Genomic DNA, 72,089 nt, shown 5'->3' with positions numbered 1-72,089 from the left:
CTACCCGATTCTTCCCGATTCCCCTGGTGCGGTGGCAATCAGGCTAATAAGGGGTTAATAACAGCTCACATCTGCCACTAAGCCCTAGATTAGCAATGGCAGGGTCTATGAAAACCCTACCCCCATTACTAATCTGTAAGTGAAAATAAATAAACACAAACACAAAATAAGATAAAAGAAGGGAATTTTGTTACTTACCGTAAATTCCTTTTCTTCTAGCTCTTATTGGGAGACCCAGACGATTGGGGTATAGCTACTGCCTCCGGAGGCCACACAAAGCACTACACTAAAAAGTGCAAGGCCCCTCCCCTTCTGGCTATACCCCCCCGTGGTATCACGGGTTCTCCAGTTTTAGTGCCAAAGCAAGAAGGAGGAAAGCCAATAACTGGTTTAAACAAATTAACTCCGAGTAACATCGGAGAACTGAAAAACCGTTCAACATGAACAACATGTGTACCCGCAAACAACAAAAACATCCCAAAGGACAACAGGGCGGGTGCTGGGTCTCCCAATAAGAGCTAGAAGAAAAGGAATTTACGGTAAGTAACAAAATTCCCTTCTTCTTCAGCGCTCTATTGGGAGACCCAGACGATTGGGACGTCCAAAAGCTGTCCCTGGGTGGGTAAAGAAATACCTCATGTTAGGGCTGCAAAACAGCCCTCCCCTACGGGGGTGTCACTGCCGCCTGCAGGACTCTTCTACCTAAGCTGGCATCCGCCGAAGCATAGGTATGCACCTGATAATGCTTGGTGAAAGTGTGCAGACTGGACCAGGTAGCTGCCTGGTACACTTGTTGAGCCGAAGCCTGGTGTCGTAATGCCCAGGACGCACCCACGGCTCTGGTTGAGTGGGCTTTTAGCCCTGAAGGAACCGGAAGCCCCGCAGAACGGTAGGCCTCTAGAATTGGTTCTTTGATCCATTGAGCCAGGGTGGCTTTAGAAGCCTGCAACCCCTTGCGCGGACCAGCGACAAGGACAAAAAATGCATCGGAACGGCGCATGGGCGCCGTGCGGGAAATGTAGAGTCTGAGTGCTCTCACCAGATCTAACAAACGTAAGTCCTTTTCATACCGGTGAACCGGATGAGGACAAAAGGAAGGCAAGGATATATCCTGATTAAGATGAAATGAGGATACGACCTTAGGGAGAAACTCCGGAATGGGGCGCAGCACTACCTTGTCCTGGTGGAACACCAGGAAGGGAGCCTTGGATGACAGAGCTGCCAGCTCAGACACTCGCCGAAGCGATGTGATCGCAACGAGAAACGCCACCTTCTGTGACAGGCGAGAAAGGAAACTTCCTTCAGAGGCTCGAAAGGCGGCTTCTGGAGAGCAACTAATACCCTGTTGAGATCCCATGGATCTAACGGCCGCTTGTACGGGGGTACGATATGACAGACCCCCTGTAGGAACGTGCGCACCTTAGAAAGACGTGCTAGACGCTTCTGAAAAAACACGGATAGTGCCGAGACTTCCCCCTCAAGGAAGCCGAGCGACAAGCCCTTTTCTAACCCCGATTGCAGGAAGGAAAGAAAAGTGGGCAATGCAAATGGCCAGGGAGACACTCCCTGAGCCGAGCACCAGGTTAAGAAAATCTTCCACGTTCTGTGGTAGATCTTAGCAGAGGTGGACTTCCTAGCCTGTTTCATGGTGGCAACGACCCCTTGGGATAATCCTGAAGACGCTAGGATCCAGGACTCAATGGCCACACAGTCAGGTTCAGGGCCGCAGAATTCCGATGGAAAAACGGCCCTTGGGACAGTAAGTCTGGCCAGCCTGGTAGTGACCACGGTCGGCCGACCGTGAGATGCCACAGATCCGGGTACCACGATCTCCTCGGCCAGTCTGGGGCGACGAGTATGACGCGGCTGCAATCGGATCTGATTTTTTGCGCAGTACTCTGGGCAAGAGTGCCAGAGGTGGAAACACATATGTGAGCTGGAACTGCGACCAATCTTGCACTAAGGCGTCTGCCGCCAGAGCTCTGTGATCGCGCGATCGTGCCATAAATGCCGGGACCTTGTTGTTGTGCCGAGACGCCATTAGGTCGACGTCCGGCACCCCCCAGCGGCGACAGATTTCCTGAAACACGTCCGGGTGAAGGGACCATTCCCCTGCGTCCATACCCTGGCGACTGGGGAAGTCTGCTTCCCAGTTTTCTACGCCCGGGATGTGAACTGCGGATATGGTGGATGCTGTGTCCTCCACCCACATGAGGATTCGCCGGACTTCCTGGAAGGCTTGCCGACTGCGCGTCCCTCCTTGGTGGTTGATGTATGCCACCGCTGTGGAGTTGTCCGACTGGATTCGGATCTGCTCTCTTTCTAGCCACTGCTGGAAAGCTAGTAGGGTAAGATACCCTGCCCCGATTTCCAGAACATTGATCTGAAGGGTGGACTCCTGCTGAGTCCACGTCCCCTGAGCCCTGTGGCGGAGACAAACTGCTCCCCACCCTGACAGACTCGTATCTGTCGTGACCACTGCCCAGGATGGGGGTAGGAAGGATCTTCACTGTGACAATGAGGTGGGAATAAGCCACCATTGCAGAGAGTCCTTGGCCGTCTGGGAAAGGGAGACTTTCCTGTCCAGGGAGGTTGACTGCCCGTCCCATTGGCGGAGAATGTCCCCTTGCAGTTGGCGCAGATGAAACTGCGCAAAGGGAACTGCCTCCATGGCTGCCACCATCTTCCCTAGGAAGTGCATGAGGCGCCTTAAGGGGTGCGACTGGCCTTGAAGGAGAGACTGCACCTCTGTTTGCAGTGAACGCTGCTTGTTCAGCGGAAGCTTCACTATCGCTGATAGAGTGTGAACTCAATGCCGAGATACGTTAGTGATTGAGTCGGTGACCGATTTGACCTTGCCAAATTGATGATCCACCCGAAAGTCTGGAGAGTCTCCAGCGTAACATTCAGGCTGCGTTGTCATGCCTCGAGGGAGGGTGCTTTGACGAGTAGATCGTCCAAGTAAGGGATCACCGGGTGTCCCTGAGAGTGCAAGACTGCTACCACTGCTGCCATGACCTTGGTGAACACCCGTGGGGCTGTCGCCAGACCGAATGGCAGAGCTACGAACTGAAGATGGTCGTCTCCTATCACAAAACGTAGAAAACGTTGGTGCTCCGTAGCAATTGGCACGTGGAGATAGGCATCTTTGATGTCTGTTGAGGCAAGGAAGTCTCCTCGAGACATTGAGGTAATGACGGATCGGAGGGATTCCATCCGGAACCGCCTGGCGTTCGCATGCTTATTGAGCAGTTTTAGGTCCAGAACAGGACGGAAGGAGCCGTCCTTTTTTGGAGCCACAAAGAGATTGGAGTACAAACCCTCGCCCTCGTTCCTGAGGGGGGACAGAGATCACCACTCCTTCTGCTCTTAGAGCGTCCACCGCCTGCAGCAGGGCATCTGCTCGGTGGGGAGGTGGGGCCGTTCTGAAGAATGGAGTCAGAGGACGAGAACAGAACACTGTCCTGTGCACGTGAGCACAATGTCCGTCACCCACCGGTCTGTGACCTGTGGCAGCTAAATGTCGCCAAAGGCGGGGAAGTCTGCCATCAACCGCGGATGCGGAGAGAGAGAGAGAGCTGAGAGTCATGAGGAGACCGCCTTGGTAGCGGTTCCTCCGGCTGCCTTCCTTGGGCGTGATTGAGCCCGGCCGGAATCTGCGCCCGTCTGAGGTTTTGTAGCCCTTTTGCACGAGGACAATTGGGACCTGCCCGAGCTTGGGAAGGACCGAAACCTCGACTGTACTTTTAGGACAGCATTAATAGGGTAAGTCGCAGTGCAGACATTGCGGAGTTACGGACGCCTCTGCGGTACAGATGTACATGTGCTCAAGGCCAGCTGCGCAAGAACAGCTGAAAAGGTTAGGTTGCCTATACGGCTGTGAATGCCGGAGCAACCGACACGCCGATAGCCTCCTAGACAGATTTCAACCAGAGTCCATCTGTCTGTGAATGGCATCTTTAAGTGAAGCCCCATCTCCAGTGCAACTATGGCTCTAGACGCAAGCCTGGAGATTGGAGAATCCACCTTTGGACCCTGGGTCCAGCGCTTGACCACGTCAGGGGAAAAGGGATAACGTGTATCTTAAAAACGTTTGGAGAAGACGCTTATCTGGTAAGCGTGGTGTTTCTGGACTGCTTCTCTGAAGTCAGCGTGGCCAGAAAAATACTCAATATCCGTTTGAGATACTGAAAAGGGACTTCTCCTGCTGTGAAGCTGACTCCTCCACTGGGGGAGCTGAGGGAGAAAGATCCAACCTTCCATTGATGGACGCTATAGGATCATTCCGTATGGCGTTACCATCCGGTGTATCCGGATTGATAGCGATGTCAGGATCAAAGTCCTGGAGAGCTGCCTTATCATACAGAGAGTCCTCCTGGGACCCCCCCGTTCCAAATGAGGTTGGTCAGGAAGATTGCCCATGGCCTGTCTGGACTGCAAGTCTCTATCTTATGACAATATATCTGTCGAAACTGCAACTCCGTCCCTGTCCTTGGACAGGGATGACAGGTGGTTTCTTTGGCCACGACTAGTAGAGACCCCGGCAGACGAAGTGCTAGAGACCCCGGCAGACGAAGTGCTACAGGGGAGCATGCACACAATGGGACGGTGTCATGAACAGCATCCCATGTAGTAAAAACAGCACTGAAAATCTGTGTTGCTTTTTTGCCGCTGCCGACTAGCCATCTAGAAGTATATAGCCAAGATTGGTGACCGTACAGTGCAATGTATAGCATACAAGCATAAAGTACAAATGAACACTGCAGCACAAGCAATACAAGCAGCATAGAAGCCTGTGCCCTGGCACCTCTGCTCTTCTGCTGCTGTAGACTAGTCATCTAGGGGAATATAGCCCAGAAGAGTGACCATACAGTGCAATGTATAGCATACAAGCACAAGTACAAATGCACACTGCAGCCCATGCAATACAAGCAGCATAGAAAAAAACCTGTGCCCCAGCACCCTTGGTTTTCTGCTGCTGTAGTCTAGCCATTCCAGGAGAATATAGCTAAGACTAGCGACTGTACAGTGCAGTGTATAGCATACAAGCATAAACACAAATGAACACTTCAGTACGTGCAATACAAGCAGCCTAGAAAGCCTGTGCCTTAGCACACCTGCTTTCCTGCTGCTGATGTGTCGCTCTCCAAGCGGGCATATAGCGACCTATGCAGTTAAAATACACATGTACACACTGCAGTATATATTGGGGTCAGCACTATGCGTGCCGCTTACCGCCCGCCTATAAGCGGGTGTATGGTCGCCACCGTCCTGCCTGGTTGCCGAAAGTCCGAGCTCGGACTGCAGTAATGGCTGCCGGCGTCTTCCCCAGCTCGTGTGAGGAGGGGCGGGCCGTGGGCGTGCCCCAAGTCAGAGCGGGAATCCGGCGTCCGACAGTGTGCAGTGAGAGGGCTGGAGCATGTAAATAAGGCTCCAGCCCTCGGCGCTGCTGATTGCTCAGCGTCTGTCCCCTTCCCTGAGTGACAGGGAGGGGGCGGGAACGAAGCGGCACTAGGCCGCAGAAGCCGGGGACTGGATTTATAAGCGCCGCCGCCGTAAAAGCGCGGTCGGCGCCCAGTCCCCGGCGAACTACAAGTCCCAGCCGCGCCGCCGCTCCCGGAGCGTCCGGCGCGGTAGTTCCCAATACACAAAGTCACTCAGCAAAGCTGCAGTGACTGTAACCCTTTACTGTCCCCGGCGCACTAGCACACCCAGCAAGTCTGGAGTGTGCTGTGCCTGTGTGTACGGGGACACAGAGTACCTGTAATGGTGCAGGGCCATGTCCCTGAACGGTACTCCAGCTCCGTATCCAGCAGGTTCAAATGGGTCTGTGGATGGAGCCCGGCGTCAGAGCTTTGAGGCCGGCAGGATCCCACTTCCTCAGAGCCCCCCAGGGGGATGTGGAAGGAAAGCAGCATGTGGGCTCCAGCCTCCGTACCAGCAATAGGTACCTCAACCTTACAACACCATCAACGGGTGAGAAGGGAGCATGCTGGGGGCCCTATATGGGCCCTCTTTTCTTCCATCCGAAATGGTCAGCAGCTACTGCTGACTAAAATCTGTGGAGCTATGCATGGATGTCTGACCTCCTTCGCACAAAGCTTGAAAACTGGAGAACCCGTGATACCACGGGGGGGTATAGCCAGAAGGGGAGGGGCCTTGCACTTTTTAGTGTAGTGCTTTGTGTGGCCTCCGGAGGCAGTAGCTATACCCCAATCGTCTGGGTCTCCCAATAGAGCGCTGAAGAAACAACACCCTCTTTCACTCCTTTATTAACCCCAAAAACACCCAGGTCTGATGTCATCCACACGAGGTCCCATAACGATTCCAGATCTGCTACATCTGAAGTGACAGTGCGTGGGCATAGAATATGACCACCCGCTATGATCTTAAGGCAGAGAATGAGTCGCAGCGATGTGTGGTGACGTAACTTAGGTTATTTGCGGTCACAGCTGGAGCTGCCCATTGTCATCCACCTATGATCGCAGGTAACCTGACCTCAGGTGACCTCATTGAACTGAGTGACCACTACTATCCATAAAAGTGGCGTAATACTTTGGCAAAATTACTCCCAGAAATAAAATGTGAGTCAGAAATACATTCAGGCATCTTCCGCATGCTGTTGCCATTCAGTTTCAACAATTTTCCATCCATTGCAATATTTTTACAGCCCTCGCAGGCCTATTTCCAACGTCCTCTGGAAAATTATTCGAGTTTCCCATTGACTTGGATTGGGTTCGTTATTCGGTATGAATACACAAATGTAGAAATTATTGGATTTGAACAATCCGAACCCGAATATTTTAGCATTCGCCCATATCTAGTCATCACTAATGATAATTTTAAGGATGTCTAAAACTGATCAACTGGGAAAAGGTTGTTGCATTACTCGTAAATCAAATGCCATGTCCTTCTTCAATTTGTCCAATTATTAATACCAGGTTTTGGTTAAAATGAGGCTACCATTTCAAGGTTAATTTTTCATCAAGGAGAAACTACGCTGAAAATCTATCTTTTGAATCATGTGCATTGAATATTTTTTTGGTATGGTATCAGAGGACTCAGAAGGAAAAATGTATGTAACAAAATTAAAACATTGTCGTCCATTTGGCTTACCCCTAATCTATTAATTTTACACTAGGTGGTAAGATAGATGACATCTTTATTATCTGGAGGGGTACCGGTCCTGAACTGCAGAGCTTCATGACTTGGTTGAACAATAACCCATATAACATCAAACTAACCTATAAGGCAGATCGGGAGGCAATTGTTTTTCTGGACTATAATATAAAAATGGGGTACCAGACAGAAAAGGGTTCTCCACGGGTACAATTATTATCAACAAGCAAGAGGGAAGAATCTTTTGCCTCACAGATACATTTCATCTCCAAGTTAACAGTCAGAGGGGGGCGATCAGGCAGATCTTGAACAAACACTGGTCGTTACTGAAGACCGACTAGAGTTTGAACGACGTTTTACTCATCGCCCACTCTTACCTGTTAGAAGGGGGAAAAGCCTAAAGGATATGCTGGTGAAGAACCATTACGTACCTAGGGTGGTATCTCGCATTGAGAAAGGGAGTCCCAAATTTGGTTGTTTTCCTTTTGTCTGCCCAGAGATGTTGTCAGCTTGGGATGGACCTAAAGAGTATAAAATAAAAAGTTACAAATCATGCAGTAAAAGTCACGTTATCTATTATGCAGTATGTGGCTGTAGCCTAATTTATATTGGGTTAACATCAAGGGAACAACGCGTCCGCACGAGGGAACATGTTAGGGACATAATTGCGGTGTGTGATGTTGTGGATCTTGATTCCCTGAGGATGATCCAGAGACATTTCAAGCTGCGCCATGACTGTGGTCCCACAGGATTGAAAATTTGTGGTATCGCAAGGTCCATTTAGAATCTAGGGGTATATATATATACACATATTACTATATGAATTTTGTCTCTGCATGATATAGGGACATTAGAAAATCTTTTAAGGACTATACATGGTCATATTCTTTAGGCTAAGGCTGATTCTCCTTATGTTTGGATGATTTTCTTACCACCCTGGTCGTGCCCTTTCACTTGCCAGTAGTAGATATGGTCTCGTTGGGTGCGCATGTGCGGGGCTGCCTCAGCATGAGTCCCCACCAAGGGAGCTTCCTTAGAAGGATGCATGGGTTAACTGACGTTAGTGGAAGTATTCTTCCGATCCACGCTTCCCCTGGAATGACTGGATGAGGCGGACTCTATGTGCGGCGTCCCACCCCCTGCACGCGCCCAAACAGCGACGATCTCGCCCAAGACACCACATAATAAAACATGCACATTACACTTTCCTCAAGCGAGGAAGCCAGGTGAGAAACGCGTGTCAGGGCTACTCAAAACATCCAGTTATAAGTGCACTTTATAGGTGAGTCCGGATCACGATGATTCATGGCTGTTAGCTCTATCGGTAATAGTAATGGTAGCCTTTGAGGCTTAGGCTGCGTTACATGGGTGATATTAGATTTTTGTGTTGTTATAGCGCCACCAGGTGGCCATCTGTATTAGTACATGCAGTGGTACCTGCAATGTATTTCAATGACCCCGATCCTGCTGTACCGGAAGTCGCCGGATCCTGATAGACAGAATCCTGTTTTTTGTACTGAGCATGCCCAGAAAGCAGCTTGGCATGGTCAATACAGAAATCTCCCTCTCTCTCAGACAGAAGACCAGGATCGTGAAGGGGTGAGAGGGAGTAATAAAGATGGAGTCCCTAAGTGTGTCTGTGTATTTATTTCGCCCCATTCGCCCCACTAAAAATCAAAGGGTTAAAAAAATATACACTCATTTGGTATCGCAGAGTTCAGAAATGCCCAGTCTATCAAAATATAAAATTAATCAATTAGATCGGTAGATGGCGTAGCCGTAAAAAAAAATCCAACTGGCAAAGTTACGTTTTTTGGTCTTCGCAAATTTTCAGCAAAATGCAATACCAGGGAGTCAAAACGTAGCATCTGCGCAAAAATGGTACAGCTAAAAATGCAAACAAAAAAGCCATCAGTGAGCCCCATATCCCGAAAAATGAGAACACTACAAGTTGCAGAAAATGCCGCAGAAAGTGCTCCAATTTTTTGGACAAACCTTTTTTTAACCCCTTATATAAAAGTAAACCTAGCTTCCGGTTCCGGCGCTGTGATGTGAGGACGCGGGAGACAGAGCTCCGCACATTCCTCAGCCCCACACACCGACTACAGGAGCCCCACGGCCGGGGGAGGAGGCGGAGAAGGCGAGGCGAGGAGCGGGAGGTGACCGTGCATGGAGCGTTACCTCCTCCGGAGCGGTGGCAGACAGCTGGAGCAGGGTGCTGCAGAGAAAGCAGTGCACATGGAGTGCAAAATGGCGGCCGCGGGCCGCGGCGGTGTGCAGGGAGGTGAGCGGGGACGGATGGAGGAGGAGGAGGGGGAGCAGCTGAGAGAGCAGCAAAAAGCTCGGCAACACGTGTAACAGGCAGCCGAGCAGCACGAACAGCAGACAGCCCAGCAACTCCAACAGCAGACAGCCCAGCAACTCCAGCAGCAGACAGCCCAGCAACTCCAGCAGCAGACAGCCCAGCAGCACCAGCAGCAGACAGCCCAGCAGCACCAGCAGCAGACAGCCCAGCAGCACCAGCAGCAGACAGCCCAGCAGCACCAGCAGCAGACAGCCCAGCAGCACCAGCAGCAGACACCCCAGCAGCAGATAGCCCAGCAGCACCAGCAGCAGACAGCCCAGCAGCAGACAGCCCAGCAGCAGACAGCCCAGCAGCACGAGCAGTTCCCAGGCCTGCAAATTGATTATGACCGTCTGGCTGGAGCAGTGGCAGTGCACCTGGCAGACAAGATCAAAGACTCTCTAGAGGCTATGGTGGGGGCAGTGCTAGCACCCTTAAAGGAACAGATCGCACAGCAGGGAGCCAGGATGTCAGAGATGGAGCAAAGAATCTCTGACACAGAGGACGAGGTGGCAGCATTAAAGGGGCAGCTGCAGGAGATGGTGGAGGGATCCCAGGCCATGAGAGACAAACTAGAGGATCTGGAAAACCGCTCCAGAAGAAGCAATTTAAGGCTGGTGGGCTTGCCGGAATCTATAAGTATGCGGCAATTGGACAACATATGTGAAGCAGAGCTCCCCAAGGCGCTAGGTTTAACGCACAAATGCAGGGTGGAAAGAGCGCACAGAGTGGGCCCTGTAAGAGAGCGTCCAGGCACAGGAGGAACAAATGGGAAGGAAGACAGCACGGGAGTGACAAGACCGCGCCAAGTGATAATAAAATACTTGGAATACAAAGACAAAGAAGAGATACTGCGAGCGTTTAGAGGAAGGAGGACCCCACTGTCTCTACAAGGGCATAAGGTGCTGATCTTCGGTGACTACTCGGCGGAGGTTACACGCAAAAGGAAAGCCTTTAGTAAGATTTGTACCGCGCTGTATCGTAAAGGCATAAAATTCCAACTGCTGTATCCTGCAATACTGAGAGTAACAAGACGTGATGGATCCCTTTTTGCGACGAAAGACTTGGGTGAGGCGGAGAGATGGATGGAGAAGATGGAGAATAGAAACCAGACGGAGGACTTCCTGGAGAGGCAACATACTCGGCAAGGAAAAGAGGAGGAGAGCCGGGCATTGGGCCGGAACGACTGGATGGAGGGGAAGGAGATACATGCAGGAAGTCCAAAAGCAAGGAGGTCGCCGTCACGTTGGCCTGGAGGCCAGAAGAGGGGAGCGCCATGAGAGAGGCTGCAGGGAGAAGAATCGATATTTTTGAACTGAACTGAGGGGCCCAAGAGAGAGGGGACTGACGGAATGCAGGGGATGAGAAACATCTACTGTCTATTATTGCATCTTTACTTTCTGCTTCCGCTTCCTACTTCCTCTTCTGCCTCCCCTTCCGCTTCCTGCTTCCCCTTTCACTACCTCTTTCGCTTCCTACTTCCACCTCATACTGCCTCTTCCACTTCTCTTGCACTTCCTTTACCATCCCATCTACCTCTTCCTACTTCTTTTTCCACTTCCTCTTCTAATTCCTACTTCCTCTTCCACTTCCTACTTCCTCTTCCACCTCCTACTTCCACTTCCTCTTCCACTTCCAACTTACTTCCACTTCCTCTTCCACTTCCTACTTTCACCTCCTGTCCCACTTCCTCTTTCACTTCTTACTTCCTTTTCCACTTCTACTACCTCTTTTACTTCCTTTTCCACTTCCTACTTCCTCTTTCATTTCCTCTTCCACTTCCTATTTCCTCTTCCACTTCCTTTTCCACATCCTACTTCCACTTCCTCTTCCACTTCCTACATACTCTTCCACTTCCTTTTCCACTTCCTACTTCCTCTTCCACTTCCTATTTCCTTTTCCACTTCCTCTTCCACTTCCTACTTCCTCTTCCACTTCCTTTTCAACTTCATACTTCCTCTTCCACTTCCTTTTCCACTTCCTACCTCCTCTTCCACTTCCTTTTCCACTTCCTACTTCCTCTTCCACTTCCTACTTCCTTTTCCACTTCCTACTTCTTTTTCCACTAACTTTTCCACTTCCTACTTCCTCTTCCACTTCCTTTTCCACTTCTTACTTCCTCTTCCTTTTTTTCCCCCCTCTTGTAGGCTTTTCCTTTCTTTTCTCTTCAGTTCCCCTCGCCTTTTCAATCTATATGGACCAAGGTGCCCTGCCCCATGGGGGGTGTAGGGGGAGCCTAACATCTATGGGGGACCGGGTTTCTCTCTTTTTAGTATCTACTGATAAATCGCTCTTCTGGTAGCCAGGTTACTTATGCTGATGGGAGGTGAAGTGAAATTGAGACCAGAGGCAACAAATAATAGGTATGGGCAATGAGGGAGGGGTCATTGTATGCTGGCACGGTTATTGACCAGGAAGGCCTTGCTCTGGTGTGTTAGATAACAGAACAATGGGGGACAGGCCATATGTAAATGTTAATTAGGGGGCTGAGAGGGGATTGCGGAGCCAGGAGCATCACAGAAAAAATGGAAGTGACGAGACGATTGATTGTAAAGGGGGGGACAGTTGAGGGGTTGTTAGTTGACCATAGATTTAGGTTGAATACTTGGGTTCATGTAAAGCAACGCTATAAGAACACCGAAAGAAAACTGAGGGCAGTTGGGGGGTAGCCAACAGGTTTATAGTTAATGCCAAGAAGAGGACACAAGGTTGCGCCCAGGCAATACATAGTTGTCAGTACGCAGCGGAGTTAAGGCAGGGAAAAGACCAGGGAAAGACGCCAAGACACACACAAGTGAGAACATATAGCGACACAAATGTCCCGAGATGTTGGGATAATGGTTAAATTAGTCACTTGGAACGTAAAAGGTTTGAAGTCTCCACATAAGCGCATGATGATATTACGACACCTTAAAAGACTGAAGGTAGATATCGCACTACTGCAGGAGACCCACCTGCAAAAAGGGGATTTTTTTCGTATGCAAAAATTATGGGTGGGGGCGGTAGTCGGGTCAGGATCCCAGGGAAGGAAGGCAGGGGTAATGATCTTAATAAACAAACACTTTACTCACGAAATAGTGTCCCAAGACAGTGATGATGGTGGGAGGTACATACATATCAAATTAACTAGCCCGCAGGGAGAGTTTAGTATACACAATATATACGCCCCTAATACCGAACAAAAAGCCTTCTTTGACTTTATCACCAACAAATTGGGAGTGGATGTAGACCCAAATAAGATAGTGGGGGGAGATTTTAATGCAGTAGCTTCGATAAAAGGAGGATAGGAGGTGTGGAGACACGGGGCTCAGTGGGTGCTCTCGTCCACTAAAACCCGCCGCCTTTAGAAAGACAGCGTGGCTCAGGGCTCATCCCAACTGAACGCCGGCCTCCTTAACCGTGGGCGTAACACTACTCAGACAACACAGGGTGAGGGAACCACAATAATTAGACTTTATTGGATCCCCAAACAATTAACGGCACATATCACATAACCAGCAAAACACACAAATGTAACAGACAACAGAGTCTCACCCTTCCGCTGGCTCACCAGGGATTTAGAATGTCCATGCCTCACAGGTTCCAAGCTGTCTGAGGTCTGCAAAGTCTGTAACAGGTGACTGAACTGTCCCAACCTGAGTGTCCTCCTTAGGTAGTCCTGGTTTGATGTTAAAATCCTGGCAGCCGGAGTCGAAATCCCTAGGCTGTGGATATGGTCTCCAACCGGGTCCGGAGTCCCTAGATTGAAGCCATAAGATATCCTGATCCTCTAGTCAGCTCCAAAGAGCTTAGACTGGATCCATCAGCATCCATCAACAACCCCTGGTGGCTTAAAGAAGTCCTTTTTATAGCCACAACCTTCCACTTGGATACACTGCGTCCTCATCGATTGGTTGGACAAGATTGCTTCTCCCATTGGAGGAATTTCAAGCTGCATGGACAATGTTCATTTAAATGATGTTCATAGAAAGACTGAGGGTGTACATGTAAACTGGGAGTCACCGACTAGACAATGGCTACTAAGATAATTACATTATCAATACACAACTACAATACAATGGTTACTGGAAATGTCTGGAGAACAATACGTCTAGCTTTCAGTGGCCAACACAATTACATTGAGTCAACAAGAGTCTTGTAAAAACAATGAGGGACTTCTCCCCCATCTATAGACAATCTATCATGCTGTCTGGCTGGATTTTAAGAAACTTTAACCCATGAGAGTCCATGTCGTCACATTCCTCCCCCTTCTTAATATTAGCCAGACATGATAGGCTTCCGATCATCCTTCTCCTCTTGACGGCATTGTCCTTTTTAATGGTGAGGTCAGCAACAGAGGCTTGCATCTATACACCTCCCCCTGATTACCTCCCCCAAGTTGAGCAGCCATATTGTGGGGTCCATGAGTTGGGCCTGCACAAATCTCCCACTATCAATCCTCCCCCAGTCAAAAGCCACAGTGTGGTTAGGCTTACTCACGGTTCTTGGCTCAGAAGTCGATGATGGAGACCGGGAATGCAAACCATCCCTGGAAAAGATGTTAGAAAGATCCACATCAGGGTCCTGCTTGGCTTGGAGGTGGGTGATGGCTTCTTCAAACTGACTGGATAGTCCTTGTACTAGGTCATTCTCCAAAATGACTGGTGTGAGGAGGTAATTCACAAGCCCCACTTTCACTTCCCTTTGAGTGGTATCCGAAACAGGCTTGGTGGGGCCATCTATGAACCCCACTTCAACTTCTTCCTGGCTAGTCCCCGAAACAAAAGTGTGTGGACGGTGTCCATAAGCTCCACATCAGCCTTGCTCTGGTCAGTCTCCACAATGTCAGGAATGGGGAGGCTGTTCACAATCCCCACATCGATCACTTCCTGGATGGTCCCCAAAATACCAGGTGTGGGGAGGCTATCCACAAGCTCCACCTTGACCTCTCCCTGGTCGGTTTTTAGGTCCAACTGCACACATGCCAGAGGGACGTCTGAGCGCTGGCCCTCAGCCAGGGAGATGGGTAATTGGGAATCTGGTACAGGGTCTTCTGGAGAAACAATAACTGGGCTTACCAGAGTGATGGAAGATCCAATGTCTCGAAGTCCCTGAGCCTGTATATCACCGACCTTGACCGTCTGGATGTGGGGATGGAGGTTGGCTGGTGTACGGTGTCCGGCCTGCCGTAGGGTGTGGACTGGATAAACCACTTCCTCAACTATTGGTGTTTCTTGGGAGTAGCATTACTCAGGTCTCGTTAGTTCATCTCGGCATATGTTGACTGGTTGGAGTGGCAGACGGGCTCCAAGCATGCGGCCTTGGTTTTGGAGACAATCTTTATCTAGATGTCCATTGCGCCCACATGTATAACAGCGCCATAGATTGGGCGAGTCACAGGCCCTGTTTGTAGTCCTTTGTTTTGGCGCAGCTTCTGCTGGGTAGCGGGACCATCCTTCTCGACCGGCTGGTGTTAGCAGTACTGCAGCTGGAATCCCATAAACATATTCCAGAACATAAGCCCTCTCTTCTCTTGAGGATCTAGGCCCCAATGCATCCAACAATGCTGTGGCTTGGGCCATTTTGGACAAAGTTGATTCCCAATTGTCACTAGATCCATGATGTGGCACATAGTCTACATCCTCTGGGTCAATATCGGCGGGATCCTCATCGTCCTCTGAATCATTCTGGGCATCCCAACGCTCCAGCAGACAATCTCTCGCCTCCGGCACAGATCCTGCAACATCCATTTACTGCAGCGGTCGTAACTCCTCTCTTGTCCTTGTCCCATGGCTGAGCTGGTGGGGTTGGACATGGCAGCGTCCGAAACCTGAATGCCTCCCCTATGGCCTGCTGGGTATGCTTATGTGCCTCCCTGGTTGTTGAGCCCTGGACGGTGTCCGAAAACACCAGTCCACTGCAGCTCCCCTGGGTAAACCAGGCTGAGTAGTATCCCACCGCTGCCACCAATTGTGGAGACACGGGGCTCAGTGGGTGCTCTCGTCCACTAAAACCCGCCGCCTTTAGAAAGACAGCGTGGCTCAGGGCTCATCCCAACTGAACGCCGGCCTCCTTAACCGTGCGCGTAACACTACTCAGACAACACAGGGTGAGGGAACCACAATAATTAGACTTTATTGGATCCCCAAACAATTAACGGCACATATCACATAACCAGCAAAACACACAAATGTAACAGGCAACAGAGTCTCACCCTTCCGCTGGCTCACCAGGGATTTAGAATGTCCATGCCTCACAGGTTCCAAGCTGTCTGAGGTCTGCAAAGTCTGTAACAGGTGACTGAACTGTCCCAACCTGAGTGTCCTCCTTAGGTAGTCCTGGTTTGATGTTAAAATCCTGGCAGCCGGAGTCGAAATCCCTAGGCTGTGGATATGGTCTCCAACCGGGTCCGGAGTCCCTAGATTGAAGCCATAAGATATCCTGATCCTCTAGTCAGCTCCAAAGAGCTTAGACTGGATCCATCAGCATCCATCAACAACCCCTGGTGGCTTAAAGAAGTCCTTTTTATAGCCACAACCTTCCACTTGGATACACTGCGTCCTCATCGATTGGTTGGACAAGATTGCTTCTCCCATTGGAGGAATATCAAGCTGCATGGACAATGTTCATTTAAATGATGTGCATAGAAAGACTGAGGGTGTACATGTAAACTGGGAGTCACCGACTAGACAATGGCTACTAAGATAATTACATTATCAATACACAACTACAATACAATGGTTACTGGAAATGTCTGGAGAACAATACGTCTAGCTTTCAGTGGCCAACACAATTACATTGAGTCAACAAGAGTCTTGTAAAAACAATGAGGGACTTCTCCCCCATCTATAGACAATCTATCATGCTGTCTGGCTGGATTTTAAGAAACTTTAACCCATGAGAGTCCATGTCGTCACATTCCTCCCCCTTCTTAATATTAGCCAGACATGATAGGCTTCCGATCATCCTTCTCCTCTTGACGGCATTGTCCTTTTTAATGGTGAGGTCAGCAACAGAGGCTTGCATCTATACACCTCCCCCTGATTACCTCCCCCAAGTTGAGCAGCCATATTGTGGGGTCCATGAGTTGGGCCTGCACAAATCTCCCACTATCAATCCTCCCCCAGTCAAAAGCCACAGTGTGGTTAGGCTTACTCACGGTTCTTGGCTCAGAAGTCGATGATGGAGACCGGGAATGCAAACCATCCCTGGAAAAGATGTTAGAAAGATCCACATCAGGGTCCTGCTTGGCTTGGAGGTGGGTGATGGCTTCTTCAAACTGACTGGATAGTCCTTGTACTAGGTCATTCTCCAAAATGACTGGTGTGAGGAGGTAATTCACAAGCCCCACTTTCACTTCCCTTTGAGTGGTATCCGAAACAGGCTTGGTGGGGCCATCTATGAACCCCACTTCAACTTCCTCCTGGCTAGTCCCCGAAACAACAGGTGTGTGGACGGTGTCCATAAGCTCCACATCAGCCTTGCTCTGGTCAGTCTCCACAATGTCAGGAATGGGGAGGCTGTTCACAATCCCCACATCGATCACTTCCTGGATGGTCCCCAAAATACCAGGTGTGGGGAGGCTATCCACAAGCTCCACCTCGACCTCTCCCTGGTCGGTTTTTAGGTCCAACTGCACACATGCCAGAGGGACGTCTGAGCGCTGGCCCTCAGCCAGGGAGATGGGTAATTGGGAATCTGGTACAGGGTCTTCTGGAGAAACAATAACTGGGCTTACCAGAGTGATGGAAGATCCAATGTCTCGAAGTCCCTGAGCCTGTATATCACCGACCTTGACCGTCTGGATGTGGGGATGGAGGTTGGCTGGTGTACGGTGTCCGGCCTGCCGTAGGGTGTGGACTGGATAAACCACTTCCTCAACTATTGGTGTTTCTTGGGAGTAGCATTCCTCAGGTCTCGTTAGTTCATCTCGGCATATGTTGACTGGTTGGAGTGGCAGACGGGCTCCAAGCATGCGGCCTTGGTTTTGGAGACAATCTTTATCTAGATGTCCATTGCGCCCACATGTATAACAGCGCCATAGATTGGGCGAGTCACAGGCCCTGTTTGTAGTCCTTTGTTTTGGCGCAGCTTCTGCTGGGTAGCGGGACCATCCTTCTCGACCGGCTGGTGTTAGCAGTACTGCAGCTGGAATCCCATAAACATATTCCAGAACATAAGCCCTCTCTTCTCTTGAGGATCTAGGCCCCAATGCATCCAACAACGCTGTGGCTTGGGCCATTTTGGACAAAGTTGATTCCCAATTGTCACTAGATCCATGATGTGGCACATAGTCTACATCCTCTGGGTCAATATCGGCGGGATCCTCATCGTCCTCTGAATCATTCTGGGCATCCCAACGCTCCAGCAGACAATCTCTCGCCTCCGGCACAGATCCTGCAACATCCATTTACTGCAGCGGTCGTAACTCCTCTCTTGTCCTTGTCCCATGGCTGAGCTGGTGGGGTTGGACATGGCAGCGTCCGAAACCTGAATGCCTCCCCTATGGCCTGCTGGGTATGCTTATGTGCCTCCCTGGTTGTTGAGCCCTGGACGGTGTCCGAAAACACCAGTCCACTGCAGCTCCCCTGGGTAAACCAGGCTGAGTAGTATCCCACCGCTGCCACCAATTGTGGAGACACGGGGCTCAGTGGGTGCTCTCGTCCACTAAAACCCGCCGCCTTTAGAAAGACAGCGTGGCTCAGGGCTCATCCCAACTGAACGCCGGCCTCCTTAACCGTGCGCGTAACACTACTCAGACAACACAGGGTGAGGGAACCACAATAATTAGACTTTATTGGATCCCCAAACAATTAACGGCACATATCACATAACCAGCAAAACACACAAATGTAACAGGCAACAGAGTCTCACCCTTCCGCTGGCTCACCAGGGATTTAGAATGTCCATGCCTCACAGGTTCCAAGCTGTCTGAGGTCTGCAAAGTCTGTAACAGGTGACTGAACTGTCCCAACCTGAGTGTCCTCCTTAGGTAGTCCTGGTTTGATGTTAAAATCCTGGCAGCCGGAGTCGAAATCCCTAGGCTGTGGATATGGTCTCCAACCGGGTCCGGAGTCCCTAGATTGAAGCCATAAGATATCCTGATCCTCTAGTCAGCTCCAAAGAGCTTAGACTGGATCCATCAGCATCCATCAACAACCCCTGGTGGCTTAAAGAAGTCCTTTTTATAGCCACAACCTTCCACTTGGATACACTGCGTCCTCATCGATTGGTTGGACAAGATTGCTTCTCCCATTGGAGGAATTTCAAGCTGCATGGACAATGTTCATTTAAATGATGTGCATAGAAAGACTGAGGGTGTACATGTAAACTGGGAGTCACCGACTAGACAATGGCTACTAAGATAATTACATTATCAATACACAACTACAATACAATGGTTACTGGAAATGTCTGGAGAACAATACGTCTAGCTTTCAGTGGCCAACACAATTACATTGAGTCAACAAGAGTCTTGTAAAAACAACGAGGGACTTCTCCCCCATCTATAGACAATCTATCATGCTGTCTGGCTGGATTTTAAGAAACTTTAACCCATGAGAGTCCATGTCGTCACATTCCTCCCCCTTCTTAATATTAGCCAGACATGATAGGCTTCCGATCATCCTTCTCCTCTTGACGGCATTGTCCTTTTTAATGGTGAGGTCAGCAACAGAGGCTTGCATCTATACACCTCCCCCTGATTACCTCCCCCAAGTTGAGCAGCCATATTGTGGGGTCCATGAGTTGGGCCTGCACAAATCTCCCACTATCAATCCTCCCCCAGTCAAAAGCCACAGTGTGGTTAGGCTTACTCACGGTTCTTGGCTCAGAAGTCGATGATGGAGACCGGGAATGCAAACCATCCCTGGAAAAGATGTTAGAAAGATCCACATCAGGGTCCTGCTTGGCTTGGAGGTGGGTGATGGCTTCTTCAAACTGACTGGATAGTCCTTGTACTAGGTCATTCTCCAAAATGACTGGTGTGAGGAGGTAATTCACAAGCCCCACTTTCACTTCCCTTTGAGTGGTATCCGAAACAGGCTTGGTGGGGCCATCTATGAACCCCACTTCAACTTCCTCCTGGCTAGTCCCCGAAACAACAGGTGTGTGGACGGTGTCCATAAGCTCCACATCAGCCTTGCTCTGGTCAGTCTCCACAATGTCAGGAATGGGGAGGCTGTTCACAATCCCCACATCGATCACTTCCTGGATGGTCCCCAAAATACCAGGTGTGGGGAGGCTATCCACAAGCTCCACCTCGACCTCTCCCTGGTCGGTTTTTAGGTCCAACTGCACACATGCCAGAGGGACGTCTGAGCGCTGGCCCTCAGCCAGGGAGATGGGTAATTGGGAATCTGGTACAGGGTCTTCTGGAGAAACAATAACTGGGCTTACCAGAGTGATGGAAGATCCAATGTCTCGAAGTCCCTGAGCCTGTATATCACCGACCTTGACCGTCTGGATGTGGGGATGGAGGTTGGCTGGTGTACGGTGTCCGGCCTGCCGTAGGGTGTGGACTGGATAAACCACTTCCTCAACTATTGGTGTTTCTTGGGAGTAGCATTCCTCAGGTCTCGTTAGTTCATCTCGGCATATGTTGACTGGTTGGAGTGGCAGACGGGCTCCAAGCATGCGGCCTTGGTTTTGGAGACAATCTTTATCTAGATGTCCATTGCGCCCACATGTATAACAGCGCCATAGATTGGGCGAGTCACAGGCCCTGTTTGTAGTCCTTTGTTTTGGCGCAGCTTCTGCTGGGTAGCGGGACCATCCTTCTCGACCGGCTGGTGTTAGCAGTACTGCAGCTGGAATCCCATAAACATATTCCAGAACATAAGCCCTCTCTTCTCTTGAGGATCTAGGCCCCAATGCATCCAACAACGCTGTGGCTTGGGCCATTTTGGACAAAGTTGATTCCCAATTGTCACTAGATCCATGATGTGGCACATAGTCTACATCCTCTGGGTCAATATCGGCGGGATCCTCATCGTCCTCTGAATCATTCTGGGCATCCCAACGCTCCAGCAGACAATCTCTCGCCTCCGGCACAGATCCTGCAACATCCATTTACTGCAGCGGTCGTAACTCCTCTCTTGTCCTTGTCCCATGGCTGAGCTGGTGGGGTTGGACATGGCAGCGTCCGAAACCTGAATGCCTCCCCTATGGCCTGCTGGGTATGCTTATGTGCCTCCCTGGTTGTTGAGCCCTGGACGGTGTCCGAAAACACCAGTCCACTGCAGCTCCCCTGGGTAAACCAGGCTGAGTAGTATCCCACCGCTGCCACCAATTGTGGAGACACGGGGCTCAGTGGGTGCTCTCGTCCACTAAAACCCGCCGCCTTTAGAAAGACAGCGTGGCTCAGGGCTCATCCCAACTGAACGCCGGCCTCCTTAACCGTGCGCGTAACACTACTCAGACAACACAGGGTGAGGGAACCACAATAATTAGACTTTATTGGATCCCCAAACAATTAACGGCACATATCACATAACCAGCAAAACACACAAATGTAACAGGCAACAGAGTCTCACCCTTCCGCTGGCTCACCAGGGATTTAGAATGTCCATGCCTCACAGGTTCCAAGCTGTCTGAGGTCTGCAAAGTCTGTAACAGGTGACTGAACTGTCCCAACCTGAGTGTCCTCCTTAGGTAGTCCTGGTTTGATGTTAAAATCCTGGCAGCCGGAGTCGAAATCCCTAGGCTGTGGATATGGTCTCCAACCGGGTCCGGAGTCCCTAGATTGAAGCCATAAGATATCCTGATCCTCTAGTCAGCTCCAAAGAGCTTAGACTGGATCCATCAGCATCCATCAACAACCCCTGGTGGCTTAAAGAAGTCCTTTTTATAGCCACAACCTTCCACTTGGATACACTGCGTCCTCATCGATTGGTTGGACAAGATTGCTTCTCCCATTGGAGGAATTTCAAGCTGCATGGACAATGTTCATTTAAATGATGTGCATAGAAAGACTGAGGGTGTACATGTAAACTGGGAGTCACCGACTAGACAATGGCTACTAAGATAATTACATTATCAATACACAACTACAATACAATGGTTACTGGAAATGTCTGGAGAACAATACGTCTAGCTTTCAGTGGCCAACACAATTACATTGAGTCAACAAGAGTCTTGTAAAAACAACGAGGGACTTCTCCCCCATCTATAGACAATCTATCATGCTGTCTGGCTGGATTTTAAGAAACTTTAACCCATGAGAGTCCATGTCGTCACATTCCTCCCCCTTCTTAATATTAGCCAGACATGATAGGCTTCCGATCATCCTTCTCCTCTTGACGGCATTGTCCTTTTTAATGGTGAGGTCAGCAACAGAGGCTTGCATCTATACACCTCCCCCTGATTACCTCCCCCAAGTTGAGCAGCCATATTGTGGGGTCCATGAGTTGGGCCTGCACAAATCTCCCACTATCAATCCTCCCCCAGTCAAAAGCCACAGTGTGGTTAGGCTTACTCACGGTTCTTGGCTCAGAAGTCGATGATGGAGACCGGGAATGCAAACCATCCCTGGAAAAGATGTTAGAAAGATCCACATCAGGGTCCTGCTTGGCTTGGAGGTGGGTGATGGCTTCTTCAAACTGACTGGATAGTCCTTGTACTAGGTCATTCTCCAAAATGACTGGTGTGAGGAGGTAATTCACAAGCCCCACTTTCACTTCCCTTTGAGTGGTATCCGAAACAGGCTTGGTGGGGCCATCTATGAACCCCACTTCAACTTCCTCCTGGCTAGTCCCCGAAACAACAGGTGTGTGGACGGTGTCCATAAGCTCCACATCAGCCTTGCTCTGGTCAGTCTCCACAATGTCAGGAATGGGGAGGCTGTTCACAATCCCCACATCGATCACTTCCTGGATGGTCCCCAAAATACCAGGTGTGGGGAGGCTATCCACAAGCTCCACCTCGACCTCTCCCTGGTCGGTTTTTAGGTCCAACTGCACACATGCCAGAGGGACGTCTGAGCGCTGGCCCTCAGCCAGGGAGATGGGTAATTGGGAATCTGGTACAGGGTCTTCTGGAGAAACAATAACTGGGCTTACCAGAGTGATGGAAGATCCAATGTCTCGAAGTCCCTGAGCCTGTATATCACCGACCTTGACCGTCTGGATGTGGGGATGGAGGTTGGCTGGTGTACGGTGTCCGGCCTGCCGTAGGGTGTGGACTGGATAAACCACTTCCTCAACTATTGGTGTTTCTTGGGAGTAGCATTCCTCAGGTCTCGTTAGTTCATCTCGGCATATGTTGACTGGTTGGAGTGGCAGACGGGCTCCAAGCATGCGGCCTTGGTTTTGGAGACAATCTTTATCTAGATGTCCATTGCGCCCACATGTATAACAGCGCCATAGATTGGGCGAGTCACAGGCCCTGTTTGTAGTCCTTTGTTTTGGCGCAGCTTCTGCTGGGTAGCGGGACCATCCTTCTCGACCGGCTGGTGTTAGCAGTACTGCAGCTGGAATCCCATAAACATATTCCAGAACATAAGCCCTCTCTTCTCTTGAGGATCTAGGCCCCAATGCATCCAACAACGCTGTGGCTTGGGCCATTTTGGACAAAGTTGATTCCCAATTGTCACTAGATCCATGATGTGGCACATAGTCTACATCCTCTGGGTCAATATCGGCGGGATCCTCATCGTCCTCTGAATCATTCTGGGCATCCCAACGCTCCAGCAGACAATCTCTCGCCTCCGGCACAGATCCTGCAACATCCATTTACTGCAGCGGTCGTAACTCCTCTCTTGTCCTTGTCCCATGGCTGAGCTGGTGGGGTTGGACATGGCAGCGTCCGAAACCTGAATGCCTCCCCTATGGCCTGCTGGGTATGCTTATGTGCCTCCCTGGTTGTTGAGCCCTGGACGGTGTCCGAAAACACCAGTCCACTGCAGCTCCCCTGGGTAAACCAGGCTGAGTAGTATCCCACCGCTGCCACCAATTGTGGAGACACGGGGCTCAGTGGGTGCTCTCGTCCACTAAAACCCGCCGCCTTTAGAAAGACAGCGTGGCTCAGGGCTCATCCCAACTGAACGCCGGCCTCCTTAACCGTGCGCGTAACACTACTCAGACAACACAGGGTGAGGGAACCACAATAATTAGACTTTATTGGATCCCCAAACAATTAACGGCACATATCACATAACCAGCAAAACACACAAATGTAACAGGCAACAGAGTCTCACCCTTCCGCTGGCTCACCAGGGATTTAGAATGTCCATGCCTCACAGGTTCCAAGCTGTCTGAGGTCTGCAAAGTCTGTAACAGGTGACTGAACTGTCCCAACCTGAGTGTCCTCCTTAGGTAGTCCTGGTTTGATGTTAAAATCCTGGCAGCCGGAGTCGAAATCCCTAGGCTGTGGATATGGTCTCCAACCGGGTTCGGAGTCCCTAGATTGAAGCCATAAGATATCCTGATCCTCTAGTCAGCTCCAAAGAGCTTAGACTGGATCCATCAGCATCCATCAACAACCCCTGGTGGCTTAAAGAAGTCCTTTTTATAGCCACAACCTTCCACTTGGATACACTGCGTCCTCATCGATTGGTTGGACAAGATTGCTTCTCCCATTGGAGGAATATCAAGCTGCATGGACAATGTTCATTTAAATGATGTGCATAGAAAGACTGAGGGTGTACATGTAAACTGGGAGTCACCGACTAGACAATGGCTACTAAGATAATTACATTATCAATACACAACTACAATACAATGGTTACTGGAAATGTCTGGAGAACAATACGTCTAGCTTTCAGTGGCCAACACAATTACATTGAGTCAACAAGAGTCTTGTAAAAACAATGAGGGACTTCTCCCCCATCTATAGACAATCTATCATGCTGTCTGGCTGGATTTTAAGAAACTTTAACCCATGAGAGTCCATGTCGTCACATTCCTCCCCCTTCTTAATATTAGCCAGACATGATAGGCTTCCGATCATCCTTCTCCTCTTGACGGCATTGTCCTTTTTAATGGTGAGGTCAGCAACAGAGGCTTGCATCTATACACCTCCCCCTGATTACCTCCCCCAAGTTGAGCAGCCATATTGTGGGGTCCATGAGTTGGGCCTGCACAAATCTCCCACTATCAATCCTCCCCCAGTCAAAAGCCACAGTGTGGTTAGGCTTACTCACGGTTCTTGGCTCAGAAGTCGATGGTGGAGACCGGGAATGCAAACCATCCCTGGAAAAGATGTTAGAAAGATCCACATCAGGGTCCTGCTTGGCTTGGAGGTGGGTGATGGCTTCTTCAAACTGACTGGATAGTCCTTGTACTAGGTCATTCTCCAAAATGACTGGTGTGAGGAGGTAATTCACAAGCCCCACTTTCACTTCCCTTTGAGTGGTATCCGAAACTAAGATAATTACATTATCAATACACAACTACAATACAATGGTTACTGGAAATGTCTGGAGAACAATACGTCTAGCTTTCAGTGGCCAACACAATCACATTGAGTCAACAAGAGTCTTGTAAAAACAATGAGGGACTTCTCCCCCATCTATAGACAATCTATCATGCTGTCTGGCTGGATTTTAAGAAACTTTAACCCATGAGAGTCCATGTCGTCACAGGAGGTATGGCAAGGAACAAGGTAGGCAGAGTAGGAATACAAAGGGTTTGATGGCCAAATTACTGGAAGACACAAATCTGCAGGACAGTTGGAGAACGCAACACCCATATGAACGTGAATTTACACACTACTCACACCCACACGAAGCATGGTCAAGGATTGACTTTATGTTAGTAGACCACAGACTCTGGCACAGGGTCAAAGATGTAGACATAGAGAACATGGTTATATCCGACCACAGCCCGGTGACCTTAGACTTAAATGACAGAATACAGAGGGGCTCGGATTATATATGGAGATTTCCATCATTCTTACTCAAAGATAAAGATTTTATTAAAACATTAATTGAGTGGTGGGAGGAATATTGCGGCACTAACAGCGGGTACGAGGAAGAGGCAATGCTATTCTGGGAAACAGTGAAAGTAGTATTAAGGGGGAGACTGATGGGGCATGTAGCCAAAATCAGGAAACAGACGCAAAAACATTACCAGGAGGCAAGCACTAGTTTGAGAGAGAAATACACAAGGTACCTAGAAAACAAATCCCAAAAAGCAAAAGAAGAGTGGAAGGAAGCAAAATAAGAGTTTGACATGTGGGTAGGAAAACGAGAAGAACTAGTAAGGTCTCAGCAGGAGGTTGACTTGCACCGATTTGGCAATAAGGCAGGTAAACTGCTGGCTAACCTGGCAAAGGGAAGACGACCGTTGACGTTAATAGCTAATATGACAAGACAGGATGGGACCAAATCGACGAATCCACAGGAGATCAACCAGATCTTGGGGGAATACTATGCCAAACTATATAGTAAAGGGGATGAAAATGGAGAAGGAGGGAGGGAGTGGCTAAAGACATTAGGACTTACACAAATAACCGAGGACGAACTGACTAGACTGAACGCGGACATCACAATAGAGGAAGTGCAAACAATAATAGGAGAACTGAGTATACATAAAGCACCGGGGCCTGACGGGTTCAATGGGGAATTCTATAAAGTACTAAAGGAGGAAATATCACCAACGCTGACACGTATGTTTAATAAAATGTTAGGGGGTACGGGAATGTCTAGCCACCTTAACACTGCATATATAAAACTTTTACCCAAAGGAGACAAAAATTTGGACAATCCAACGAATTATAGACCAATCTCACTAATCAACCAAGACCTTAAACTAGTGGCCAAATTGATGGCCAATCGATTAGCAGAGGTATTACCAAGGCTAATTTCTCCCACCCAATCGGGGTTTGTAAAGGGGAGAGCAGCCGTGACAAACGTAAGAAAGGCCATGATAGTAATGGACGCCATCAGACACAGAGATCTACAAGGAGGGGAATTTCCAGCCATGATCACGTTGGATGCTGAAAAAGCGTTTCATAATGTGCAGTGGCCATAGCTGGAAACAGTCCTAGATAATATGGGCTTCAGGGGAGCATTCAGAACATTTATAGGTATACTATATGCAAACCCTCAGGCAAGAGTGGCGCCACCCGGATTTTTGTCACGACCCTTCTCTTTGACCAAAGGGACGAGACAGGGGTGCCCGCTGTCTCCTCTCTTGTTCAATCTAGCCATTGAGCCATTATCAAAACTGATCAATGGAGGAGACTGCTTTAAGGGCATTAACATTGGAACGGAAAAAGTACATTCAGCTCTATTCGCGGACGATATCATATTATTCATGAATAGACCACAGAATGACCTTTTAAAAACAATACAACAGATAGAGAGATTTGGGTCTATGGCAGGTTTTAAATTGAACAAGACAAAATGTGAAATACTGTTTCTGAATGAGCGAACCATGTCATCCCTGAAAACCTATGGAATAGGGGATAACATATGTGGGATACCGATAGCAAAAACCCACCTTAAATACCTGGGGATCCAGATGGGACGCCAGCCTGCCTCCATTTATGAAATAAACTTCAAACCGTTGATACAGAAAATAGAACGAGAGCTAAAGATGTGGGAGGGGCTGCCGCTATCCCTGCTAGGTAGAAACCACCTCATAAAAATGATGAGTTTCTCGAAGCTGCTATACCCAATGCAGACTATCCCTATATTATTAAAGCATGCGGATGTAAATAGACTGAATAAAGCATTTACAAGCTTCCTATGGAAGAGAAAAAGACCAAGAATTAGGGTGAAAAAACTAATGCTACCACTGGAAAAGGGAGGAATCAAGATGCCAAATGTGAGAGGCTACAACCTTGCATGCTTGATGAGGCACGTAATAGACTGGCTGAGGAAGACAAATAGCTATTCTAACATAAAATTGGAAAGTGAGTACTGTAGACCATGGGACTTGGGGGCAATATTACACACGTCATTGGCCAATATTCCGAGGAAAATTAAGCACTCCCTGGTATGTAGGAATACGATAATGGCGTGGAAAGCAGTGAGGAAAAAGTTTAACCTGTCCTGGCGAATCTCCAAATACCTAAATATCTGGAATTTTCCGGAATTCCCAGCAGGGAGGGAAAACAAACTATTTCTAGAATGGAGAAATAAGGGGATCAGTGGGGTGAAGGATATGCTCCATGAAACGGAACATAGGTGGTTGACTCTTGAGGAGATGGTGAACAGGTACGGGCTTTCCCCATTCCAAATCATACAATACAAACAGGTGGAAAAGGGAATAATGGGACTATTGAGGGATGTTAGAAAAGAACAGGTATTGAATGAAATGGATCAATTTATAATGAAGGATAAACAGGAGATTACTATCTCCTCCCTGTACAAAGATCTGAGAACAGCACTGGTACCACTGCACTCGGACCAGGTCTGGGGAGCATGGGCACGACAACTAAAAGATACAGAGGCAGGGGGAAAAGATACAGCAGGGATGGATGAGGATGAGGAAGGAGGTGATTAATGAGGGCTGGAGGGACACACAGTTTAGATTAATGCACAGAGCAATTTATGGTTTTAACATCCCCACCAAGCAGACTATGAATAAAATAGAACATTGCCCCAAATGTAAACAGCCGAAAACGGACTTATACCACGGGATTTGGCAGTGCCCACAAAGTCAGAAATTTTGGGGAAAAATGAAGACACTTATAGAAAAAGTATGGGAAGTGGAAATGGAACTAGACCCATTGTTATGGATTTTCCACCACAGGACTAAAGAAAAGGAAGGAGGAGGAGATACACGGGGGACCACGATTCCAAGACTCTTTCATAATATTGCTATGATAGGGAAAAAGGCCCTACTACGCAGATGGCTCGAGGAATCTGTTCCATCAGAGGAGGAGGTGGTCAATCAGATTAAAAAGCTGCTCAATATTGAACAGTTGGAAGCCGAAATAAATAAGGACGAACTAACGGGAAACTTTTTTAAAAAATGGAAGAGATTTATAGTACAACAGTATGGAGTTGCAGAAATACGGAAAGTGGTATCTCCTTTCACTAATACGGAATGGTATCTACTGGGAGACTTGCAAGGCACATTGGGAAAGCTGAAAATACACACGCAGTAGAGACACAACAGTAGGGCGAGACGAGGGTTTCAGAGAAATAGGGCTTCAAACGGGAATCAGAATATGGAGGAGCTGTGTGTTCTTTTGCGACTTATACCTGGTGTTCAGCGTATTAAAAATGTTGGGGGGGGATAAAGTGGGAATAAAAGAGGGTGGGGTAAGACAAGGGTGGGTAAATTGGTAAGGTGAATTTATTCTTGTTCAAATGTTAGACATATTGTAATAATTCTGAAAAATGCAATAAAAATTTATGTTTAAAAAAAAAAGTAAACCTAAACATGTTTGGTATCAACGAACTCATACCAACCTGAAGTATCACACCCACCCATCAGTTTTACCATACAGTGAACACGGTGAATAAAGTACCCCATAAACCATTGTCCAATCACACTTTTTTGTAATTTTTCCGCACGTGGAAATTTTGTGCTGTTTTCCAGTACCACATATGGTAAAACTCATGGTTTCACTTTAAAGACCAATACGTCCCGCAAAAAACGAGCCCTCTTATGGCAAGATTGACGGGAAAAATAAAAAAGATACGACTCTCGGAAAAAGGGGAGCAAAAAACAAAAACGGAAAAATCGTCCAGTGGTTAGGGGGTTAAAGGTGGGAGCCCGTGAGCACATCAGGGACAGTGAGAAAACAAAGACTCTGCAAGAGACGGAACACCTAAAAACCCTACCAAAACATTTCCAATTGTACCATGAATCTGACTCAAGCAAATTAAAGGAGTTGTCCGACATTAGCTTACCAAAAAATATTGAGTTTATCTGTGCTGTATTGTCATATAAAACACCCCTATATTGTTATTTTTTGTTTTCTAACTTTTGTTCCACTTGAATTATCCCTTTATTCTCTGCAGTTCTTTGTTTACATTTTGCTCTAGCAAACTGACCACTTCCTGTGCAAAACCTCAGTTAGAGCTGGCACTGCCCGGCCTCAGTGTCCAGCCCCGTCCCCTGCCCGCCCCCTGCACACTCATTCCCTGTCAGTATTCTACCCCAGCACTAAAAAATGGCCAATTTTTTCACGGATACATCCGTGTGTCATCTGTGTGCCTTCCGTTTTTTTTGCGGACCGCAAAAAACGGAAGCAGCAAGAAAGATAAATAGATGAGTAGATATAGAGATGAATAGATAGATATAGAGACAGAGTGATAGAGGGATGAATGAATAAACAGAGGGATAGACAGATGATAGATAGATAGATAGATAGATAGATGAGAAAGACATATAATGTCCTACCCCCCTGCATATTCTAAGCTGGCACCCTTTAGTGACTTTCATGTGGCACTAAAGTATGCTTAGCCTTGTATTTATCCAAAAAATAAATAAAAAATAATTAAAAAAAAAACAAACGACAATGGGTCCCCCATACTTTTGTAGCCAGCTAGGATAAAGCAGATGGCTGCAGCCTGCAAACCACAGCTGGCAGCTTCAGCTTGGCTGGTAATATAAAACAGAGGGCACCCCACGCTGTTATTTTAAATTAAATAAATAATTTAAAACAAAAAACATGGGGTCCCCCCAAATTGGATCACCAGCCAAGGTAAAGCAGACAGCTGTGGTCTGGTATTCTCAGACTAGGGAGGCCCACTGTTATTGGACACTCCCCAGCCTAAAAATAGCAGGCCACAGCCGCCCCAGAAGTGGCACATCCATTAGATGTGCCAATCCTGGTGCTTTGCCCCAACTCATCCCGTGCCCTGGTGCGGTGGCAAACGGGGTAATATATGGGGTTGATGCCAAATGTGTAATGTCACCTGGCATCAAGCCCTGGGATTAGTGATGTCACGCGTCAATCAGATATCCGACATCACAAACCCAGTCAGTAATAAAAAAATAGACAACAAAAAAAAAGTTTTATTTGAAAAAACACTCCTCAAAACATTCCCTCATTCACCAATTTATTCAAAAGAAAAACAAATCCAGGTCCAGCATAATCCAATAAGGGGGTCCCATGACAATCCATACCATAGTCAATGTCCCAGTCAATGAAGAACAGAATGTTCCTCATTGGCTGGGAGAGTAATGCAGTGACCTGAGCTAACATCAATAGCCCAGGTCACTGCAGGGGATGCCGAGCGCTGCTGTCAGGAGGTTAAATGAAATCATTACCTGCGGTGACAATCTTCGCTTCACTCCTGTCAGCGCTGTCCCTGACTTCTATGCCCGCCGCAATCTCAGCAGTATCGCCCGAGACGTCACCGCTAGTGACGTGAGAACGCAGCGGCATAGAAGGCAGTGACAGCGCTGACAGGAGTGAAGCGAAGATTGTCACAGCAGGCAATGATGTCATCTAACATCCTGATGGCAGCGCTCGTTATCCCCGCGGCTGCCTGCGCTGCAATGTGAGAGGCTGCTGAGCCTGCAATGAAGGCAGCCGCGGAGTATATCCTAGAAGACTCAGTAGGAACACTGAAAAGCAGCAGATCCAAATGACAACCCCACTGGCATAACAATACAACAACCTGCAACCTCACGCTCCCTTTCTGAAGTAGAACAACAACTCCCAGCATACCCACACAACCCATCGGTATGCACCAAAGCGCACATTGCAGCTTTTTTTTTTTGGCTGCGTTTTTGTGGTGACTAAACAAGGTTCTTTCTGTGTTTTTGAGCCCTTCCAGTCAATAGATTTGACTTTAAAAAATACACTGGGCAAAAACGCAAAAAAAATGCACACCAGGGGTATGTTTTTTGGGACCAAAACCGTGCATCTTTGTGGTCTCCATAAAGATGCAGCATGCGCACATGGCAAATTGCTGCCCGTTAGTGTTTCCACACATTAGGAAATCCCTTTCATGACCCCCATAAAGTATGATCCCAACAAAAGTGCCCCCCAAACACTGTATGATACACCCAAAGTGAATTCCTGCACAGTACCCTCCACGCACAGTTTGATGATTCTACATCACCTCCCACCCAGCAAAGCATAATACACCCACAACAACCCCAACACAGTACGATGGCCCCAACACAGCCCTTCATACAGTATAATGGCTCCTCCATATTCTATAACGGTCTGCACACAGTATAATGGGCCCCACATAGCCTTCCAAATAGTATAATGGCTACCATATAGGCCTTTAAACAGAATAAGGCTATGTGCGCACGCTGCATCTTTGTGGTGACCACAAAGATTCATGTTTTTAGGCCCAAAAAAACGCACTCTCGGCATGTATTATTTGCCGCGTTTTACTGCGTTTTTGCTCAGTGTGTTTTTTAAGTCATCTATTGATTGGAAGAGCTCAAAAACCGCAGGAAAAAATGCAGTAAGAATTGACATGCTGCATCTTTGTGGTCACCACAAAGATGCAGCCAAAAAAAAAGCTGCAAAGTGTGAACAGAAAAACTGAAATCACATAGACTTTTCTGGGAAGGAAATGCAGGAAGTTTTGTTACCAAAACTGCACTCAAAAAACGCAGTGTGCATACAAGGCCTAACTGTTACCCACACAGCCCTCCAGTGGTGCCCCTATAGCAATCAAAAATGTATAATGGCCTACATATAATAATAATAATATATAATATTTATTCATTTATATAGCGCTATTAATTCCACAGCGCTTTACATACATTGGCAACACTGTCCCCATTGGACTGCAATGTGAGAGGCTGCTGAGCCTGCAATGAAGGCAGCCGCGGGGCTGGAGCGGGACACAGACTGCACGGGCACTCCTGCTGTCCTGAGCAGGGGGCCTGGTGCTGGCGTTGACACCGTGGGCGGGGAGAGTACGGGGTGCGGAGGAATGTGTGGGAGGGTGCAGGGAAGAGGTGCGGGGACTCCACGCACTGTACTCGCCCAGCAGGGCGGCAACATGCTGTTCTAGATTTGCATGTCAACATGGTCCTGCCCATGTTGACATGAAATGACCGGAAGCAGCAAAATCGCGGCAGGAGCGGTCACATGACCGCTCTGAGCCGGGGGAGAAAGGCTGACAGCAGGGCAGGTAAGTGATCACTAGCTACTTACCTGCCCCAATGTAGCCCAATAGGGTAATAATGAAGAAAAGTCAAAATAAGCCGGATAACCCCTTTAATTATAAAGGCCATAGATCAGAGGTTAGAGGTGGTAACCTATTTAAGGCCCTTGCGCAACTTGAGTCATTGGATTTATAGATTGGACACAAGGACTACTATTGGGCTCAATGAGAGCTTTGACTGCTTTCTTTAATTGGGTATTTTTATGTGGTGTGAGAATGGGACTGTTTGTGTTAAATTATTTTTTAATTGTTTCTTTTTCTTTTTATCCATAATTTAGAGATCTGTATATGCTAAAACCATACCTGAGGTGGTCTGCAAATTTTGAGCGACTTCACGCGACCCGCTCAGTGACTTAGATGTTGACTTTGATTGGGTCTTTTCCCTGAATGAAGTGCCTATGAGAAAATAAGAAAAACGATTATTATCTAAGAAAAGTGGAGAAAAACATTGTACAACAATTTAATTATAGTTAGGATACAACTAATATTTATAACATTTACTCAATAATTTAGTTTTTTGCATTTTGATTTTGTTTGCCTTATGGCATGTCATTTTTAATTTTGCATATAATATTTCTGTTTACACAACAACATGAACACTATGCACTTTTTTTGTTTGTCTATTGATTAGTGATGGACAGACCCGGACTGTAAAATTTAGAATCCGAGAGGTTTTAAAAATACCCGAGTACTGGACCCGGGCCTGGAGTTCTCAGGGAACTCCGGAACCTTTGGAAATAAAAAATAAAAAAAGGAAAAATAAAGAAAATAAGAATAAAGCAGGCGCGTTATAACAATAGCAGCCCACAGCCACTCAGGATTGTCACATCCATTAGATGTGACAATCCTGGCACTCTACCCGATTCTTCCCGATTCCCCTGGTGCGGTGGCAATCAGGCTAATAAGGGGTTAATAACAGCTCACATCTGCCACTAAGCCCTAGATTAGCAATGGCACGGTCTATGAAAACCCTACCCCCATTACTAATCTGTAAGTGAAAATAAATAAACACAAACACAAAATAAGATAAAAACAACACCCTCTTTCACTCCTTTATTAACCCCAAAAACACCCAGGTCTGATGTAATCCACACGAGGTCCCATAACGATTCCAGCTCTGCTACATCTGAAGTGACAGCGCGTGGGCATAGAATATGACCACCCGCTGTGATCTTAAGGCAGAGAATGAGTCGCAGCGATGTGTGGTCACGTAACTTGGGTTATTTGCGGTCATAGCTGGAGCTGCTCATTGTCATCCACCTATGATCGCAGGTAACCTGACCTCAGGTGACCTCATTGAACTGAGTGACCACTACTATCCATAAAAGTGGCGTAATACTTTGGCAAAATTACTCCCAGAAATAAAATGTGAGTCAGAAATACATTCAGGCATCTTCCGCATGCTGTTGCCATTCAGTTTCAACAATTTTCCATCCATTGCAATATTTTTACAGCCCTCGCAGGCCTATTTCCAACGTCCTCTGGAAAATTATTCGAGTTTCCCATTGACTTGGATTGGGTTCGTTATTCGGTATGAATACACAAATGTAGAAATTATTGGATTTGAACAATCCGAACCCGAATATTTTAGCATTCGCCCATATCTAGTCATCACTAATGATAATTTTAAGGATGTCTAAAACTGATCAACTGGGAAAAGGTTGTTGCATTACTCGTAAATCAAATGCCATGTCCTTCTTCAATTTGTCCAATTATTAATACCAGGTTTTGGTTAAAATGAGGCTACCATTTCAAGGTTAATTTTTCATCAAGGAGAAACTACGCTGAAAATCTATCTTTTGAACCATGTGCATTGAATATTTTTTTGGTATGGTAACAGAGGACTCAGAAGGAAAAATGTATGTAACAAAATTAAAACATTGTCGTCCATTTGGCTTATCCCTAATCTATTAATTTTACACTAGGTGGTAAGATAGATGACATCTTTATTATCTGGAGGGGTACCGGTCCTGAACTGCAGAGCTTCATGACTTGGTTGAACAATAACCCATATAACATCAAACTAACCTATAAGGCAGATCGGGAGGCAATTGTTTTTCTGGACTAGAATATAAAAATAGGGTACCAGACAGAAAAGGGTTCTCCACGGGTATTATTATCAACAAGTAAGAGGGAAGAATCTTTTTCCTCACAGATACATTTCATCTCCAAGTTAACAGTCAGAGGGGGGCGATCAGGCAGATCTTGAACAAACACTGGTCGTTACTGAAGACCGACCAGAGTTTGAACGACGTTTTACTCATCGCCCACTCTTACCTGTTAGAAGGGGGAAAAGCCTAAAGGATATGCTGGTTAAGAACCATTACGTACCTAGGGTGGTATCTTGCTTTAAGAAAGGGAGTCCCAAATTTGGTTGTTTTCCTTTTATCTGCCCAGAGATGTTGTCAGCTTGGGATGGACCTAAAGAGTATAAAAAAAAAAGTTACAAATCATGCAGTAAAAGTCACGTTATCTATTATGCAGTATGTGGCTGTAGCCTAATTTATATTGGGTTAACATCAAGGGAACAACGCGTCCGCACGAGGGAACATGTTAGGGACATAATTGCGGTGTGTGATGTTGTGGATCTTGATTCCCTGAGGATGATCCAGAGACATTTCAAGCTGCGCCATGACTGTGGTCCCACAGGATTGAAAATTTGTGGTATCGCAAGGTCCATTTAGAATCTAGGGGTAAATATATATATATACACACATATTACTATATGAATTTTGTCTCTGCATGATATAGGGACATTAGAAAATCTTTTAAGGACTATACATGGTCATATTCTCTAGGCTAAGGCGGATTCTCCTTATGTTTGGATGATTTTCTTACCACCCTGGTCGTGCCCTTTCACTTGCCAGTAGTAGATATGGTCTCGTTGGGTGCGCATGTGCGGGGCTGCCTCCGCATGAGTCCCCGCCAAGAGAGCTTCCTTAGAAGGATGCATGGGTTAACTGATGTTATTGGAAGTATTCTTCTGATCCACGCTTCCCCTGGAATGACTGGATGAGGCGGACTCTATGTGCGGCGTCCCACCCCCTGCACGCGCCCAAACAGCGACGATCTCGCCCAAGACACCACATAATAAAACATGCACATTACACTTTCCTCAAGCGAGGAAGCCAGGTGAGAAACGCGTGTCAGGGCTACTCAAAACATCCAGTTATAAGTGCACTTTATAGGTGAGTCCGGATCACGATGATTCATGGCTGTTAGCTCTATCGGTAATAGTAATGGTAGCCTTTGAGGCTTAGGCTGCGTTACATGGGTGATATTAGATTTTTGTGTTGTTATAGCGCCACCAGGTGGCCATCTGTATTAGTACATGCAGTGGTACCTGCAATGTATTTCAATGACCCCGATCCTGCTGTACCGGAAGTCGCCGGATCCTGATAGACAGAATCCTGTTTTTTGTACTGAGCATGCCCAGAAAGCAGCTTGGCATGGTCAATACAGAAATCTCCCTCTCTCTCAGACAGAAGACCAGGATCGTGAAGGGGTGAGAGGGAGTAATAAAGATGGAGTCCCTAAGTGTGTCTGTGTATTTATTTCTAATAAAGTGTCTGTGTATTTTTTTCTAATAAAGTATTTTTTCTGTGTGATGTCTTTTTTTTAACCCTTTATTGGAGATTCTTAATGGCCGGGTCAAACTTGGCCTGACATTAGCAATCTCAGGCTTTATATATATATTTATATTTAGGTCATATAAGCAGTGGGGGTTAGCAGCCAGTAGCTGCTTGGGTTACCTTAGCAATAGAAAATGCAGCGGGAGTCCACACATTTTATTTTTTTTACCCCCTAACCCTAGAGTTAGGGTTATGTGTTTGGGGTTTTTGTTTATTTTTTAATGAATTTAAAAAAAAAAAATACTCATGGGTTTCCGAGAACCCGAGCATTTTAGTGCTCATTCATCCCTACTTCTAACCATACAGCCAGCAGATCAAGTAATCTGATCAGCTGACTCCAATGTTGGCCGATTACTTGTTCTGGGTCCCCCTGCATCCATCGCAGCGTGTGCTGCCTGTGAGGTCAGCTGAATTCGGCCGACACTGGAGTCAGCTGATCTGAACTCTGTTGAACTCCAGCCCGAACACTCTCCGATGGATGCAGGGGGACACAAAACAAGCAATCGGCCAACACTGGAGTCAGCTGATCTGAACTCAGCTGAACTCATGACCACACAGCCCGGATATGGTCACACGTGATCGGCAGCAGGCAGTGATTGCTGTTAACCTGCATCCATCACAGCGTGTGTGGGCTGTGAGATCAGGAGTTCAGCTTATTCCCGATCAGCTGACTCCAATGCCAGCCGATAAATTCTGTGTTCCCCTTCATCCATCACAAGTAGAAGTAGAAGCATACAATAAAATAACAATTGCGGTTGCATGCGTTGCACATTCAATCCACAGGATCCGGTCATATGCGGTTTGCATCCTGTCAAATGTGAAAGTAGCCTTACAGCTGGTGCAGGAAGAAGAAAGACAAGATGGCAGACTTACTTTGGGAGCTTACAGGAAGAAATCGCACAGACCAATTTTTGGGGCTCCACTCAAGGGGATCTGGGGCTGAGAAAAAAAGGAGACCGTCAGCTGATGATGAAATAGCTAGCAAAGTTATTGATCATTATCTCAAACCCATTGCCTCCTCTCTCTAGTCCGGCATTTCCTCTCTGCGGCGATCGCCATCCTCCTTCTTCTGAGGCCCATGTGCATGACGCGTCGTACATCATGCTCACTAGCTGGCATTGAGGTCCTGCGCAGGCGCACTTTGATCTGCCCTGCTCAAAGCAGATCCATGTATTGTAGTGCATATGCGTAAGAGATCTTTAACCCCTTAACTTGGCTATCATGATATCACAGGGTCATGTGATGACTCCTGTAGCTCACATGACTCAGGTCCTGTAAGAAAAAGCCAAATACTGGCTGTTACAAGAGATGATAATTTCTCCCAGTCTAAATTGTGCTGCTCTGATTGGGATAAATAAATGAGTGATCAGACAGCTGATCCTAATAGCCCCCTAGGGGTACTAGTCAAATTTAAAAAAAAATTTAAGAACATTTTTTGAAAAAGTAAAAAAAAAAGTAAAAACACCTAAAAGTTCAAATCATCCCTCTTTTGCCCCACTGAAAAATAAAGGGTTAAAAAAAATATATTCACACATTTGGTATCGCTGTCTTCAGCCCGATCTATCAAAATATAAAATCAACCGGAACAACCGGAGACTCTGTCCACGACAACAGCCGGTGATAACACGCGGAACAAGAAATTGCCAACAGGCAACAGGGAGGGTGCTGGGTCTCCCAATACGGAACTATAAGAAAAAGAATTTACGGTAAGTAAACAAAATTCTCTTTTTCTTTATCGTTTCTTTGGGAGACCCAGACCTTGGGACGTTCCAAAGCAGTCCCTGGGTGGGAATAAACAGAAAAACTAAGAAGTAGGCAGAACCTAACTTCACAAATGGGTGACAGCCGCCTGAAGGATGCGTCTGCCCAAGCTCTCATCTGCCGAAGCATGAGCATGCACTTGGTAGTGCTTCGAGAAGGTATGCAGGCTAGTCCAAGTGGCAGCCTGACAGACTTGTTGAGCCGTAGCCTGGTGCCTGAAAGCCCAAGAGGCACCGACAGCTCTGGTCGAATGTGCCTTGATCCCCGGCGGGGGAGGCACCTGAGTACTCTGGTAGGCGTCCGAAATGGTCGATCTAATCCAACGGGCTAAGGTCGGCTTAGAAGCAGGGAGGCCCTTGCGCCGACCTGTGGTTAGCACAAAAAGAGAGGTGCACCGCCTAAGCGCAGCGGTGCGAGACACATAGATCCGGAGAGCACGCACCAGATCCAGAGTATGCAGCGCTTTTTCAAAGCGATGAACAGGAGCCGGACAGAAGGAAGGTAGGGTAATGTCCTGGTTAAGGTAGAAAGGAGAGACCACCTTAGGAAGAAAGTTCGGAGTCGGACGGAGAACCACCTTGTCTTGATGAAAAACTAAAAAAGGTGACTCCGAAGAGAGTGCAGCCAAATCAGAGACTCTCCTGAGGGAAGTTATGGCCACCAGAAAGGCCACCTTCTGAGAAAGACGATACAAAGAAACCTCCCCAAGAGGCTCAAAAGGGGGTTTCTGCAAAACCGTGAGAAATAAGTTAAGGTCCCAGGGATCCAAGGGCCGCCGATAAGGCGGAATGATGTGAGACGCGCCTTGCATGAAGGTGCGGACCTGAGCCAGCCGAGCGAGACACCGCTGGAACAGAACTGACAGAACTGAGACTTGTCCCTTGAGAGAGTTGAGGGACAGTCTTAGCTGCAGACCGGACTGTAGAAAAGACAGAAGGGTCGGCAAGGAGAATGGCCAAGGAGGATGGTCGGTAGAGCGACACCAGGACAGGAAAATTTTCCAAGTCCTGTGATAGATCTTAGCGGAGGAAGACTTACGGGCCCGAGTCATAGTGGAGATGACTTCAGGAGGGATACCAGAAGCCGTCAATATCCAGGACTCAAGAGCCACGCCGTCAATTTGAGAGCCGCAGAATTCGGGCGGAAAAACGGACCTTGCGAGAGTAGGTCTGGACGGTCCGGGAGATGCCACGGCATCTCAGCGGACAGATGGAGCAGGTCTGGATACCAAGCTCGCCTGGGCCAGTCCGGTGCAATGAGGATGACTCGACGGCCCTCCATTCTGATCTTGCGCAGGACTCTGGGCAAGAGAGCTAGAGGGGGAAACACGTAGGACAGACGAAACTGGGACCAGTCTTGAACCAGAGCGTCCGCGGCGAAGGCCTGAGGATCGTGGGAGCGAGCCACGTAAACAGGAACTTTGTTGTTGTGACGGGATGCCATTAGGTCCACGTCCGGAGTGCCCCATTTGCGGCAGATTGACTGAAACACTGCCGGGTGCAGGGACCACTCGCCACCGTCCACGGTTTGACGGCTGAGATAATCTGCCTCCCAGTTTTCCACGCCTGGGATGTGGACTGCGGATATGGTGGACTTGGAGTCCTCTGCCCATTGAAGGATGCGTTGTACCTCCATCATTGCCAGGCGGCTGCGTGTCCCGCCTTGGTGATTGATGTAGGCAACCGCTGTCGCGTTGTCTGACTGGACTCGAATGTGCCTGCCCGCCAGCAGGTGGTGAAAAGCTAGGAGAGCTAGAAGCACGGCTCTGGTTTCCAGCACATTGATTGAAAGGGCTGACTCGGACGGAGTCCAAGTGCCCTGCGCTCTGTGGTGGAGACATACCGCTCCCTAGCCGGATAGACTGGCATCCGTGGTGAGAATCACCCAGGACGGGGCCAGGAAGGAGCGCCCTTGGGACAGGGAGAGGGGCCGAAGCCACCACTGAAGAGAGCTCCTGGTCCGTGACGACAGAGCCACTAACCTGTGTAAGGAGGAAGGCCGCTTGTCCCAACAGCGGAGAATGTCCAGCTGCAGGGGGCGCAGATGGAACTGGGCAAAGGGAACAGCCTCCATGGACGCCACCATTTGACCCAGCACCTGCATCAGACGCCTGAGGGTATAACGGCGGGGCCTCAGCAGAGAGCTGGAGTGACTGCTGTTTGACTAAGGGCAACTTCACAAGTGCCGGCAAAGTCTCGAACTGCATCCCTAGGTACGTGAGACTCTGGGTTGGAGTCAGAGTAGATTTGGGAAGATTGACAAGCCACCCGAATTGGGCTAGAGTGGCGAGAGTGAGGGAGACACTCCGCTGACAGTCTGCGCTGGATGAAGCCTTGACTAGAAGGTCGTCCAGGTAAGGAATCACTGCCAACCCCTGGAGGTGCAGAACCGCAATCACTGCTGCCATGACCTTGGTGAATACCCGAGGGGCCGTGGCTAACCCGAAGGGAAGAGCCACGAATTGGAAATGATCTTCTCCTATTGCAAAACGTAGCCAATGCTGGTGTGAAACTGCAATTGGAACATGCAGATAGGCATCTCTGATGTCGATGGATGCCAGGAAATCCCCTTGGGTCATTGAGGCAATGACTGATCGCAGAGACTCCATGCGAAAGTGCCGCACCTGAACATGCTTGTTGAGAAGCTTGAGATCCAGGATGGGCTGGAAGGTACCGTCCTTTTTGGGAACTAGGAAGAGATTTGAGTAGAAACCTCTGAACCGTTCCCGGGCGGGAACTGGTACAATTACTCCGTTGGCCTGCAAGGCTGCCACGGCCTGTGAGAAGGCGGCGGCCTTGGAGCAAGGGGGCGTTGAGAGAAAAAATCTGTTTGGCGGGCTGGAAGAGAATTCTATCCTGTAGCCGTGGGAGATGATATCTCTCACCCACTGATCGGAGACGTGTTGAAACCAAGCGTCGCCAAAGTGGGAGAGCCTGCCACCGACTAAGGACGTCGCCGGAGCGGGCAGAGAGTCACGAGGAGGCTGCCTTTGTGGCAGCACCTCCTGCGGTCTTCTATGGACGCGCTTTTGGGCGCCAGTTGGATTTCTGGTCCTTGGCTGAGTTAGCGGACGAGGCCGAGAGCTTAGAGGACGACCAGTTGGAGGAACGAAAGGAGCGAAACCTCGACTGACTCCTACCCTGGGCAGGTTTCTTGGTTTTGGTTTGTGGCATGGAAGTACTCTTCCCGCCAGTAGCTTCCTTAATAATTTCATCCAGCTGTTCTCCGAACAGCCGGGACCCAGCAAAAGGGACCCAGCAAGGTACTTCTTAGAAGAAGCATCTGCCTTCCACTCTCGAAGCCACAAGATCCTGCGGATAACGAGGGAATTAGCCGAAGCCACCGCAGTGCGGTGAGAAGCCTCCAGCATGGCAGACATGGCATAAGATGAAAAAGCTGAAGCTTGAGAAGTTAAGGCAACCATTTCGGGCATAGATTCCCTGGTGAGGGAATGCATCTCCTCTAGAGAAGCAGAGATGGCTTTGAGAGCCCACACTGCTGCAAAGAAGGGAATTTTGTTTACTTACCGTAAATTCCTTTTCTTCTAGCTCCAATTGGGAGACCCAGACAATTGGGTGTATAGCTACTGCCTCCGGAGGCCGCACAAAGTACTACACTTAAAAGTGTAAGGCCCCTCCCCTTCTGGCTATACACCCCCCCGTGGGAGCACGGGTCCCTCAGTTTTAGTGCAAAAGCAAGAAGGAGGAAAGCCAATAACTGTTTCAAAAACAATTCAATCCGATAAACAATATCGGAGAACGTAACTTATCAACATGAACAACATGTGCACCCGAAAAACAAATACCCTCAGAAAAAACAGGGCGGGTGCTGGGTCTCCCAATTGGAGCTAGAAGAAAAGGAATTTACGGTAAGTAAACAAAATTCCCTTCTTTTTCGCTCCTAATTGGGAGACCCAGACAATTGGGATGTCCAAAAGCAGTCCCTGGGTGGGTAAAAGAATACCTCGCGATCGGGCTGTCAGGCAGCCCTTTCTTACAGGTGGGCCACCGCCGCCTGCAGGACTTGTCTACCTAGGCTGGCATCCGCCGAAGCGTAGGTATGCACCTGATAATGCTTGGTGAAAGTGTGCAGACTCGACCAGGTAGCCGCCTGGCACACCTGCTGAGCCGTAGCCTGATGCCGTAATGCCCAGGACGCACCCACGGCTCTGGTAGAATGGGCCTTCAGTCCAGAAGGAGTCGGAAGCCCAGCAGAACGGTAGGCGTGAAGAATTGGTTCCTTGATCCACCGCGCAAGGGTGGATTTGGAAGCTTGCGACCCTTTATGCTGACCAGCGACCAGGATAAAGAGTGCATCCGAACGGCGCAGAGGCGCCGTGCGGGAAATGTAGATCCTGAGTGCTCTCACCAGGTCCAACAGATGCAAACCCTTTTCAAATTGGTGAACTGGATGCGGACACAAAGATGGTAAAGTGATATCCTGATTGAGATGAAAGGAAGATACCACCTTGGGAAGAAACTCTGGAATTGGACGCAGTACTACCTTGTCTTGGTGAAACACCAGGAAGGGAGATTTGCAAGATAACGCCGCCAGCTCTGACACTCTCCGAAGAGACGTGACCGCCACCAGAAAAGCCACTTTCTGTGAAAGCCGAGAAAAGGAAATATCCTTCATAGGCTCGAAAGGTGGCTTCTGGAGAGCAATTAGAACCTTGTTCAGATCCCAGGGTTCCAATGGCCGCTTGTAAGGGGGAACGATATGACAAACCCCTTGCAGGAACGTGCGTACCTTAGGAAGTCGCGCCAGGCGCTTCTGAAAGAATACGGATAGCGCAGAGACTTGTCCTTTAAGGGAGCTAAGCGACAAACCTTTTTCCAACCCAGACTGCAGGAAGGAAAGAAAAATAGGCAATGCAAATGGCCAGGGAGAAACTCCCTGAGCAGAGCACCAAGATAAGAATATCTTCCACGTTCTGTGGTAGATCTTGGCGGAGGATGGTTTCCTAGCCTGTCTCATGGTGGCAACAACATCATGAGATAAACCTAAGGTCCCTAGGATCCAGGACTCAATGGCCACACAGTCAGGTTCAGGGCCGCAGAATTCAGATGGAAAAACGGCCCTTGAGACAGCAAGTCTGGACGGCCTGGTAGCGCCCACGGTTGTCCTACCGTGAGATGCCACAGATCCGGGTACCACGACCTCCTTGGCCAGTCTGGAGCGACGAGAATGGCGCAACGGCAGTCGGACCTGATTTTGCGGAGCACTCTGGGCAACAATGCCAGAGGTGGGAACACATAAGGTAGTCGGAACTGCGACCAATCCTGAACTAAGGCGTCTGCCGCCAGAGCTCGGTGATCGTGAGACCGTGCCATGAAAACCGGGACCTTGTTGTTGTGCCGTGACGCCATCAGGTCGACGTCCGGCATCCCCCAGCGGCGACAGATCTCCTAAAACACGTCCGGGTGAAGGGACCATTCCCCTGCGTCCATGCCCTGGCGACTGAGAAAGTCTGCTTCCCAGTTTTCCACGCCTGGGATGTGAACTGCGGATATGGTGGATGCTGTGTTTTCCACCCACGTCAGAATCCGCCGGACTTCTAAAAACGCTGATGCTCTGGCGCAATCGGCACATAAAGATAAGCATCTTTGATGTCTATTGATGCTAAGAAATCTCCTTGAGACATTGAGGCTATGACGGAGCGTAGAGATTCCATCCGGAACCTCCTGGTTTTTACGTGTTTGTTGAGCAACTTTAGATCCAGGACGGGCCGAAAGGACCCGTCCTTCATTGGCACCACAAACAGATTGGAGTAAAAACCGTGACCTTGTTCCTGAAGAGGAACGGAAGTCACCACTCCTTCCGCCTTTAGAGCGGCCACCGCCTGCAGCAGAGCATCGGCTCGGTCGGGCGGTGGGGAAGTTCTGAAGAAACGCGTTGGAGGACGAGAACTGAACTCTATCCTGTACCCGTGAGACAGAATGTCCCTCACCCAACGGTCTTTGACCTGTGACAGCCAAACGCCGCCAAAGCGGGAGAGCCTGCCACCGACCGAGGATGCGGAGAGAGGAGGCTGAAAGTCATGAGGAAGCCGTCTTGGTAACGGTTCTTCCTGCTGTCTTTTTTGGGCGTGACTGAGTCCGCCAAGAATCTGAGCCTCTCTGATCCTTTTGATTCCTTTTGGACGAGGAGAATTGGGACCTGCCTGAGCCTCGAAAGGACCGAAAACCAGACTGACCCCTCCTTTGTTGGGGCTTGTTTTGTCTGTGTTGAGGTAAGGATGAGTCCTTACCCTTGGAGTGTTTAATGATTTCATCCAAACGCTCCCCAAACAATCGGTCACGAGAAAAAGGCAAACTGGTTAAGCACTTCTTGGAAGCAGAATCTGCTTTCCATTCTCTCAACCACAGGGCTCTGCGCAAAACCACGGAGTTGGCTGACGCCACCGCCGTACGGCTCGTAGAGTCCAGGACAGCATTAATCGCGTAAGACGCGAATGCAGACATTTGAGAGGTCAATGGTGCCACCTGCGGGGCAGATGTACGTGTGACCGAGTCGACTTGTATAAGCCCAGCTGAAATAGCTTGGAGTGCCCATACGGCTGCAAAAGCTGGCGCCAACGACGCTCCAATAGCTTCATAGATGGATTTCAGCCAGAGCTCCATCTGCCTGTCAGTGGCATCTTTAAGTGCCGCTCCATCTTCTACTGCAACTAAGGATCTAGCTGCAAGCCTGGAGATTGGAGGGTCCACCTTGGGACACTGGGTCCAACCCTTGACCACGTCAGGGGGAAAAGGATAGCGTGTATCTTTAAGCCGTTTAGAAAACCGCTTCTCAGGAAAAGCGTGGTGTTTCTGTATTGCATCTCTAAAGTCAGAGTGGTCCAGAAAAGTGCTTAATTTACGCTTGGGATATCTGAAATGGAATTTCTCCTGCTGTGAAGCTGCCTCCTCCTCAGTAGGAGCTGGCGGAGAAATATCTAACATCCTATTGATGGACGCTATAAGATCATTCACTATGGCGTCACCATCCGGTGTATCCAGATTGAGAGCGGACCCAGGATCAGAATCTTGATCAGTTACATCCGCCTCATCACCCATAGATTCGTCCCGCTGGGATCCTGACCAGTGAGACGAAGTTGAGGGCCCCTCATAACGAGCCCGCTTAGGTTGTCTGGGACTGTCGTCCGAGTCAGAATCGTCACCCTGGGGTGCATGTGACACCCCCGGAGCTTGGAAGTGTTCCAGCTGAGGGGGACCAGGGGGCAATGATGCCACAGTGTCCATGGTCTGAGTTACTGGTCTAGACTGCAATGTTTCAAGAATCTTTGACATGGTCATAGACAATCTGTCAGCAAAAGCTGCAAACTCCGTTCCTGTCACCTGGACAGCATTCACAGGTGGTACACCCTGGGTCACGTCCAGCAGAGGCCCCGGCTGTGCAAGTTGCACAGGAGCCGAGCACTGCACACAATGGGGGTCAGTGGAACCTGCCGGTAGAGCAGCCCCACATGCGGTACAGGCAGCATATAATGTCTGTGCCTTGGCACCCTTGCGTTTTGCGGACGACATGCTGTTGCCTCCTTGTAATCTAGGAGGGGGTATAGCCGAGAATCACCAGCGACTGTACAGTACAAAGTATTTGCAAATGCAAAATACTCAGTATACAAACGGCACAAGTGGGGGTGAGCCCTTGAGGCTGCTTACCGCCCGCTGAACAGCGGGTATGAGGCCGTAGAATCCCGTGTCTGGGTCTCCCCGTCTCCCCTCTGCAGCTCAGCTTGCAGGCAGGAATGGCTGCCGGCGTCCTGTGAAGAGGGGCGGACCGTGGGCGTGCCACAAACAAAGAGCGGGAAACTGCGTCCTACTGTGCCTGGTGTGAGGGCTGGAGTATGTAAAAACGACTCCAGCCCTCAGCACTGATGCTCTGTACAGCGTCCCGCCCTCCTCCTGACTGGCAGGTGCGGAGGCGGGAACGAACGAACTAGGCCGCAAAAGCCGGGGACTGTAGTAATAAGCGCGGCCGTGATATATGCACGGCCAGCGCGGAAGTCCCCGGCGCACCACAAGTCCCAGCCGCGTCGCAGTCCCAGTGGCCGGCGCGACCGTTCTCCCTGAGTCTACCCACTCAGCTAAGCTGAAGTGAGGAAATGGCACAAGCGCAGCAGCGCTGTTGTCCCCGGCGCACTAACACACCCAGCAATGCTGCGGTGTGCGCGCGTATGCACGGGGACACAGAGTACCTTGACGGAGCAGGGCCATGTCCCTGACGATACTCAGCTCCATATCCAGCGGCTTCTCCAGGGGCTGCGGATGGAGCACGGTCTCAGTGCCTGGAGACCGGTAAAATCCCACTTCGCCCAGAGCCCTAATGGGGATGGGGAAGGAATCAGCATGTGGGCTCCAGCCTCCGTACCCGCAATGGGTACCTCAACCTTAACAAGCACCACCGACAGAAAGTGGGGTGAGAAGGGAGCATGCTGGGGACCCTAGTATGGGTCCTCTTTTCTTCCATCCGACATAGTCAGCAGCTGCTGCTGACTAAACAGTGGAGCTATGCGTGCGTGTCTGACCTCCTTCGCACAAAGCAAAAAACTGAGGGACCCGTGCTCCCACGGGGGGGTGTATAGCCAGAAGGGGAGGGGCCTTACACTTTTAAGTGTAGTACTTTGTGCGGCCTCCGGAGGCAGTAGCTATACACCCAATTGTCTGGGTCTCCCAATTAGGAGCGAAAAAGAAAGTCGGGGAAAACGCGGCCCCCGCCGCTTCATACACGGATTTGGCCAGAAGGTCAATCTGACGGTCAGTGGAATCCTTAAGGGAGGTGCCATCAGCCACCGACACAACGGTCCGGGCTGAGAGCCTAGACACCGGAGGGTCTACCGTTGGGGAATGAGTCCACTCCTTGACCACCTCAGGTGGAAAGGGAAAACGGTCATCAGAACCACGCTTTGGGAAGCGTTTGTCAGGACAGGCCCTGGGCTTGGTCACAGCAGCCTGAAAACTGGAGTGGTTAAAGAACACACTCTTTGCTCTCTTAGGCGAGGTAAACTGGTGTTTTTCTGCCAGAGAGGGTTGCTCCTCTGATACTGCCGGATTGAGATCCAGTACAGAATTAATGGAAGCAATCAAGTCACTAAGATCTGAGTCACCCTCGGACAGATCAATGGGGTACATGGAGTTAGCCTCCGAGCCCCCTGTAAAGGCATCCTCCTCATCCTGCGAGTCAGCTCTTGAATAAGAGCCGCGGGAGGAGGAGGGAGAGGAAACCCTGCGTCTCCTCTTAGGAGGACGGGGTCTGGGCCCTGATGATGAATCCTCTGTGAGCTCCGGTCCTAAGGGACCCTTAGCAGTAGAGGCACCCTGTGAAGGGGGCTGATGCATATTAATCAAAGTCCTGGACAGAAGTCCCATGGACTCAGCAAAAGACTGGGAGATAGACCTAGAAAAGGATTCTACCCAAGCCGGGGGTTCAGCCACAGGTGCAGGAGCAGCCTGAGAGACCACTGGGGGTGAGACTCCAGGCTGTGGCACCGCCAAGTTAGAGCAGACATCACAATGCGGATAGGTGCTCGGTTCAGGCAGCAGTAGCTTACATGCAGCGCATACAGTATAAAGCTTTGGAGCCTTGCTCCTCGTGTGAGACATGCTGCTGGAGTGGGGGCTCTGCAAGAGAATGAACCCCAGAGAGTATATACAGAGGTCCAGAACCAGAGACCGGTTGTGGCTTACCAGACCGCTGGAGCGGTGCTGTGTGCCCTCCAGATCCCGAAGCCCGGACCCCCAAGCACAGCACCTCAGCAGGGATGCAGAGTGCAGACCAGCGCCGAGTGAACTCTGTCTGAGAAAATGGCCGCCGGAGCGAAGAGAGGGGGCGGGACTTGGCTTGGAGAGCGGGATCTGGAGGGCCATAGAGACCTACAGGGGAGGAGACACGCACAGCAGTGGGGAGTGTCCCTCCCCTGTGCAGAACGGCCGCCGGGAGGAGCCGAGCTTGTTCCTCTGCATGAGTGACATGCGAGGGTAGTGAACAGAAACTAGGCCTCCGGCAAAGCCGGGGCCTAAATTTGAGCGGCGAGGCCGACGCGCAGGCACCATCGGCGCGGTTCTCGGGCGACAGCTAGAGAACCCGCCGGAAATGCCAATAAATACAGTAAGCACACTCTCCCCAAACAATAAAGCACAGGGACCCCCAATATATAAACGTCTCAGGTACTTAGCTGCTGAGACGCAGGGCCAGGTCCCTGGGGATGAGTGCTCCGGTCCAGCAGGGTCCTGAAGGGCTGCGGATGGAGACCGGTTTCCTGCCAGGCATGGAGACCGTGCTGGCTCCCACTTCAAGCCAGACCCAGGATGGATGGTGAAGGAGCACGGCATATAAGGCTCCAGCCTTGGAAATCAACCTTATAACAACGCCGACACAGTGGGGTGAGAAGGGACATGCCGGGGGTCCAGACGTTGACCCGCACTTCTTCAATCTCATTCCAAAAAGGAAAAAATCATATGAGAATGCATGTGTGGATGTATGCCTCCTGAACACAAAGCGATAAACTGGCTGGGTCTGCTCACCAGGGGGTGTATAAGCTCAGAGGGAGGAGCTACACTTTTAAGTGTAGTACTTTGTGTGTCCTCCGGAGGCAGAAGCTAAACACCCAAGGTCTGGGTCTCCCAAAGGAACGATAAAGAAAATGATACTGTTAAAAACGTCAGCTCGAGATACTAAAAACAGCCATCACTGAGCCATAGATTTAAAAAAATGAGAACGCTATGGGTCTCAGAAAATGGCGCAAAACATCCGTCACTTTTTTCGGACAAACTTCTGATTATTTTTTTAACCCCTTAGATTAAAGTAAACCTATTCATGTTTGGTGTCTACAAACTTGCAGTAACCTCAGGCATCACAACAGCACATCACGTTTACCATATAGTGAACACAGTGAATAAAATGTCTCAAAAACAATAGAGCAATCACACTTTTTTTTGCAATTTCTCCACATTTGGAACTTTTTTGCCATTTTACAGTACACTGCATGGTAAAACTCACGGTTTCATTTAAAATTACAGCTCATTCTGCAAAAAATGAGCCCTCACATGACCATATTGACTGAAAAATAAAAAAGTTACGTCTGTCAGAAGAATGGCAAACCCCCCACAAATACCGGAAAGTGTAAAGTCGGCCGGTCGTGAAGGGGTTAACCTTTCCTCGCGCCTGCACATTACAGTACTTTGATCAGCAGGGCAGATGAATGCGCCTGCGCAGGACCGCAATGTCGGCTTGTGTGGATGACGTAGACACATCATCCACACCGGACTGGGAAGAAGGAGGCCGAAGATCGCAGCAGAGAGGATGCGTCAGACCTGAAAGAGGAGGCACCGCACTGGAGAGCTGCGATACCCATTGGACTGGACCCACCCTAGGTGAGTATTATAAAAGTACTTTTTCCGTTTTACAGAGCGGCCTAGGCTCTTATATACAGTATTTTGGAATGCTGTATATAAGAACTCAGTGGTATTGGACACAGCTTGTAGTCCCCAAATCTGGTGACAGATTCCCATTAAAAAATCGGAAGGAACACAAACTTACACAATAAATCACCAACATATTTGTGCTTCTAAGGGCGTGATTTATTACGCCCAGTATCCATGCCAGAAAATCTACATAGGAATGACCACAAGGGACTTAACCTCTTACAGACATTGGACGTACTGGGTACATCGTAGATAATGGCGGTGTAATCATCGTCGGCTGCTGCAGTAAACCGGCACCGATTTCCGCACATATATGCTGATCTGAACAGCAGACATGTGTAGCTTACAAGAAAGGGTGGATCCACGATTCACCCATGCCTTTTAATGCCTTAGACCGCGCTGTCAATTACTGACAGCGCAATGTAAATGGCCATGGCAGGGAAATTTCCTTTCCTCGACGCTATCGGAGTCCCCGTGACGCGATCACGGGAAGCCGATGGTTGCCATGGTAGCACAGGGTTATGTCATGACTCATGTCGCTATCATGACTCACATCCTGTTACAGCCGGCTGGTTGTAACAGGACAGCAGCATTTCAGCTGATCAGAGCTCTGCCGCTCTGATCAGCAGAAATGAACAAGCGATCAGACAGCTAATCCTTACCCCTAGGGGGACTATTAAAATAAAAAAAGTTTAAAAAAAGTTTTAAAGAATTAAAAAAACCAACTAAAAATTTAAATCACTCCCCATTCGCCCCACTAAAAATAAGAGGGTTAAAAAAATAATAAAAATACACTCATTTGGTATCACAGAGTTCAGAAATGCCCAGTCTATCAAAATCTAAAATGAAGTAATATGATCGGTAGACGGCGTAGCCGTAAAAACAAAATTCCAACCGGCAAAGTTAAGTTTTTTGGTCTTCGCAAATTTTGAGCAAGATGCAATACCAGGGAGTCAAAACGTAGCATCTGCGCAAAAATGGTTCAGCTAAAAATGCAAACAAATAAGCCATCAGTGAGCCCCATATCCTGAAAAATGAGAACACTACAAGTTGCAGAAAATGGCGCTGAAAGTGCTCCAATTTTTTGGACAAACCTTTTTTTAACCCCTTAGATAAAAGTAAACCTAAACATGTTTAGTATCAACGAACTCATACCAACCTGAAGTATCACACCCACCCATCAGTTTTACCATAAAGTGAACATGGTGAATAAAGTACCCCATAAACCATTGTCCAATCACACTTTTTTGTAATTTTTCCGCACGTGGAAATTTTTTGCTGTTTTCCAGTACCATATATGTTAAAACTCATGGTTTCACTTAAAAGACCAATACGTCCCGCAAAAAACAAGCCCTCTTATGGCAAGATTGACGGGAAAAATAAAAAAGTTACGACTCTCGGAAAAAGGGGAGCAAAAAACAAAAACGGAAAAATCGTCCAGGGGTTAGGGGGTTAAAGGTGTGAGTCCGTGAGCACATCAGGGACATTGAGAAGAAGGGAATTTTGTTTACTTACCGTAAATTCCTTTTCTTCTAGCTCCTATTGGGAGACCCAGACAATTGACAATTGGGTGTATAGCTTCTGCCTCCGGAGGCCACACAAAGTATTACACTTTAAAAAGTGTAACCCCTCCCCTCTGCCTATACACCCTCCCGTGGATCACGGGCTCCTCAGTTTTGGTGCAAAAGCAGGAAGGAGAAAACTTATAAATTGGTCTAGGGTAAATGCAATCCGAAGGATGTTCGGAGAACTGCAAACCATGAACCAAAAGAACAATTCAACATGAACAACATGTGTACACAAAAAAACAACCAGCCCGAAGGGTACAGGGGCGGGTGCTGGGTCTCTCAATAGGAGCTAGAAGAAAAGGAATTTACGGTAAGTAAACAAAATTCCCTTCTTCTTTGTCGCTCCATTGGGATACCCAGACAATTGGGACGTCCAAGAGCAGTCCCTGGGTGGGTAAAAGAATACCTCAATAAAAAGAGCCGAAAAACGGCCCCCTCTTACAGGTGGGCAACCGCCGCCTGAAGGACTCGCCTACCTAGACTGGCGTCTGCCGAAGCATAGGTATGCACTTGATAGTGTTTCGTGAAAGTGTGCAGACTAGACCACGTAGCTGCCTGACACACCTGCTGAGCCGTAGCCCGGTGCCGCAATGCCCAGGACGCACCCACGGCTCTGGTAGAATGGGCTTTCAGCCCTGAAGGAAGCGGAAGCCCAGAAGAACGGTAGGCTTCGAGAATCGGTTCCTTGATCCACCGAGCCAAGGTTGACTTGGAAGCCTGCGAGCCCTTACGCTGGCCAGCGACAAGGACAAAGAGCGCATCTGAACGACGCAGGGGCGCCGTGCGAGACACGTAGAGCCGGAGTGCTCTCACAAGATCCAAAGAGTGCAAATCCCTTTCACACTGGTGAATTGGATTAAGACAAAATGAAGGCAAGGAGATATCCTGATTGAGATGAAAAGGGGATACCACCTTAAGCTGGTGTCACACATAACGACGACGACAACGACGTCGCTGCTACGTCACCATTTTCTGTGACGTTGCAGCGACGTCCCGTCGCTGTCGCTGTGTGTGACATCCAGCAACGACCTGGCCCCTGCTGTGAGGTCGCCGGTCGTTGCTGAATGTCCAGCTTCATTTTTTGGTCGTCACTCTCCCGCTGTGACACACACATCGCTGTGTGTGACAGCGAGAGAGCGACGAAATGAAGCGATCAGGAGCCGGCACTGGCAGCTGCGGTAAGCTGTAACCAGCGTAAACATCGGGTAACCAAGGGAAGACCTTTCCCTAGTTACCCGATGTTTACGCTGGTTACCGGCCTCCGCTCTTGCTGCCAGTGCCGGCTCCTGCACTGTGACATGTGGCTGCAGTACGCATCGGGTAATTAACCCAATGTGTGCTGCAGGAGAGCAAGGAGCCAGCGCTAAGCGCGGCTCCCTGCTCTCTGAACTGTGACATGTAGCTGCAGCACACATCGGGTTAATTAACCCGATGTGTGCTGCAGGAGAGCAAGGAGCCAGCGCTAAGCGCGGCTCCCTGCTCTCTGCACATGTAGCACAGCGACGTTATGATCGCTGCTTCTGCTGTGTTTGACAGCTAAGCAGCGATCATAACAGCGACTTACAAGGTCGCTGTTACGTCACCGAAAATGGTGACGTAACAGCGACGTCGTTGTCGCTGTCGTTTAGTGTGACACCAGCTTTAGGGAGAAATTCCGGGACCGGACGCAGAACCACCTTATCCTGGTGAAACACCAGGAAGGGGGCTTTGCATGACAGCGCTGCTAGCTCAGACACTCTCCGAAGTGATGTGACTGCCACTAGGAAGGCCACCTTCTGCGAAAGACGTGATAAAGAGACATCCCGCAGCGGCTCGAAAGGTGGTTTCTGAAGAGCCGTTAGCACCCTGTTAAGATCCCAGGGTTCCAGCGGACGCTTGTAAGGTGGGACTATGTGGCAAACTCCCTGCAGGAACGTGCGGACCTGCGGAAGCCTGGCTAGACGCTTTTGAAAAAACACGGAGAGCGCCGATACTTGGCCCTTGAGAGAGCCCAGTGACAAACCCTTGTCCATTCCGGATTGAAGGAATGAAAGAAAAGTGGGTAAGGCAAGCGGCCATGGAGTAAAACCGTTATTAGCGCACCAAGATAGGAAGATTTGCCAAGACCTATAATAGATCTTGGCGGACGTAGGCTTCCAGGCCTGTCTCATGGTGGCAATGACATCCTGAGATAACCCGGAAGACGCTAGGAGCCAGGACTCAATGGCCACACAGTCAGGTTGAGGGCCACAGAATTCAGATGGAAAAACGGCCCTTGTGACAGCAAGTCTGGACGGTCTGGAAGCGCCCACGGTTGACCCACCGTGAGATGCCACAGATCCGGATACCACGACCGCCTCGGCCAGTCTGGAGCGACGAGAATGGCGCGACGGCAGTCGGACCGGATCTTGCGTAGTACTCTGGGCAGCATTGCCAGAGGGGGAAACACATAAGGCAGTCGAAACTGCGACCAATCCTGAACTAACGCGTCCGCCGCCAGAGCTCTGTGATCCTGAGACCGTGCCATGAATGCCGGGACTTTGTTGTTGTGCCGTGACGCCATGAGATCGACGTCCGGAGTTCCCCAGCGGCGACAGATCTCTCGAAACACGTCTGGGTGCAGAGACCATTCCCCCGCGTCCATGCCCTGACGACTGAGAAAATCTGCTTCCCAGTTTTCTACGCCCGGGATGTGAACTGCGGAGATGGTGGAGGCTGTGGCTTCCACCCACTGCAGAATCCGTCGGACTTCCTGGAAGGCTTGACGACTGCGAGTGCCGCCTTGGTGGTTGATGTATGCGACGGCAGTGGCGTTGTCCGACTGAATACGGATCTGCCTGCCCTCCAACCACCGATGAAAAGCCAATAGGGCTAGATACACTTCAGATGGGAAGGGGTAACGTGTGTCAGTGAGGCGCTTAGTAAAGCGCTTGTCCGGGGCCGCTCTGGGCTTCTGGACAGCGTCCCTGAAGTTAGAGTGATCAAAAAACGTATTGCGTGTACGTTTGGGGAACCGAAACTGGTGTTTCTCCTGCTGAGACGCCGACTCCTCTACAGGAGGAGGCGGGGGAGAGAGATCTAACACCTGGTTGATGGACGAGATAAGATCATTTACTAAGGTGTCCCCCTCAGGTGTATCAAGGTTAAGGGCGACGTCAGGGTCAGAGCCCTGAGCTGCGACGTCCGCCTCGTCCTCCAGAGAGTCCTCAAGCTGGGATCCCGAGCAGCGAGAGGAAGTCGGGGAAGAGTCCCAGCGAGCCCGCTTAGCCGGTCTAGGACTACGGTCCGGGCAGGAGTCCTCCGCCTGAGACCGAGGGGCCAACCTGGGAGCACGCTGCGGCGCGAACCGAGAGGGGCCTGGAGGCGACGAGCCAACAGGGGCCAGGGCCTGTGAAAGGTCCGGTCTGGACTGCAAAGCCTCTAGCAGCTTAGAAGACCATTTGTCCATAGACTGTGCAATAGATTGAGAAAGTGACTCAGAGAGTTTCTCAGCAAAAGAGGCGAACTCTGTCCCTGCAGCCTGGTCAGGGGGAGCAGGGGGGTCTACATGAGCCGAGGGGCCCACCAGTGTCCGAGGCTCCGGCTGAGCAAGCGAAACAGGGGTCGAGCATTGCTCACAGTGAGGGTAGGTGGAACCCGCAGGTAACATAGCCCCACAAGAGGTACAGGCCGCAAAAAAACCCTGTGCCTTAGCAGCTTTGCTCCTTGTGGACGACATGCTGTTGTCTCCTAGGAGAGTGATCACTGAGGGTATATGGGAAGGGGGTATACAGCCCGACCGAACAGATAGATATAGATATATACGTATCTAATCCGGCACCCTAGGGGGACCAGCACCGGGTGACCGGTGTGGCTTACCGACCGCTAACGAGCGGTGTGTGTCCTCCAGATTCCCTGCCTTGGATCTCCCGGAGCTGCAGAGCTGTTCACTGAGAATCCTCCACCGGCAGAATGCCAAAAAATGGCTGCCGGAGCTCTCAGGGGAGGAGTGGAGCCGTGGGCGGCGCCAGAAAAGTGCGGGAATCTGGGGTCCCCACAGTGATCAGTGAGGGGGGAGGAAACATGCAGGATGCTCCAGCCCTCATATCCGACGTCAGGTCGGTAATCCCGATTTTTGAGACTAGGCCGCGATGAAGCCGGGGACTAAATTTTAAACCGCGCACGACAAGCAGGCACGGTCGGCGCGGAAGTCCACCGGCCTCCTGAATTCAGCAGCCGCCGCGGCTTCCGGGAAGAAGGTGCGCTCCCTGCACAGTCCCCTATGGGGACACAGAGTACCTTAGAGTTGCAGGGCCCGGTCCCTGAGGTTGAAGAGGCTCCGGTCCGGCAGGGTCCCACAGGGGCTGCGGATGGAGCACGGTCCCAGTAAATAGATGACCGCTTAGGATCCCACTTCTCCCAGAGCCGCATAAGGGATGGTGAAGGAGACGGCATGTGGCTCCAGCCTCTGTACCCGCAATGGGTACTTCAACCTTAACAACACCGCCGACGTAGTGGGGTGAGAAGGGAACATGCCGGGGGCCCCGTGGGGGCCCTCTTTTCTTCCAACCGACATAACTAAAATGAGAATGCATGAGTGGATGTGTGCCTCCTTCCACACAAAGCATAAAACTGAGGAGCCCGTGATCCATGGGAGGGTGTATAGGCAAAGGGGAGGGGTTACACTTTTTAAAGTGAAATACTTTGTGTGGCCTCCGGAGGCAGAAGCTATACACCCAATTGTCAATTGTCTGGGTCTCCCAATGGAGCGACAAAAAAAACAAAGACTCTACATGAGATGGAACACCTAAAAACCCTACCAAAACATTTCCAATTGTACCATAAATCTGACTCAAGCAAATTAATTATAAAGGCCATAGATCAGAGGTTAGAGGTGGTAACCTATTTAAGGTCCTTGCGCAACTTGAGTCACTTTATTTATAGATTGGACACAAGGACTCCTATTGGGCTCAATGAGAGCTTTGGCTGCTTTCTTTAATTGGGTATTTTTATGTGGTGTGAGAATGGGACTGTTTGTGTTAAAATTATTTTTAATAGTTTTTTTAGCCATAATTTAGAGGTCTGTATATGCTAAAACCATACCTGTGGTGGTCTGCAAATTTTGAGGTACTTCACTCGACCCGCTCAGTGACTTAGATGTTGACTTTGATTGGGTCTTTTCCCTGAATGAAGTGCCTATGAGAAAATAAGAAAAAAGATTATTACCTAAGAAAAGTGGAGAACAACATTGTACAACAATTTAATTATAGTTTGGATACAACTAATATTTAATACATTTACTCAATAATTTAGTTTTTTGCATTTCTTGATTTTGCTTGCCTTATGGCATGTCATTTTTAATTTTGAATATCATATTTCTGTTTACACAACTACATAAACACCATGCACTTTTTTGTTTGTCTATTGATTAGTGATGGACAGACCCGGACTGTAAAATTTAGGATCCGAGCGATTTTAAAAATACCCGAGTACCGGACCCGGGCCTGGAGTTCTCAGGGAACTCCGGATAAAGATCCGGAACCTTTGGAAATAAAAAATAAATAAAGGAAAATTAAATAAAATAAGATTAAAGCAGGCGCGTTATAACAATAGCAGCCCACAGCCACCCAGGATTGTCACATCCATTATATGTGACAATCCTGGCACTTTACCCGACTCTTCCCGATTGCACTGGTGCGGTGGCAATCAGGCTAATAAGGGGTTAATAACAGCTCACAGCTGCCACTAAGCTCTAGATTAGTAATAGCAGGGTCTATGAAAACCCTACCCCCATTACTAATCTGGAAGTGAAAATAAATAAACACAAACACAAAATAAGATAAAAACAATACCCTATTTCACTCCTTTATTAACCCCAAAAACACGCAGGTCTGTGGTAATCCACACGAGGGCCCATGACTATTCCAATTGCCTTTCTACACCGCCATCGGAGGCCCCGTAACGCGATCATGGGAAGCCGATGGTTGCCATGGTAGCACAGGGTTATGTGATGACTCCTGTCGCTATCATGACTCACATCCTGTTTTAGCCGGCTGGCTTTAACAGGACAGCAGCATTTCAGCTGAACAGAGCTCTGCCGCTCTGATCAGCAGAAATGAACAAGCGATCAGACGGCTAATCCTTACCCCTAGAGAGACTATTAAAATAAAAAAAAGTAAAAAAAAAGTTTTATACAATTAAAAAAACAACTAAAAGTTTAAATCATTCTCCATTCGCCCCACTAAAAATCAAAGGGTTAAAAAAATAAAAAATATACACTCATTTGGTATCGCAAAGTTCAGAAATGCCCAGTCTATCAAAATCTAAAATGAATCAATTAGATCGGTAGATGGCGTAGCCGTAAAAAAAATCCAACTGGCAAAGTTACGTTTTTTGGTCTTCGCAAATTTTCAGCAAAATGCAATACCAGGGAGTCAAAACGTAGCATCTGCGCAAAAATGGTACAGCTAAAAATGCAAACAAATAAGCCATCAGTGAGCCCCATATCCCGAAAAATGAGAACACTACAAGTTGCAGAAAATGGAATGCAGAAAAACATGCAGAAAAACATGTTTGGTATCAACGAACGCATACCAACCTGAAGTATCACACCCACCCATCAGTTTTACCATACAGTGAACACGGTGAATAAAGTACCCCATAAACCATTGTCCAATCACACTTTTTTGTAATTTTTCCGCACGTGGAAATTTTGTGCTGTTTTCCAGTACCATATATGGTAAAACTCATGGTTTCACTTAAAAGACCAATACGTCCTGCAAAAAACAAGCCCTCTTATGGCAAGATTGACGGGAAAAATAAAAAAGTTACGACTCTCGGAAAAAGGGGAGCAAAAAACAAAAACGGAAAAATCGTCCAGTGGTTAGGGGGTTAAAGGTGGGAGTCCGTGAGCACATCAGGGACATTGAGAAAACAAAGACTCTGCATGAGACGGAACACCTAAAAACCCTACCAAAACATTTCCAATTGTACCATAAATCTGACTCAAGCAAATTAAAGAAGTTGTCCGACATTAGCTTACCAAAAAATTTTGAGTTTATCTGTGCTGTATTGTCATATAAAACACCCCTATATTGTTATTTTTTATTTTCTAACTTTTGTTCCAGTTGAATTATCCCTTTATTCTCTGCAGTTCTGCAAAACCTCAGTTAGAGCTGGCACTGCCCGGCCTCAGTGTCCAGCCCCGTCCAATGCCCGCCCCCTGCACACACATTCCCTGTCAGTATTCTACCCCAGCACCTGATCTGTTATCACTCTAGCAATGAAAATAACAGCCCCACATCAGGCTCTGTGCCACACACACACACACACACACACACACACACACATCGGGCTCTGCGCCACACATATCAGGCTCTGCAACCCTCCCGGACACACACACACACACGGCGCTCTGTACCGACCTCCCCCTCACCATCGTTCTGTACCAACCCCTTCCCCCATAGGGAAAACATGTAGGCTACATTCACATGACCGTTCCGTTTTTGCGGTACGCAAAAAATTGCCAATTTTTTCACGGATACATCCGTGTGTCATCCGTGTGCCTTCCGGACCGCAAAAAACGGAAGCAGCAAGAAAGATAAATAGATGAGTAGATATAGAGATGAATAGATAGATATAGAGACAGAGAGATAGAGGGATGAATGAATGAACAGAGGGTTAGATAGATAGATAGATAGATAGATAGATGAGAAAGACATATAATGTCCTACCCCCCTGCATATTCTAAGCTGGCACCCTTTAGTGACTTTCATGTGGCACTAAAGTGTGCTTAGCCTTGTATTTATCCAAAAAATAAATAAAAAATAATTAAAAAAAAAACAAACGACAATGGGTCCCCCATACTTTTGTAGCCAGCTAGGGTAAAGCAGATGGCTGCAGCCTGCAAACCACAGCTGGCAGCTTCAGCTTGGCTGGTAATAAAAAACAGAGGGCACCCCACGCTGTTATTTTAAATTAAATAAATAATTTAAAACAAAAAACATGGGGTCCCCCCAAATTGGATCACCAGCCAAGGTAAAGCAGACAGCTGTGGTCTGGTATTCTCAGACTAGGGAGGCCCACTGTTATTGGACACTCCCCAGCCTAAAAATAGCAGGCCACAGCCGCCCCAGAAGTGGCACATCCATTAGATGTGCCAATCCTGGTGCTTCGCCCCAACTCATCCCGTGCCCTGGTGCGGTGGCAAACGGGGTAATATATGGGGTTGATGCCAAATGTGTAATGTCACCTGGCATCAAGCCCTGGGATTAGTGATGTCACGCGTCAATCAGATATCCGACATCACAAACCCAGTCAGTAATAAAAAAATAGACAACAAAAAAAAAGTTTTATTTGAAAAAACACTCCTCAAAACATTCCCTCGTTCACCAATTTATTCAAAAGAAAAACAAATCCAGGTCCAGCATAATCCAATAAGGGGGTCCCATGACAATCCATACCATAGTCAATGTCCCAGTCAATGAAGAACAGAATGTTCCTCATTGGCTGGGAGAGTAATGCAGTGACCTGAGCTAACATCAATAGCCCAGGTCACTGCAGGGGATGCCGAGCGCTGCTGTCAGGAGGTTAAATGAAATCATTACCTGGAGTGACGATCTTCGCTTCACTCCTGTCAGCGCTGTCCCTGACTTCTATGCCCGCCGTGTTCTCAGCAGTATCGCCCGAGACGTCACCGCTAGTGACGTGAGAACGCAGCGGCATAGAAGGCAGTGACAGCGCTGACAGGAGTGAAGCGAAGATTGTCACAGCAGGCAATGATGTCATCTAACATCCTGATGGCAGCGCTCGTTATTCCCGCGGCTGCCTGCGCTGCAATGTGAGAGGCTGCTGAGCCTGCAATGAAGGCAGCCGCGGGGCTGGAGCGGGACACAGACTGCACGGGCACTCCTGCTATCCTGAACAGGGGGCCTGGTGCTGGCGTTGACACCGTGGGCGGGGAGAGTACGGGGTGCGGAGGAATGTGTGGGAGGGTGCAGGGAAGAGGTGCGGGGACCCCACGCACTGTACTCGCCCAGCAGGGCGGCAACATGCTGTTCTAGATTTGCATGTCAACATGGTCCTGCCCATGTTGACATGAAATGACCGGAAGCAGCAAAATTGCGGCAAGAGCGATCACATGACCGCACTGAGCCGGGAAAAAAAGGCTGACAGCAGGGCAGGTAAGTGATCACTAGCTACTTACCTGCCCCAATGTAGCCCAATAGGGTAATAATGAAGAAAAGTCAAAATAAGCCGGATAACCCCTTTAATTATAAAGGCCATAGATCAGAGGTTAGAGGTGGTAATCTATTTAAGGCCCTTGCGCAACTTGAGTTATTGGATTTATAGATTGGACACAAGGACTACTATTGGGCTCAATGAGAGCTTTGACTGCTTTCTTTAATTGGGTATTTTTATGTGGTGAGAGAATGGGACTGTTTGTGTTAAATTATTTTTTAATTGTTTCTTTTTCTTTTTATCCATAATATAGAGATCTGTATATGCTAAAACCATACCTGAGGTGGTCTGCAAATTTTGAGGGACTTCACGCGACCCGCTCAGTGACTTAGATGTTGACTTTGATTGGGTCTTTTCCCTGAATGAAGTGCCTATGAGAAGAAGGGAATTTTGTTACTTACCGTAAATTCCTTTTCTTCTAGCTCCAATTGGGAGACCCAGACGATTGGGTGTATAGCTACTGCCTCCGGAGGCCACACAAAGTATTACACTAAAAAGTGTAAGGCCCCTCCCCTTCTGCATATACACCCCCCGTGGGATCACGGGCTCTCAGTTTTAGTGCAAAAGCAAGAAGGAGGAAAGCCAATAACTGGTTAAACAAATTCAATCCGAAGGAACATCGGAGAACTGAAACCATTCAACATGAACAACATGTGTACCCGAAAAACCAAAAAATCCCGAAGGAAAAAGGGCGGGTGCTGGGTCTCCCAATTGGAGCTAGAAGAAAAGGAATTTACGGTAAGTAACAAAATTCCCTTCTTCTTCGGCGCTCCATTGGGAGACCCAGACGATTGGGACGTCCAAAAGCAGTCCCTGGGTGGGTAAATTAATACCTCAAGTTAGGGCCGTAAAACAGCCCTTCCCTACATGGAGGCAACCGCCGCCTGCAGGACTCTTCTACCTAGGCTGGCATCCGCCTAAGCGTAGGCATGCACCTGATAATGCTTGGTGAAAGTGTGCAGACTCGACCAGGTAGCTGCTTGGCACACCTGCTGAGCCTTAGCCTGGTGCCGTAATGCCCAGGACGCACTCACGGCTCTGGTAGAATGGGCCTTCAGCCCTGATGGAACCGGAAGCCCAGCAGAACGGTAGGCTTCAAGGATTGGTTCCTTGATCCATCGAGCCAGGGTGGATTTGGAAGCCTGCGACCCTTTGCGCTGACCAGCGACAAGTACAAAGAGTGCATCCGAGCGGCGCAGGGGCGCCGTGCGGGAAATGTAGATTCTGAGCGCTCTCATCAGAACCAACAAATGCAAATCCAATTCATATCGCTGAACTGGATGAGGACAAAAGGAAGGTAAGGAGATATCCTGATTGAGATGAAAGGGGGATACCACCTTAGGGAGAAACCCCGGAATCAGGCGCAGCACTACCTTGTCTTGGTGAAACACCAGGAAGGGAGCTTTGGATGACCGCGCTGCTAGCCCGGACACTCTCTGAAGAGACGTGACCGCTACCAAAAAGGCCACTTTCTGTGAAAGTCGAGAAAGTGAAACATCCCTCAGAGGCTCAAAGGGTGGCTCCTGGAGAGCAATTAGTACCCTGTTCAGATCCCATGGGTCTAACGGCCTCTTGTACGGAGGGACAATGTGACAAACCCCCTGCAGGAACGTGCGTACCTAAGGAAGTCGTACTATGCGCTTCTGAAAGAATACAGACAGCGCTGGGACTCGTCCGTTAAGGGAGCCGAGCGACATACCTTTTCCCAAACCAGATTGCAGGAAGGAAGGAAAAGTAGGCAATGCAAATGTCCAGGGAGACACTCCCTGAGCAGAGCACTAAGATAAGAATATCTTCCACGTCTTGTGGTAGATCTTGGCAGACGTCGGCTTCCTAGCCCGTCTCATGGTGGCAATGACGTCTTGAGATAATCCTGAAGACGCTAGGATCCAGGACTCAATGGCCACACAGTCAGGTTCAGGGCCGTAGAATTCAGATGGAAAAAACGGCCCTTGGGACAGTAAGTCTGGCCGGTCTGGTAGTGCCCACGGTTGGCCAACCGTGAGATGCCACAGATGCGGTTACCACGACCTCCTCGGCCAGTCTGGGGCGCGAGGATGACGCGGCGGCAATCGGAGCTGATCTTGCGTAGCCCTCTGGGCAACAGTGCCAGAGGGGGAAACACATAGGGTAGCTGGAACTGCGACCAATCCTGAACTAAGGCGCCTGCCGCCAGAGCTCTTTGATCGTGAGACCGCGCCATGAAAATCGGGCCCTTGTTGTTGTGCCGAGACGCCATTAGGTCGACGTCCGGCCTCCCCCAGCGGCTACAGATTTCTTGAAACCCGTCCGGGTGCCGAGACCATTCCCCTGCGTCCATGCCCTGGCGACTGAGGAAGTCTGCTTCCCAGTTTTCTACGCCCGGGATGTGAACTGCGGATATGGTGTATGCTCTGTCTTCCACCCTCATCAGAATCCGCCGGACTTCCTGGGAAGCTTGTCGGCTGCGTGTTCCGCCTTGGTGGTTGATGTATGCCACCGCTGTGAAGTTGTCCGACTGAATTCGGATCTGTTTGCCTTCCAGCCTCTGCTGGAAGGCCAGAACATTGATCTGAAGGGTGGACTCCTCTGAAGAGAGTCCTTGCCCGTCTGAGAAAGGGGTACGTTCCTGTCTAAGGACGTCGATTTCCCATCCCATTGGCGAAGAATGTCCTATAGAAGTGGACGCAGATGAAACTGCGCGAAAGGGACTGCCTCTGCATGAGGCGCCTTAAGGGGTGTGACTGGCCTTGAAGGAGAGACTGCACCCCCGTCTGTAGTGAACGCTGTATGTCCAGCGGGAGCTGCACTATCGCTGAGAGAGTGTGAAGCTCCATGCCAAGATATGTCAGCGATTGGGTCGGTGTCAGATTTAACTTTGAAAGGTTTATGATCCACCCGAAACTGGAGAGTCTCCAGCGCCACGTTCAGGCTGTGTTAGCATGCCTCTTGAGAGGGTGCCTTGACAAGTAGATCGTCCAAGTAAGGGATCACAGAGTGACCCTGAGAGTGCAGGACTGCTACCACTGCTGCCATGACCTTGGTGAAAACCCGTGGGGCTGTCGCCAGACCTAAGGGCAGGTCTACGAACTGAAGATGCTCGTCTTCTATAACGAATCGCAGCAAACGCTGGTGCTCTGGAGCAATCGGCACGTGGAGATAAGCATCCTGATGTCTCTTGATGCTAGGAAATCTCCTTGAGACCTTGAGGCAATGACGGAGCGGAGGGATTCCATCCGGAACCGCCTGGTTTACACTGCTCTTTTGAGCAGTTTTAGGTCTAGAACGGAACGGAAGAGCCGTCCTTTTTTGGCACCACAACCAGATTGGAGTAAAAACCGTATCTTGTTCCTGAGGAGGAACAGGGATTACCACTCCTTCTGCCTGCAGAAGAGCATCGGCTCGGTCGGGAGGTGAGGAATTTCTGAAGATCTAGCCGGAGGACGAGAAAAGACCTCTATCCTGTACACGTGAGACAAAATGTCTCTCACCCACCGGTCTTTGACCTGTGGCAGCTAAATGTCGCCAAAGCGGGAGAGTCTGCCACCGACCGCGGATGCGGAGAGAGAGGGCTGAACGTCATGAGGAAACCGCCTTGGTAGCGGTTCCTCCGGCTGCCTTCCTTGGGCGTGATTGAGCCCGCCAGGAATCTACGCCTCTCTGAGCCTTTTGAGTCCTTTTGGACGAGGACAATTGGGACCTGCCCGAGCCTGGGAAGGACCGAAAACTGTTGGGTGTTGTTTGATCTGGGCTGGTGTAAGGAAGAGTCCTTACCCTTGGACTGTTTAATGATATCATCCAATCGCTCACCAAACAGTCTGCCACCAGATAATGGCAAACTGGTTAAGCACTTTTTTGGAAGCAGAATCTGCATTCCTTTCCTCAACCACAAGGCTCTGCGTAAAACCACGGAGTTGGCGGACGCCACTGACGTACGGCTTGTAGTGCAGGACAGCATTAATAGCGGAAGTCGCAATGCAGACATTGCGAGGTTAAGGACGCCATCTGCGGCACAGATGTACATGTGACAGTGTCCACGTGCGCAAGACCAGCTGAAATAGCTTGGAATGCCCATACGGCTGCGAATGCCGGAGCAACCGACACGCCGATAGCTTCATAGACAGAATTCAACCAGAGGACCATCTGTCTGTCAATGGCATCTTTAAGTGAAGTCCCATCTTCCACTGCAACTATGGATCTAGCCGCAAGCCTGGAGATTGGGGAATCCACCTTTGGACACTGGGTCCAGCGCTTGACCACGTCAGGGGGAAAAAGGATAACGTGTATCCTTAATACGATTGGAGAACGCTTATCTGGATAAGTGTGGTGTTTCCGGATCGCTTCTCTGAAGTCAGAGTGGCCAGAAAAGTACTCAATATACGCTTGAGATACTGAAAAGGGATTTCTCCTGCTGTGAAGCTGACTCCTCCACCGGAGGAGCTGAGGGAGAAATAGCCAACATTCCATTGATGGATGCTAGAAGATCCTTCACTATGGCGTCACCATCCGGTGTATCCGGATTGAGAGCGGTCTCAGGATCAGAGTCCTGATCAGCTACGTCGGCCTCATCATACAGAGAGTCCTGCTGGGACCCTAACCAGTGATGAAGCCGAGTGCCGCTCCCAGCGAGCTCGCTTAGGCTGTCTGGGACTGTCGTCCGTGTCAGAGCCTGCGCCCTGGGATGCATGGGACCCCCCCGGAGCACTGATTTGTTCCAAATGAGGGTGGCCAGGGAGCATTGTATCAACATTGCCCATGGTCCGTCTGGACTGCAAAGTCTCTAAGATGTTAGTCACAGTCATAGACAATCTATCAGCCGAAACTGCAACTCCGTCCCTGTCCCTGGACAGGGTTCACCGGTGGTTCCTTTGGCCACCTCTAGTAGAGACCCCGGCTGACCAAGTGATACAGGGGAGCATTGCACACAATGGGGACAGTGGAACCTGCCGTGTGGAACAGTATCACGTGCAGTACAAGCAGCATAGAAAGCCTGTGCCTTGGCACCCTTGCTTTTTTGCTGCTGATGTCTAGCCATCTAGAAGTATATAGCCAAGAATAGCGACCGTACAGTGCAATGTATAGCATACAAGCAGAAAGTACAAATGAACACTTCAGCACATGCAGTACAAGCAGCATAGAAAACCTGTGCCTTAGCACCCTTGCTTTTTTGCTGCTGTTGTCTAGCCATCTAGGAGTATATAGCCAAGAATAGCGACCGTACAGTGCAGTGTATATCATACCAGCATGAAGTACAAATGAACACTTCAGCACATGCAATACAAGCAGCCTAGAAAGCCTGTGCCCTAGCACCCTTGCTTTTTGCTGCTGTAGTCTAGCCATCTAGGCATAAAGTACAAATGTACAAATGACATTAGTGGGGTCAGCACTTCAGGTGCCGCTTACCGCCCGCACAAAAGCGGGAATGTGGTTGCCCGAATCCTGTGACTGGTTGCCCAGAGCTTGTCTCCCTTCTCCAGCCCAGACTGAGTGCAGGAATGGCTGCCGGCGTCCTGTGAAGAGGGGCGGGCCGTGGACGTGCCCCAGACAAGAGCGGGAAACTGGCGTCCCACTGTGTCCAGTGAAGGGGGCTGGAGAATGCAAAGCAGACTCCAGCTCTCGGCGCTGACTTTCTGTACAGCGTCCCGCCCCTCTCCTGACTGGCAGGGCTGGGGGCGGGAACGAAGCGAAAACTAGGCCGCAAAGCCGGGGACTCGAGTATAAGCGCGGCCGTCCTATGTGCACGGCCAGCGCGGAAGTCCCCGGCGCACCACAAGTCCCAGCCGCGCCACAGTGTAAAACACCCCGCAGCGGCCGGCGCGGCAGTTTCTAATACATAAATTCACTCAGCTAAGCTGCAGTGAATAATAGCACAAGCGCTCCGCGCTGTTGTCCCCGGCGCACTAGCACTCCCAGCAATGCTGGCGTGTGTGTGCGCGATGTGTACGAGGACACAGAGTACCTTAATGTAGCAGGGCCCTGTCCCTGACGATATCCAGCTCCATATCCAGCAGGTTCTCCGGGTCTGTGGATGGAGCCCGGTCTCAGTGCCTGGAGACCGGTAAGATCCCACTTCACCAGAGCCCGGAGGGGGGATGGGGAAGGAAAGCAGCATGTGGGCTCCAGCCTCCGTACCCGCAGTGGGTACCTCAACCTTAACAAACACCGCCGACAAAAGTGGGGTGAGAAGGGAGCATGCTGGGGGCCCCATATGGGCCCACTTTTCTTCCAACCGACATAGTCAGCAGCTGCTGCTGACTAAAAACAGTGGAGCTATGCGTGGATGTCTGACCTCCTTCGCACAAAGCATGAAAACTGGGAGCTCGTGATCCCACGGGGGGTGTATATGCAGAAGGGGAGGGGCCTTACACTTTTTAGTGTAATACTTTGTGTGGCCTCCGGAGGCAGTAGCTATACACCCAATCGTCTGGGTCTCCCAATGGAGCGCCGAAGAAAATAAGAAAAACGATTATTATCTAAGAAAAGTGGAGAAAAACATTGTACAACAATTTAATTATAGTTAGGATACAACTAATATTTAATACATTTACTCAATAATTTAGTTTTTTGCATTTCTTGATTTTGTTTGCCTTATGGCATGTCATTTTTAATTTTGCATATAATATTTCTGTTTACACAACAACATGAACACTATGCACATTTTTTGTTTGTCTATTGATTAGTGATGGACAGACCCGGACTGTAAAATTTAGAATCCGAGAGGTTTTAAAAATACCCGAGTACCGGACCCGGGCCTGGAGTTCTCAGGGAACTCCGGATAATGATCCGGAACCTTTGGAAATAAAAAAAGGAAAAATAAAGAAAATAAGAATAAAGCAGGCGCGTTATAACAATAGCAGCCCACAGCCACTCAGGATTGTCACATCCATTAGATGTGACAATCCTGGCACTTTACCCGATTCTTCCCGAATCCCCTGGTGCGGTGGCAATCAGGCTAATAAGGGGTTAATAACAGCTCACATCTGCCACTAAGCCCTAGATTAGCAATGGCAGGGTCTATGAAAACCCTACCCCCATTACTAATCTGTAAGTGAAAATAAATAAACACAAACACAAAATAAGATAAAAACAACACCCTCTTTCACTCCTTTATTAACCCCAAAAACACCCAGGTCTAATGTAATCCACACGAGGTCCCATAACGATTCCAGCTCTGCTACATCTGAAGTGACAGCGCGTGGGCATAGAATATGACCACCCGCTGTGATCTTAAGGCAGAGAATGAGTCGCAGCGATGTGTGGTGACGTAAATTAGGTTATTTGCGGTCACAGCTGGAGCTGCCCATTGTCATCCACCTATGATCGCAGATAACCTGACCTCAGGTGACCTCATTGAACTGAGTGACCACTACTATCCATAAAAGTGGCGTAATACTTTGGCAAAATTACTCCCAGAAATAAAATGTGAGTCAGAAATAGATTCAGGCATCTTCCGCATGCTGTTGCCATTCAGTTTCAACAATTTTCCATCAATTGCAATATTTTTACAGCCCTCGCAGGCCTATTTCCAAGGTCCTCTAGAAAATTATTCGAGTTTCCCATTGACTTGGATTGGGTTCGTTATTCGGTATGAATACACAAATGTAGAAATTATTGGATTTGAACATTCCGTACCAGAATATTTTAGCATTCGCCCATATCTAGTCATCACTAATGATAATTTTAAGGATGTCTAAAACTGATCAACTGGGAAAAGGTTGTTGCATTACTCGTAAATCAAATGCCATGTCCTTCTTCAATTTGTCCAATTATTAATACCAGGTTTTGGTTAAAATGAGGCTACCATTTCAAGGTTCATTTTTCATCAAGGAGAAACTACGCTGAAAATCTATCTTTTGAATCATGAGCATTGAATATTTTTTTGGTATGGTATCAGAGGACTCAGAAGGAAAAATGTATGTAACAAAATTAAAACATTGTCATCCATTTGGCTTATCCCTAATCTATTAATTTTACACTAGGTGGTAAGATAGATGACATCTTTATTATCTGGAGGGGTACCGGTGCTGAACTGCAGAGCTTCATGACTTGGTTGAACAATAACCCATATAACATCAAACTAACCTATAAGGCAGATCGGGAGGCAATTGTTTTTCTGGACTATAATATAAAAATGGGGGTACCAGACAGAAACGGGTTCTCCACGGGTACAATTATTATCAACAAGTAAGAGGGAAGAATCTTTTTCCTCACAGATACATTTCATCTCCAAGTTAACAGTCAGAGGGGGGCGATCAGGCAGATCTTGAACAAACACTGGTCGTTACTGAAGACCGACCAGAGTTTGAACGACGTTTTACTCATTGCCCACTCTTACCTGTTAGAAGGGGGAAAAGCCTAAAGGATATGCTGGTGAAGAACCATTACGTACCTAGGGTGGTATCTCGCTTTGAGAAAGGGAGTCCCAAATTTGGTTGTTTTCCTTTTGTCTGCCCAGAGATGTTGTCAACTTGGGATGGACCTAAAGAGTATAAAATAAAAAGTTGCAAATCATACAGTAAAAGTCACGTTATCTATTATGCAGTATGTGACTGTAGCCTAATTTATATTGGGTTAACATCAAGGGAACAACGAGTCCGCACGAGGGAACATGTTAGGGACATAATTGCGGTGTGTGATGTTGTGGATCTTGATTCCCTGAGGATGATCCAGAGACATTTCAAGCTGCGCCATGACTGTGGTCCCACAGGATTGAAAATTTGTGGTATCGCAAGGTCCATTTAGAATCTAGGGGTATATATATATACACACATATTACTATATGAATTTTGTCTCTGCATGATATAGGGACATTAGAAAATCTTTTAAGGACTATACATGGTCATATTCTTTAGGCTAAGGCTGATTCTCCTTATGTTTGGATGATTTTCTTACCACCCTGGTCGTGCCCTTTCACTTGCCAGTAGTAGATATGGTCTCGTTGGGTGCGCATGTGCGGGGCTGCCTCAGCATGAGTCCCCGCCAAAGGAGCTTCCTTAGAAGGATGCATGGGTTAACTGACGTTAGTGGAAGTATTCTTCCGATCCACGCTTCCCCTGGAATGACTGGATGAGGCGGACTCTATGTGCAGCGTCCCACCCCCTGCACGCGCCCAAACAGCGACGATCTCGCCCAAGACACCACATAATAAAACATGCACATTACACTTTCCTCAAGCGAGGAAGCCAGGTGAGAAACGCGTGTCAGGGCTACTCAAAACATCCAGTTATAAGTGCACTTTATAGGTGAGTCCGGATCACGATGATTCATGGCTGTTAGCTCTATCGGTAATAGTAATGGTAGCCTTTGAGGCTTAGGCTGCGTTACATGGGTGATATTTTTGTGTTGTTATAGCGCCACCAGGTGGCCATCTGTATTAGTACATGCAGTGGTACCTGCAATGTATTTCAATGACCCCGATCCTGCTGTACCGGAAGTCGCCGGACCCTGATAGACAGAATCCTGTTTTTTGTACTGAGCATGCCCAGAAAGCAGCTTGGCATGGTCAATACAGAAATTTCCCTCTCTCTCAGACAGAAGACCAGGATCGTGAAGGGGTGAGAGGGAGTAATAAAGATGGCGTCCCTAAGTATCATAGTATCATAGTATCATAGTTTTAAGGTTGAAGGGAGACTCTAAGTCCATCTAGTTCAACCCGTAGCCTAACATGTTGATCCAGAGGAAGGCAAAAAACCCCAATGTGGCAAACAAGTTCCAATGGGGAAAAAATTTCATTCCTGACTCCACATCCGGCAATCAGACTAGTTCCCTGGATCAATACCCTGTCATAAAATCTAATATACATAACTGGTTATATTAAATTTTTCAAGAAAGGCATCCAGGCTCTGCTTAAATGTTAGTAGTGAATCACTCATTACAACATCATGCGGCAGAGAATTCCATAGTCTCACTGCTCGTACAGTAAAGAATCCTCGTCTGTGATTATGATTAAACCTTCTTTCCTCAAGACGTAGCGGATGCCCCCGTGTTCCAGTCGCAGGCCTAGGTGTAAATAGATCTTTGGAAAGGTCTCTGTACTGTCCCCTCATATATTTATACATTGTGATTAGATCTCCCCTAAGCCTTCGTTTTTCCAGACTAAATAACCCCAAGTTTAATAACCTGTCTTCGTATTGCAGCCCCCCCATTCCTCTAATAATCTTGGTCGCTCTTCTTTGCACCCTCTCCAGTTCAGCTATGTCCTTCTTATATATCGGTGACCAGAATTGTACACAGTATTCTACGTGCGGTCGCACTAGTGACTTGTACAGAGGTAGAACTATATTTTTTTCATGAACACTTATACCTCTTTTAATACATCCCATTATTTTATTAGCCCTGGCAGCAGCTGCCTGACACTGTCCACTAAAGTGAAGTTTACCATCCACCCATACACCCAAGTCTTTTTCTGTGTCTGTTTTACCCAGTGTTCTACAATTAAGTACATAATCATAAATGTTATTTCCTCTACCCAAGTGCATGACCTTACATTTATCTACATTAAACTTCAATTGCCACTTCTCAGCCCAATCCTCCAATTTACATAAATCTCCCTGTAATATAAAATTATCCTCCTCTGTATTGATTACCCTGCAGAGTTTAGTATCATCTGCAAATATTGAAATTCTACTCCGCATGCCCCCAACAAGGTCATTTATAAATATGTTGAAAAGAAGCGGGCCCAATACTGACCCCTGTGGTACCCCACTATGAACTGAGACCCAGTCCGAGTACGTACCATTAATAACCACCCTTTGTTTCCTATCACTGAGCCAGTTTTTAACCCAGTTACACATATTTTCCCCTATCCCCATTATTCTCATTTTATGTACCAACCTTTTGTGTGGCACCGTATCAAAAGCTTTTGAAAAGTCCATATACACAACATCCACTGCATTTCCCTGGTCCAGGCTTGAACTTACCTCTTCATAGAAGCTGATCAAATTAGTTTGACAGGATCGATCCCTCATAAACCCATGTTGATACTCTGTCATAAGGTTATTTTTCTTGAGATACTCCAGTATAGCATCTCTCAAGAAACCCTCAAGGATTTTACCAACCGTAGAGGTTAAACTTACCGGCCTATAATTTCCCGGCTCAGTTTTTGTCCCCTTTTTGAATATTGGCACCACATTTGCTATGCGCCAGTCCTGCGGTACCGACCCTGTTATTAAGGAATCTGAGAAGATTAAAAATAATGGTCTATCTATCACAGAACTCAATTCCTGTAGTACTCTGGGGTGTATGCCATCCGGGCCCGGAGATTTGTCAACCTTAGTGATTTCGAGGCGGCGGCGTACTTCCTGCTGGGTTAAGCAGGTAATATTCAAGGGTGAATTTATGGCATCACTGGTCATGTCATCTGCCATGGCATTTTCTTGTATAAAAACCGTAGAAAAAAAGTCATTCAGCAGGTTGGCTTTACCCTCATCCCCTTCCACCATTTCACCAAGACTATTTTTAAGGGGGCCAACACTATCGCTTTTCAGTTTTTTACTGTTTATGTAGTTAAAGAATATTTTAGGATTATTTTTACTTTCTCTCGCAATGAGTCTCTCTGTCTCAAACTTAGCTAACTTAATTTGCTTTTTACATATTTTATTTAATTTTCTATAATTATATAATGCCTCATCACTACATACCCTCTTTAATTCTTTTAAGGCTTTCTGTTTTTCTTTTATTGCTTCCCTTACAGCTCTATTTAGCCATAGGGGTTTCCTCCTATTTCTAGCATGTTTGTTCCCATAGGGTATATTTTCTGCACAAGCCCTATTCAGGATGCTCATAAAAGTCTCCCATTTGCTTTGTGTACTTTTATTACTTAGTACATCATCCCAGTTTATTGCACTAAGATCATCTCTCAACCGTTTAAAATTTGCTTTCCTGAAGTTTAGTGTCCTTGTAGCCCCTCTACTATACATCTTACTAAAGAATACATGAAAACTTATTATTTTGTGATCACTATTCCCCAAGTAACCCCCAACTTGTATATTTGATATGCGGTCTGGCCTATTGGTTAGTACAAGGTCTAGTAGTGCTCCCCCT

This window comes from Anomaloglossus baeobatrachus, unplaced genomic scaffold (assembly GCF_048569485.1).
Source record: "Anomaloglossus baeobatrachus isolate aAnoBae1 unplaced genomic scaffold, aAnoBae1.hap1 Scaffold_28, whole genome shotgun sequence".
Lineage (NCBI taxonomy): Eukaryota > Metazoa > Chordata > Amphibia > Anura > Aromobatidae > Anomaloglossus > Anomaloglossus baeobatrachus.
Note: the sequence above shows the minus strand (reverse complement) of the source record.